The 72,089-nt window shown below is 34.3% G+C and overlaps 1 protein-coding gene and 1 long non-coding RNA gene across 2 annotated transcripts; one reads left to right on the top strand and one right to left on the bottom strand.

The window, feature by feature from the left end:
• Positions 1-41,388: 41,388 nt before the first annotated feature.
• Positions 41,389-45,030, top strand: LOC132274424 (uncharacterized). The gene is made up of 3 exons (XR_009470418.1): positions 41,389-41,981; positions 44,011-44,127; positions 44,514-45,030. It is a non-coding gene; the product is annotated as an uncharacterized LOC132274424 (long non-coding RNA).
• A 1,074-nt stretch (positions 45,031-46,104) lies between these two features.
• On the bottom strand, positions 46,105-48,853 carry LOC132272866 (uncharacterized). Its single transcript, XM_059773945.1, has 2 exons — positions 48,156-48,853; positions 46,105-46,228 (listed from the first exon to the last, which is right to left on the bottom strand). The coding sequence occupies exons 1-2, from the start codon at positions 48,851-48,853 to the stop codon at positions 46,105-46,107; spliced, it is 822 nt and encodes a 273-aa protein (XP_059629928.1).
• Positions 48,854-72,089: the final 23,236 nt, after the last annotated feature.

Here is a 72,089-nt window from a genome sequence, read left to right as displayed (position 1 = left end):
CTTTTAATTGCACAAAACCCTTAAGATGGGTCTCCAAATTCAAAAACCCAAGAAGGCACAAAATCTGAAATTGTTGGTACTCATGCGTAGAGCTCGTCGTGCTTTCCGTTTTGCCTCAAACGGCACTTAAAATCACTAAGTATTGAAGATGAAATCAAAGCTTGAAGTTTGATCTTGAAAATGGAAGAAAAAATTTACAAAGAAAAGAGAGGAGAGAGAGACTTATGGAAGAGAGGAAAATTAGAGACCAAGTGTGGTCTCTAGACCACCAAGTAAGTGGGTGGTGGGTCCCGCCACCATTTTTTTTGACTTTTCCTTTTTCTTTTTCTCCAATTTCTACCTCACACACACATAAATGCTCCACATACAAATACCACTTAACCAACATAAATTAAAATACACAAAATGCAATTGGACCCAACCACAAAACGTGAAAAGACAGAAATACCCTTGCACCAACGAATTACCGGAAAAATGAAAAATGCTGAAAATTGGAAACGTCATAATCTCCTCAACTCAAAAAGATTTCGTCCTCGAAATCAAGCCATACTTGGGGAAGAAAACAACTCTGGATACTTGGAGCGAACTTGCCATTCGAGCTCCCAAGTAGCCTCCTCAACTCCGAAGTGCCTCCAAAGGACTTTCACTAACTATACCGTTTTGCCCCTTAACACCTTCTGCCATGTGTCAAGGATTTGCACTGGTCCCTCTTCATAGGAGACATCCTCATCAACGTCCACGTTAACCCAATTCAAAACATGAGATGGATCCGGTTCATACTTCCGTAACATCAATACATGAAAGACATTGTGGACCCTATCCATTTGTGGCGGTAAAGCAAGTCTATAGGCCACCTCTCCTACACGGTCCAGAATCTCAAACGGCCCAATGAATCGTGGAAACAACTTGCCACTCTTCTCGAACCTCATCAAACCCTTCCGTGGAGAGACCCGGAGAAAAACGTGGTTCCCACCTCAAAAGATAACGGTCATCTCCGCCTATCCGCATAACTCTTCTGTCGACTCTGAGCTATGAGCAATCTCTGTCTGATCAACTTAATCTTCTCAGTAGTCTCTAATACAATATCAGGTCCTAAGGCGGCCGTCTCGCCTACCTCAGTCCAACAAACTGGAGATCTACATGGTCTGCCATACAATGCCTCAAATGGAGCCATTTCAATACTCGCCTGATAATTGTTATTGTATGCAAACTCAATGAGTGGAAGGTGATCCTCCCAACTGCCTCCCAAATCAAGGACACATGCCCGAAGCATATCTTCTAAAATCTGAACAGTATGCTCCGATTGGCCGTCCGTCTATGGATGGAATGTTCTACTAAGATGTAACGTTGAGCCAAACGCTGCTTGAAGTCCTTCCCAAAACTTGGAAGTAAACTTTGCATCCCTATCTGAGACAATGGTTACTGGAACTCCATGTAATCTTACAATCTCCTTCACGTAAAGAACACCAAGTGCTTTTACATCATCTGTTGCCTTAATAGGCAAAAAGTGAGCCGTCTTGGTCAATCAATCAATGATGACCCATATGGCCTCGTTGCCTCTCCGTGACCTTGGAAGACCTGTACCCATTTCCACTGTACTATAGGTAAAGGTTGCAATAAACCGGTTGGTCTCTAATACTCGGCCTTCACCTATTGACAGGTAAGGCACTTAGCCACAAACTGTGCAACATCTTTCTTCATCCCGTTCCACCAGTATTGATGTCTCAAGTTGTGATACATCTTAGTACCACCTGGATAAACTGCAAAGCGGGAAGTGTGAAACTCCCGTAAGACGTCTTCCCGACGAACTGTGGGAACCACCAACAAACCCTTGAACCGTAGACCTCCATTCGCATGTAAGGTCCAATCTTTCACTATCTCACCACTGGAGATTAAAGTGTGAATGGCATCCAAATCTGAATCCTATCTCTGTGACTCAATTACTTGTCCAATAAGAGTAGGCTGAGCCACAAGACTAAACAAGAATGCCGATTCACTGCAACCATCATCGTCAACACAATACACTCCCATCTCCGCCAGATCATTAAGCATCTTCCATTTTCGAATAGCTAAGCCGGCCAAAGTTCCACTAGATTTCTGGCTTAAGGCATCTGCTACCAAATTTGCCTTGCCCAGATGATACTGCAAGTCAAAATTGTAATCTTCCAAGAACTCAACCCATCGCCTCTGTTTGTTATTCAAGTCCTTTTGGGAGAAAAGATACTTGAGACTCTTATGATCTGAGAACACCTCGAATCTCTCACAATACAAATAGTGTCTCAAACACTTTAGTGCAAACATGACTGCCGCTAAATCCAGATCATGAGTAGGGTAGTTGTACTCATGAGTCTTTAACTCTCGAGACCCATAAGCCATTACTCTACCATCTTGCATCAACACACATCCCAATCCATCACGTGAAACATCACAATAGATCACATAACCCAAGCCACGCTCAGGTATCACCAACACTGGAGCTGTAGTCAACTTTGTCTTTAATTCCTGAAAAGATGACTCACAAGCTTAATTCCACACAAACTTGATTCCTTTTCGAGTCAATCGGGTCAAAGAGGCTGCCAAATGGGAGAAATCTTTCACAAATCTCCGATAGTAACCCGCTAGACCAAGGAAACTCCGGATTTCAAACACATTCTTGGGTTGCTCCTAATTCAAAACAGCTTCAATCTTTGATGGATCTATTGACACTCCACCTTCCGAAACAACGTGTCCCAAAAACTTCACCTCTTGTAGCCAAAACTCACACTTCTCATATTTGGCATACAATCGGTGTTCTCGCAAAATCTGTATAACAGTACTTAAATGGATCTTATGCTCCTCCCGAGTCCGTGAGTATACAAGAATGTCGTCCACGAAAACTACCACAAACTGGTCCAAGTAATCGTGAAAGACGCAGTTCATCAAGTCTTTAAATGCCGCTGGCGTATTAGTCAAGCCAAAAGGTATAACAAGGAACTCATAGTGTCCATATCGCGTACAGAACGCTATCTTCGGGATATCCTCATCCTTAACCCGTAATTGATAATAGCCAGACCTCAAATCAATCTTCGAAAAACAACTGGCTCCTCTCAACTGGTCAAATAAATCATCTATCCTTGGCAAAGGATACTTGTTCTTGATGGTGGCATGATTCAACTTCCGGTAATCAATGCACAACCTCAAAGAACCATTTTTCTTCTTAGCGAATAAGACCAGCATGCCCCACGGTGACACACTCGGTCAGATGAAACCTTTCATCCTCAAATAATCAAGTTGTTTATTCAGTTCTTCCAACTCAACTGGTGCCATACGATACGGTGCCATAGAAATCGGCGCGGTACTAGGCATCAAGTCAATAGTGAACTTAACTTCTCGATATGGAGGTAACTCTGTCAAATCCTCTAGGAACACATCGAGAAAATCATGAACTACCTCCGGATAGTCTTCTCCCATAAAATCATCTTCTTCGGCTAGAAGACTAGCCAAGAAATAATCTCCACGACTTCTTTCTCGAATTCCATACAATGATGAAGGCTAGGAATCACTCCGATCTCCCACAAAAAAGAAACAATCTCCCTCAGGAGTACAAACTGTAACTTTCCCTCTGAAACAATCAATCGTGGCACGGAAGAAAGATAACCAATCCATCTCGAGAATGACATCAAAGCTAGTCATCTCCAGGAGGATAAGGTCAAACACAAATGTCCGTCCGACAATCACAATGGAACAATCTCGCACAACTCGGCTCAAAGACACTAAAACCCCAATTGGCGTATCAACACACAATGCCTGATCCATAAAACTAACCTCTAACCCCGATGCAAGTGCAAATGATGATGAAATGAAGGAATGAGATGCACCAGAGTCAAAAAGAATACGAGCCCAAGAACCAAACACTGGAAAGATATCTTGAAGAACTGACGGTCCAGAAGAGGTATCAACCGATGTAAGTGCAAAGACACGTCCCTGCGGTGCTTGAGCTTGAGAATTGCCACCTTGAATATCGGACTGCTACGCTGGTACAGTAGGAGTATCCCTCTTTAAGGATCGTGAACCCTGAGAAGACAGAGTAGGCTGTGATGGTGGCGGTGGTCTAAAACCTGACTGAACTGTAGTCGACTGTGACGGCCTCTGTCATGACCCTTTGCCACTACCGGTGCCTGCTCCTTGACTAGGACAGTCTCGAATCAAGTGACCCTGCTGGCCATACCCATAACAAACCCTTGGAGCTGAAGAAACTGAAGACGGTCTCATAGGGCAACTAGACTTGTAATGCCCAGGCTGCTGACACTGAAAACATACAACTCCACTCTTGTCAGACCCAGCTGGCATAGGAGTGGTAGGAGCAGATCGTACAGACTGCTGCCCCTGAAACTAAAACAAACCACCTTTATTCTTCTTCTAAGAAGATCCTTCTGAAAATGGCCCTGCACCTCTTTTTTGCTTCCACTGTTCCCTCATTGCATTTTTATCTTTGATATCAGCCTCAAGCATCAGAGTCCTCTCTACTGCTTCAGAATAACTTTGATGAACTGTGCCGTTATCAATGGCCTCATGCAATCATTAAGACCAGAAACAAATTTCTGAGTCTTGTCAACTTCATCTCTCACCATTTTCGGAGCAAAGCAAGAAAGTGAAGTGAATTTGTTCTCATACTCCGCCACTGACATATTGCCTTGGATAAGGCCAAGAAACTGGTCTTTCAACTCCTATTTTTTGGAAATCGGAAAATACTTCTCGTAAAATAGCTCCTTGAACTTGTCCCAACTCATCTCTTCCACCTTATACCAAATCGTAACCGTCTTCCACCAGAGCTTAACATCCTTAGTAAACTTGTAAGTTTCTAGGATGATCTTTAAGTGATCCTTTATCATATCTATTGAGGTTAACTGTGTCTCAACTTGATCCATGTAGTCGTCTGCTACCATAGGATCCACACCGCCCTCAAACATAACTGGCATCAACTGAGAAAACCCCTTAATAATTTTAAGACGCTTCTGAGCTAACATCTCCTCAACTTGAACTGTAGGTTGTGGTGCTGACTGCGACTGAGCAGCAATTGTTGCTCTCAAAGCATTTTGCAACAAACGATTCAACTTCAGTGCCGCAGAACCTTCACTCGCTTCTACGGGTGCTTCAACATTCTCCCTCCTTGTGGGGACAACTCTTGGGAGAATCAAGTCTCTAAGAAGTGTGTCCTCATCATTTAGCTCCTCCAGATTGGAGCTGGAGCTCTCGCCAACATCATTCTTAGTTGGCCTAGGGCCAAGTTTCCTGGGTTCCTCACGTCGTGACATCGTGCTATAAAATGAGAAAATAGTTCAATAACAAGACACTAAGGTCCATTAAGGTTGACTCAATATGAAATGATGCCGTAACGACACCTAGAATGCACAGCTATACAAGAAACATTTTAACATAAACATTTAAGCACGTAAGCATATAAGTAGTTAAGCATGCTTCTTCAAGTAATAAGCAAGTAGAAAATAGTTAAATAAACAACACAAATAACATCCCATGCAATCCTATATAGGCCTCTACCCGTCGTCCTAAAGGTTTTCGAACTAACGCTCTGATACCATTTGTAACGACCCGAACCTGAAGTCCAAACCATTAGCCGGGTCCTGACTCGAACCTGAGGTCAACTACATCAAACTTATCATGTCTAGCATCTTATCATACTCATTTGAATCAAAACTAAGCTTTTCCAAGGTTCCAAGCAAACCCAAGAGCCAAGAGTGGATAAACGGGAAAGAAGAGCAAGGTGAAACCGACCAGCGCATTTCGGTCGACCAATGGAGGGCTTCAGTCGACTGAAGCACACCCCAACAAAAACCAAAAAGGTCCAATAGTGAGATCCCGAGAGCAGCAGGATGGTTCGGTCGACCGAACCGTACTTTGGTCGACCGAAACAAGAGGTCCTGAGAGTGTGAAGATGGTTCAGTCGACCGAACCCCATTTCGGTCGACTGAAACAGGAGATACTGAGAGGGTACAAGTGGTTTGGTCGACCGATGAGCCATTTCAGTCGTCCAAAATGCCTCTTCCGAGCCTTGAAGTAGGAACTGAGATGCTGCACTATGAAAAAGAGAAGAAACTGGAATGTAAACCATGCAAATACTCCAAACTCATCCCATACGACCAAGAATGAGGTTTTCTACAATTATGGACAAGGGAACAACATGAAATCACAGTAACAAAGTCATATGAATTGGTTACATAAAGTTTATGCATGGTCATAACGCCTTGAACAATTTTACATCCAAAGGAGTTTCAGTAGCAAATTACCTCATCTTTGACAACCCAATTGAACTTAATACGTCTGTTACATATTTTTACAAAACGAGTTCAAGTTCTACAAAATTTTCATTCAAAACACTCTTCAAGTTCTCTCAAGTTTGTGGTGGATTTTCATCCGCCAATTCTTTGCCGTGACCTGAAAAAAAATGTTAAATATGGTAGGGTGAGCAATTTGCTCAGTAAGTGGCGCCTAAGACGCACCTCTTGAGTCCCCATGAATCCAAAACAAAGAATAGAACCATGGAAATCGGGGTCATACAGTATCGGGAAGAATACAATATGGTTTCCAATCTCAACATAAATAATATGATGCAATGCATGCCGATTTCGCTCCCCATTTTCACATTTAAACTATTACTTTCGAACTGTTAATATAACCCACCCTTTGGTGACCCTGCAGTGACACGAGAGAAGGATTGGTTAGTGTCCCTGACCCTTGGTACGCCTGCAGCGTCATTATGGGGCCCAGCTAGCTTAACCACAGTAGGGCGACTCCCTAGTTCCCCCTAGGCTATATTAACACTCCGGCCCTTTGGTACCCCCGTGGCGACTGGGTTTTCTCAAAACTGATTCAAAACAATTTTGCCCTGAAAATCCCCTTTTTCTTTATCCAAAACATTACCCATCATGTAACCCAATAATTTACATGCATGTCTCATACTTTTAATGTTTCAATAGTAAGGGATTTTTCACATAACATAACGAAGCATGCTTTCATCCATCATTCATAGCATGTAAACAACATAATAAGCATAGAAATTCATCATATAAGCATGTTTTCCACATAATAAATTTAATACATGTCCTCATATAACCACATATACATAATCAAATCACTTTAAACTACAATTAGCACAAATAAGCATGTTAAGACACAATTCAAGAAATTTGACTCATAAAAGTGCAAGAATATGCGGATTAGAAAGCCCCTACCTCTTAATTGTACAAAACCCTTAAGATGGGTCTCCAAATTCGAAAACCCAAGAAGGCACAAAATCTGAAATTGTTGGTACTCACGCGTAGAGCTCGTTGTGCTCTCCGTTTTGCCTCAAACGGCACTTAAAATCACTAAGTATTGAAGATGAAATCAAAGCTTGAAGTTTGATCTTGAAAATGGAAGAAAAAATTTACAAAGAAAAGAGAAAAGAGATAGACTTATGGGAGAGAGGAAAATTAGAGACCAAGTGTGGTCTCTAGACCACCAAGTAAGTGGGTGGTGGGTCCCGCCACCATTTTTTTTGACTTTTCCTTTTTCTTTTTCTCCAATTTCTACCTTACACACACATAAATGCTCCACATACAAATCCCACTTAACCCATATAATTAAAATGCACAAAATGAAATTGGACCCAACCATAAAACGCGAAAAGACAGAAATACCCTTGCACCAACGAATTACCGAAAAAATGAAAAATGCTAAAAATTGGAAACGTTACATACCTGCTTACCGTGAAGCAACAGAAAGGAGTGTCGATCCGAGAATACATCACCTGATTCAACACAGAGATGTAGCAGGTAGAAGAGGTGGACGACAAGGTGGCTTTGACCACTTTCATAGGAGGACTCCAAACCTCTAGATTCTTGTTCGCGTTATCAAAAGAACCTCCCACCAACATGGCAGGATTGTTGATCAGAGCGCAGAAACACATGAATGCTGAAGATGTAATGAATGCACAGAAGGGAAAGGAAGGAGAGACAAGAAGAAGTCAGTCCTTCTCATCAGGGAGGAAAATGATACCAACTATAAGAGATCATTCTTCAGATAAGTATACCGATTAATAATTGTCTTACAGCTGGAATTAGCCTTATCAAGTTATTCAAAATAAAGACTGGGAGCATCTCAGTTCATCATTTTAAATGGAGGGTAGCTCCCTTACATGTAATTTTGTTTTCCAATAAAGTCACCATCACCAATGAGATGGATGACCCTCAGTTTTTACACAATAAAATATTATATTTTCAGTTACCTACCTATGTGGTAATATTAAGCTCATAGTAATCTACTTATCTTATTAAAGAGACGAGCTGAGTGAAACTCATATTAATCTACTTCCCTTATTAAAGGGACGAGAGGCTGACTACACTTTATTAAAGGTTTTCTCATTAAAGGGACCAAGGACCAACAACACATTCTTCCCTTATTAAAAGGACAAGAATCCGACTACTCCTTCTGCACAGAAGGATGAGATAATTAAAGCTTCCTTCATTTACTAGAGAGACGAGATGATTACCTCTCGTATTAAAAGGGTCACCCTCCTTCAGACTATACCTCATTCCCCCATAAAGGAACGAAGGGTCAACTTCATCTTCTTCCCTCGGTGAGGAGACGAGGGGTTAACTACTCCTTTACTAAAAGGTGAGCTCACAACGCTCGAGCAAATCTACTTCCCTTATTAAAAGGGGTAAGAAAGTAATCATCAAGCATGCTTAGCTTAGTTGGACTTGGCATTCCTGACGCTTGACAAAAATCTAATTCCCTTACTAAAGGGACGAGCTGAGTGAAGCTCGTAAAACCTAATTCCCTTACTAAAGGGACGAGCTGAGTGAAACTCGTAAAACCTAATTTCCTTACTAAAGGGACGGGCTGAGTGAAGCTTGTAAAACTTAATTCACTTACTAAAGGGACGAGCTGAGTGAAGCTTGTAAAATCTAATTCTCTTACTAAAGGGTTGAGCTAAGTGAAGCTCGTTCCCTTATTAAAAGAGTGACGAGCTGAGTGAAGCTCGTAAAATTTATTCCCTTGCCAAAGGGATGGGCCGACTGAAACCCATAAAGTTTACAACTAGTATATTGGATTTTCAAAAGAAAAATCCAATTTCACATCACTAAGAGTCATTGACCAAGGGTTTGAATTCATGCCCTTCCAAAATAGAACCTTGATTTGGTATCTATTCCACCATTGGGAATAGTACCCACGGGAATAGTACCCAAGGGAAGATTACCCAAGGGAAAAGTATCCAAGGGAACATTACCCAAGGGAAGCGTACCCAAGGGTACTAAAAAAAAAATATATATTGTTCAAGTGAACAGTACCCGTAGGCACTTTTCCCGAGGGAACAGTGCCTAGGGCAAAAAAAAAAAAAAAAACTTACTTGCGGGAAGAGTGCCCAAGGGAAGATTACCTAACAGAAGAGTACACATGGGAATAGTACCCAAAGGAAGAATACCCAAAAAAAGAGTACCCAAGGCTACAAAAAAAAAAAAAAAAAAAATTACTGTTCAAGTGAACAGTACCCCCGCGGGCACTATTCCCGAGGGCACCAAAAAAAAAAAAAATTCACATTCCCAAAGTTAAACGAGCAAGCTTGGGAATGAGGGGTAACTGATAGGGAAAAATAAACCTAACCTACCTTGACCTAACGATAGAGGCAACTAAATGTTGACCAGTTGCTAGACCTCTTCGTTTTTCGAACGATAATGTTTCCATTAGATGTAATACCCCTAATTTTAAAAGGATGGTTTAGGTATTTTAATATTTATTTTATTGCATTTTTATTTGTTTAATTGTAAATTTGGTTTGTTTAATTGTTTATTTGCATTTAGTATTTGATATTTGATTGATTTGAATTAATTGTTATTATGTGCATTATTTAACTTATTTAAATTGTTTAAGTATTGTGTGTTATTTTCTTTAATTTTTTAATTGTATTTTTTTATTTGGAATTCACTTGTTTTATTGAGATTAAATTAGTGTAATTATTATAATGGTAAAATTAGGTTTATTAAATTAGTGAGCCGACTTAACAATTATCTGTTCCTTCCCGAATGATATTAGAATTAGGATTATACTTTTACTAAGCCTATAAATATATTATTACGGTGGTTTAGGATTTTACAAAACATAAACATAATTCCGTTCACATAAATAAGAGGGTTGAGAGAACAGAGGCACTGTAAGGGCTGTCAAGGAGGAAAACAGAGAGGACCAAGGGAGTGTTGTTGTGGATTAAACCAGAACCATAGGAGGCTTGAAGGTATTCAGTGGTAGCCGGAAACTTAGAGACGACGCCGAGATTTCATAACTGAAATCACAGGCAAGTTCTTTTCTTCCTCTCTCCCGTTGGCTCGTGTTCTGTGCACCTAGATAGACTCTAGGAGATTAATTGGACATTAATTGATTATTGCATAACTATTATATGTTAAATTTTATTATCTGTTATCTGTGTAATTTATCTAAAATAATTCTCGCATGTATGGAGTTCATCATCTATTTTTAGCATAACATGTCGCTATTGTTTAATCATTGTTATGGAGTCTTACGGTTATAAACCAAGGTCTAGACTGATGCTAGATGAGATTTAAGATCCTTAGGTTCAGTTTAGATGAAGAACAGTAAGGCTGGAAGAGGTCGGAGACGAAGCAGAACGGTCGAAAATGGAGAAAACTGGACTGGAGGCTCTCAGAGGGGGAGAGATCCGGCTCCATGGATGTAATGACTCGGTTATTTCCTTCCTTTCCTTTTTCCTCAGAATTTTACGGATGAATTTTTTTCGTTGAAATTTCTTTTCCGAGTTCAGTTTGTCGTCGCTTAGTGTCATCTCGAGTGCTCGAAAATGGTTTCTGAGACTCTTTTCTTTGGATTTACAACTTCCTTTGAGGACCGAGTCATTTCCAAATTTTTCGTTTTTCGACATTATTCACTTTTCGTCCTTTTCCATATTTCGTCCTTTTCCCTATTTTATCTTTTTCCCGTTTGTCACTTTGTTGGCGTAACCTTACTCTTTGTGTTCGGAGTTGGTTTTTGACTTCACGTATCTTCATTCTAAGTGGTTTCCACGAAATACGTATCTTTACTTTTGCAAAAAAGTACTCTGGTTGCTCCCGGTGTCCATAGGCGTATGTATGCAAAGTTCTTTGGAATTATTTTCTTTTCTTAAGGTATTTTTCGTAAATATCTTTTGAAGATATTTTATTTCAGGGGTTTTTAAGAAAATATTTTTGGAAAATATTTTCATTCTGGGTCATTAGTGCAGTTTTCACCTTTTGGAGGGGCCATTGTGCAATTAATGAAAGTTATTACAAAATACCTCGTCTGGAGCCTGGATCCTTGTACGGGATTCATTTTCACATTTCGTCGAGTCGTGTACTCTTAGAAATTCCTTCTGGTCATTTTTCTCCAGTTTCAGAATTTCTAACCCAGGTTGCCGCCGAACTTGTTCGGGCATAACTTTATGCTCAGGACTCAGTTTCTGATATCGTTTATTCCGTTGTTCATATTTTCTCATTTTGAATCTTTTCGTTCATAGAGTTTTGCCATTTGAGCGCGTCTGCTCAAATTTCACTTTTTCGAACCCGGTGGGACCCGTTCGGGGCACTTTTTGAGATTTTATATAAATAGGGGGACTTAAAGTCAAAAAGTAATCTTCTCCCCTCTCCATGCACGACCTGGATCTTCCATGGCAGCCCAAGGGGGGCTGCTACCCTTCTCCTCTCATTTAAACCTCCTTCCATTTGTTATAAAGTCATAGTGCCTTCACGTTTTGTGTTTGTCTTGACTACGCGCTTCTTTCACCCTTATTAGAATCCATTTCTGACCACTTCTTGAGTTTGGGTTTGAGGTCAAGTTGTGATTTTCATGGGGCTTTCTTGGGATTCTTGTTTATGGCGTTGTCCTCGACAAAACCATGAAGTATTGTCGGATTCGGAGCCGTTTCGTTTAGGTAGCTTTTGAGATTTTCATCTTAAATTGAGGTAGGGGATGTTTTAGTGTTATATTAATGTTGTATTGACTGTTATATGAGCATATACAACTTGTGAGCATGCCTTGTTCAAATTATAGAATTTAATTTAATTATTTTCTTTGTTTAAGATTTAATTCTCATGATGCTAGGCAACTTAGAATTAAATTGTGGCATGCAAGAAATTTAGGCCTTGGTATGGTGGTAGATATATATTAAATTGGGATTATTTGAATAAGAATTGTAAATTTTTTTTAATATTTATCTTTTGTGAAACTTTAATTCACCTAGTTGTATAAAGTATGGAATCAACTTGTAATGTGATATTAAAGTAGGCCTTGGTGAGTTCTTTAACATATATTAAATTGAGGACATTTAGATATGTTTGAAAATCTAGAGAAAATTAATTAATTAGCTTAATTAATTTTATTTTTTAATATTGTAGTCACTTAAAATGATTTCGGGTATAATATATGTGAAGATTATGCTATGTCCTTTAACATATATTAATTTGAGTTTTTTTGGGATTAATATGAAATCTAGAGCCTTTTCATGTTAGGTTGAAAATCCCTTTTAATGTAATAAAATTAATTACCTTGTTAGCATATTACTAATTGGATGTAGAATTAGTACTTGGGGACTCTTAAAATGGTAATTGGACTTAGCATGATATAGAATATCATTGACTTGTAAAGCTTGTTTAAATATATCTTGTGTAGGTATATAACTTGTTAGAATATTACAATTGTTTACCTTGAAAGCTTGTTCCTAAATTGAAGCTTATTTAGTACTTATGGCTTAGGATGATAATGTGATTCAATTGTTGTAAAATATTCTTACTTTGTGTATAATTGCATATTGGAGACTTGACATGACATATGCTATTTAGACTTAAATCCTGGGACATGGTTTGAGTGGATTCAACCTTATTTGTGCATGGAAGATGGTTTTATGCATTATTGATTTTGATATAAGTTTAGTCTAACTTATTGATTTTGGTATAAGTTTTGAACTTATTGTTTTTGGGAAACTTGTAAGGGCACATTTCACGTGATGGCTAAGGTTTAGCTCTAGTACGGAGACAAGAGTCTTCTAAGTCATAAGTGCGCACTAGGTAGTACCTTGTGGGTTGTAATTGCCCGGAATAACTTATGCATGTGCGCACTCGGTGGTACCTTGTGGGTCGTAATTACCTGAAAATACTTGCTTGGTCTAGCGACTGCATGTCCTAGTCTTTCCACTATTTGATTTCGCATTTAATTTCAAGTTGTTAATCATGGATTACTTGTAGCTTGGGAATTGATGCTTGCTTCGAATATTTGAATCCTACTTAGTATACTTGAACTTGTATACTTGCTCCGTGAGTTTAAATTTCATTTAGTATGCTTGTGCCGTGTATAATTGTTTTAGGCGTATCTCTTTTAGCTTAGTATACTTGTGTTCGTATACTTGATTTAGAAGGTTTTCATATAAAATGTATACTTGTGTACATATGCTTAGACATTGCATGACTTGTCTTAATATGGTTTAGTATACTTGGAAATGTATGCTTGTATGTCGTGTATCATGTTTTAATACTATTTAGTGTACTTGAACATGTATATTTGTATGTCGTTGTTTATTTCAATTGCATGAGTAGCTTAGGATAATCCCTGAGTCTCATTTTGACATAGACGTTAGGTGGCATGAGCCTTTTTAACATGTTTCACGTTAAGGTGATAGAATTGTAAAATGCTAGGTCGAAGCATGTTCATCTCCTACCAGTAGCTTTATGTTACTCACCCACGTAATGGGGACATTTTTCAGGTACCGAGATCAAGATTTGGGATTCACATCATGCTTGGATGATTTGTAGATTTGAAGTTCTCATTTCATGTAAATGTTGGCTTGAAATGTCATTTATAGCTTTATATGTCAAAATGTGTTATTTTGATTTCATGTATGTAATGTGTACTTAAGTGCACTCCTTTCAATGTATTCAACATGTATGAGATGAGGCCAAAGGCCATTGACATGTATGTTGAATTTTTTGTAACTTCTAACTTCTTGAAATATTAGGAAAATATTGAAAAACGCCAAGTCATTGTCTCACCATGGTTGTATCGGGTGTGGGAATTCTGTTTTCATTATTTCATAAGGTCTTATAAATCATGTTTGAAGTATGGCCAAGGGTCAAATGGTCATTTGACCCCGTTTTGTATTTTTGGATTCCGAGTTTTCATTCCAAGTTCCATTTTTGCCTTTTTGCTCGTTGGGGGGTCGGATTTTGTATCGATGGTATTTTTAAGTCGTGGGCCATTGTAGCACGTCCAAATAGGTAAGTTACATTTGTGTGCATGGTCATTTCCGGGAAAAACCTTATCGTTTGTGTTTTGAGCTTCCTATGGACTCATTTTGAGGTTTTGTTGCATAATCTGATTTTAGGGCACGTTGGGGTTTTCCTTCTGGAAATAAATTCCGTTCTTGACTTGGTCACTTAGAAAACATGATTTTAAGGGGGGTTTCTTCTTCGTGTTTTTCCAGAAAATGTCATTTTGGTACTGGAAATCCCGTGCAAAGTTCGGTTTTTCTGCTATGCTATAGTAGCTTTTTTTCAACTTCTTGCCCTTTCTTGATTTAGGGGCATTCTGGGTACTTCATATTGTTTCTTTTTCATTTTCGTCCACTAACCGGGTAGAAAACGTGATTTTAGGGGGGGCTTCTTCTTCTTGTTTTTACAAAAAAAAATAATCTTGATGCCGAAAATAACTTGCAGATCTGGAAAATCTGGTCGTTACAGGTTTTTCAGAAAAAAGTTCTGATCTAAGAGGGCATTTCGGGTATTTCACTTGAAAAATAAAAACTTCTCTTGACATGGTCATGTAGTAAACATGATTTTTTGGGGGAGGGGGGGGGTGTTTCACAACTTTTTGCCAAAAAAATGTCATTTAAGCCCTTAAAATCCCATTTGAATTCGGAAAATGTGTGCAGGCCCTGCTCATATTTGAAACCCAGAAAGTCTAATTTTTTGAAACGTTGAGGCTTCATATCTTCATCATCCGGACTCCAAATCAAGTGATTCTTGAGTCTAAGTTTATTAACTTTTTCTTTTCTATCCAATGGTATGCACAGTTGCATCCAATTCTATCTGAAAAGACCATTTTACCCCTTGTCAACTACCCATGCTGCACTGTTTTTAAACCCAAAAGTTGGTTTTTTTTGAAACTTTGACGTTTCATATCTTCTTCGTCCGGACTTCGAATCAAGTGATTCTTGAGTCTAGATTCTTTAATTTTTCCTGGTCTATCTAATGGTATACTTGGTTGTATCTAGTTTGGTCTGAAAGGACCATTTCAACCGATGTAAAGTACCCTTGCCGCACTGATTTCAAACCCAAAAGTTAAATTTTATGAAACTTTAGAGTTTCATATTTTCTTCATCCGGACTCCGAATCAAGTGATTCTTGAGTCCATCTTGATTAGTTTTTTGTTGTCCTTCCAACAGTGTGCTAGGTGGCACCCAAGTTCACAATTTTTAGAAATGACTATTTTGCCCCTGGGGGCTTATTTGTCATATTTTTGGTCTTTTGCTTCCGCGTCAGTTCTCATTGAGTTCCACGACCTCATAGAAGGTCATTTTGACTTCTTAGAGTCTTGTTTTCTGTTTTCGCTTCCGCATATCGGATCCGTTATTGGGTCAATCTTCGGTTCATCACAGGACACGCTGGCTTAAAAACCAGGGTCATCACAGGTGGTATCAGAGCTCCTAGGTTCGAAAACCTTAGGACGACGGTTTTAGGTGCATATCATGCTTGTGTTGCCATGCTCAATGTGTTTAGTTGCTTCTTGATAACTTGTTTACGTGCTTTTGTGGACGTATATTTAGAAGTTTACCTTAACTGTCACAGCATGATACATATGCTTGTTTACTTTAGTACATTGTATATACTTGTAGATCTCAACATGTTGTATGTGCTTGTCTGCCTTAGCATACGGTATATGTTTGTTGGCTTCAGTACATTGTATATGTTTGTTTATTTTAGCATATTGACTTACGCTTGTCTGCTTAGCATATTGGTTATGCTTGTCTATTTTAGCGTATTGCATGTACTTGTTATTCTTAGTATGATAGTATGATGCATACATTGACATGCCTTATATGACTTTACTACTTGTGTGAGTATGTAGTCTATTGCTATGTTACATGTCAATTGCTTACTTTTATGTCTTGTTTAGGCATTGTGGGTTGTTCCAGCTTGGTTGGTTGAGATTGATGCTAGGGCATCATCTCTTGGGGTTTCGTGGTAACCTTGATGTGGCGACGTCATTAGGGTCTTGTTTATAACGTCATGGGACGACGAGTTGGATTGAGTCGAGTCTTTCCTTGGGGATTGGAAGTTTTATCTTTGTAGGCCTTAACGATGAGGTTCCTGTGCCCTTTCTTCTTAGAGTGGTGGTTTTATCTTGTGTGGTGTTAGGATTCCACCTTGTGTTTGAGCGAGTCTTGGGAAAGACTTATAGACTCTTTGTTTCGGGAACCTTAGTGTTCATTCTAGGAGATGATTCACTTCCTTGCTGTGAGAGATTAGACTCATTCGGGTTTTTGGGATTCACTTTAGTGAGTTTATTCTTCTGAGAGGCATTTCATCCCTTCTTGCTTGTGATTTTATGGGATTGTTATTTGTATAGTCATTCCTACATGTTTATATGCTTTGTTGTTTTGTGCATGCATTAGAAATATGTTAGGGGATGTGACTATTTGGTAGTTATGTGATGATATAGGTGATGTGTTTTCATTTACTATATCTGCTTGTCATGCTAGTATCATAGGTGATGTGTAGCGTGTCTCTGATGATTGACCCCTATGTGATAGGTAACATACTTAATTGACCTTGTACACTATGTGTTTAGTTGTTTGGTGCATGGATTTTCATTACATTTAGTATACTTGTACCTAGTATGCTTGTACGTTGCTTATTTCATTTCATTTTAGTTTAGTATACTTGAGCCGTATACTTATCTACCATGGATTTAGTACTACTTAGTATACTTGTAGAGTATATACTTGTGCATATACATATATTGTATTTTCATTTTGATATTTCTTAGTATACTTGTGAATGTATACTTGTATAGATATATATATGTTTCATGACTAATTGCCTAATTAGTTCATTTCTTTTATTATTCCTGTACTGTACTTGGGGTTGTATAACCTTGGTTGCCGGGATTGTGTGTGTGAGCTTGATCCGATGTCTTGATTCTTAGGCGTAGCCTTGTAGTAGGTCAGCTTTAGCATGATGTGGAGGATTTTGGGTGCATTTTCTTGATGGGAGTCATTGTGACTAAGGCGATGATGATGTTGTTTGATTTGTAAAGTCCGATCCATTGGCTTGAAGGCATAGACTTGTCGGGCTTTGGATTCGTGACTGGTGTGGTTGACAACAGTGTTTTGAGACTTGTAGTTGTCAGTTTTTTTAGTATTGAGGATTTAAGGCCTTAAGCGTAGCGGTGCCTGTGACATTGTTGTCAGAGTTTTGGATTGGCCAGAATGGTCCGGCCGGACATTTTGGACCATATCGCAACTCTCGCAGAATGCCTAGTTTCCGTGATACTTTTGGTAATGATTATTTTGACATTGTTGTCATTTATATCGATAGGTTTCACGGGTAAGCTTATTGGGGGCAGGTGATGAATTAGGGCTTTATACTGTTATGCTACTGTATAGGTTGTGTGTGGGCGAGTACTAGTTGCCGTCGATGTTACCTTGCATTACCTAGCTAGTAATATGAGTGTGGGCAGGCACTTGACAGTGTGGATGCTACCACACCTTGGGTACGTTGTGGGCGGGTTCTAGTCAGTATTCGTGCTGCTATGTTGCTTCTGATTGTGTTCCTTGTTTCGATGTGCAGTTGCTTTGATCTCCTTGGGGTGGTTGACATTGGGTTAGTATGTCAATTGTTGGAGAGGTGTCTCGCGGTTCGTGGTTTCGTGTCCTTTTGTTGATCTTGAGACCTTTGGAGTTGTTCTTGGGTACTTTACGATCTATTCCTTGGTGTGACCTCGTGTACGGTCCTTGTTCGGTTCTTCTGGGAATGTTCCTGATTTCGGGGACGAAATCTCTTTAAGGAGGGTAGGTTGTAATGACCCGATTATTTCCTTCCTTTCCTTTTTCCTCAGAATTTTACGGATGAATTTTTTTCTTTGAAATTTCTTTTCTGAGTTCAGTTTGTCGTCGCTTAGTGTCGTCTTGAGTGCTCAGAAATGGTTTCCGAGACTCTTTTCTTTGGATTGACAACTTCCTTTGAGGACCGAGTCATTTTCATATTTTTCGTTTTTCAACACTATTCACTTTTCGTCATTTTCCCTATTTCATCCTTTTCCCTATTTTGTCTTTTCCCCGTATGTCACTTTGTTGGCGTAACCTTACTCTTTATGTTCGGAGTTGGTTTTTGACTTCATGTATCTTCATTCTAAGTGGTTTCTACGAAATACGTATCTTTACTTTTGCAAGAAAGTACTCTGGTTGCTCCCGGTGTCCATAGGGGCATGGATGTAAAGTTCTTTAGAATTATTTTCTTTTCTTGGGGTGTTTTTCGTAAATATATTTTGAAGATATTTCATTTCAGGGGTTTTTAAGAAAATATTTTTGGAAGATATTTTCATTCTGGGTCATTAGTGCAGTTTTTACCTTTTGGAGGGGCCATTGTGCAATTAATGAAAGTTATTGCAAAATACCTCGTCTGGAGCCTGGATCCTCGTACGGGATTCATTTTCACATTTCCTCGAGTCGTGCACTCTTAGAAATTCCTTCTGGTCATTTTTCTCCAGTTTCAGAGTTTCTGACCCCAGTTGCCGCCGAACTTGTTAGGGGAATAACTTTTTGCTCGGGACTCAGTTTCTGACACCGTTTCTTCTATTGTTTATATTTTCTCATTTTGAATCTTTTTCATCCATAGGGTTTTGCCGTTTGAGTGCGTCTGCTCAAATTTCAATTTTTTAGACCCGGTGGGACCCGTTCGGGGCACTTTTTGAGATTTTCTATAAATAGGGGGACTTAAAGTCAAAAAGTAATCTTCTCCCCTCACCATGCATGACCTGGATCTGCCATGGCAGCCCAAGGGGGGCTGCCACCCTTCTCCTCTCATTTAAACCTCCTTCCCTTTGTTATAAAGTCATAGTGCCTTGACGTTTTGTGTTTGTCTTGACTACGTGCTTCTTTCACCCTTATGAGAATCCATTTCTGACCATTTCTTGAGTTTGGGTTTGAGGTCAAGTTATGATTTTCATGGGACTTTCTTGGGATTCTTGGTCACGGCATTGTCCCCGACAAAACCCCGAAGTATTGTCGGATTCGGAGCCGTTTCACTTAGGTGGCTTTTGAGATTTTTATCTTAAATTGAGGTAGGAGATGTTTTAGGGTTATATTAATGTTGTATTGATTGTTATATGAGCATATACAACTTGTGAGCATGCCTTGTTCAAGTTATAGAATTTAATTTAATTATTTTCTTTGTTTAAGATTTAATTCTCATGATGCTAGGCAACTTAGAATTAAATTGTGGCATGCTAGAAATTTAGGCCTTGGTATGGTGGTTGATATATATTAAATTGGGATTATTTGAATAAGAATTGCAAATTTTATTTAATATTTATCTTTTGTGAAAGTGTAATTCACCTAGTTGTATCAAGTATGGAATCAACTTGTAATATGATATTAGAGTAGGCCTTGGTGAGTTCTTTACCATATATTAAATTGAGGACATTTAGATATGTTTGAAAATCTAGAGAAAATTAATTAATTAGCTTAATTAATTTTATTTTTTAGTGTTGTACTCACTTAAAATGATTTTGGGTATAATATATGTGAAGACTATGCTATGTCCTTTAACGTATATTAATTTAAGTTTATTTGGGATTAATATAAAATCTAGAGACTTTTCATGTTAGGTTGAAAATCCCTTTTAATGTAGTGAAATTAATTACCTTGTGAGCATATTACTAATTGGGTGTAGAATTAGTACTTGGGGCCTCTTAAAATGGTAATTGGACTTAGTATGAAATAGAATATCATTGACTTGTAAAGCTTGTTTAAATATATCTTGTGTAGGTATATACCTTGTTGGAATATTACAATTGTTTACCTTGAAAGCTTGTTACTAAATTGAAGCTTATTTAGTACTTGTGGCTTAGGATGATAATGTGATTCAATTGTTGTAAAATATTTTTGCTTTGTGTTGCATATTGGAGACTTGACATGTCATATGCTATTTAGACTTGAATCCTAGGACATGGTTTGTGTGGGTTCAACCTTAATTGTGCATGGAAGATGGTTTTATGCATTATTGATTTTGATATAAGTTTGGTCTAACTTATTGATTTTGGTATAAGTTTTGAACTTATTGTTTTTGGAAAGCTTGTAAGGACATATTTCACGTGATGGCTAGGGTTTGGCTCTAGTACGGAGACATGAGTCTTCTAAGTCATAAGTGCGCACTAGGTAGTACCTTGTGGGTCGTAATTGCCTGGAATAACTTATGCATGTGCGCACTCAGTAGTACCTTGTGGGTCGTAATTACCCGAAAATACTTGCTTGGTCTAGCAACTATATGTCCTAGTCTTTCCACTATTTGATTTCGCATTTAATTTCAAGTTGTTAATCATAGATTACTTGTAGGATGGGAATTGATGCTTGCTTCGGATATTTGAATCCTACTTAGTATACTTGAACTTGTATACTTGCTCTGTGAGTTTAAATTTCATTTAGTATGCTTGTGCCGTGTATACTTGTTTTAGGCGTATCTCTTTTAGCTTAGTACACTTGTGTTCGTATACTAGATTTACAAGGTTTCCATATAAAATGTATACTTGTGTACATATGCTTAGACATTGGATGACTTGTCTTAATATGGCTTAGTATACTTGGAAATGTATTCTTGTATGTCGTGTATCATGTTTTAATACGATTTAGTGTACTTGAGTATGTATACTTGTATATCGTTGTTCATTTCAATTGCATGAGTAGTTTAGGATGATCCCTGAGTCTTATTTTGATATAGACGTTAGGTGGCATGAGCCCTTTTAATATGTTTCACCTTAAGGTGATAGAATTGTAAAATGCTAGGTCGATGCATGCTCATCTCCTATGAGTAGCTTTATGTTACTCACCCACGTAGTGGGGATATTTTTCAGGTACCGGGATCAAGATTTGGGATTCACATCATGCTTGGATGATTTGTAGATTTGAAGTTCTTATTTCATGTGAATGTTAGCTTGAAATGCCATTTATAGCTTTATATGTCAAAATGTGTAATTTTGATTCCATGTATGTAATGTGTACTTAAGTGCACTCCTTTCAATGTATTCAACATGTATGAGATGAGGCCAGAGGCCATTGACATGTATATTGATTTTTTTGTAACTTCTAACTTCTTGAAATATTAGGAAAATATTGAAAAATGCCGAGTCATTGTCTCACCATGGTTGCATCGAGTGTGGGAATTCCGATTTTATTCTTTCATAGGGTCTTATAAATCATGTTTGAAGTATGGCCAAGAGCCAAATGGTCATTTGACCCCGTTTTGTATTTTTGGATTCTGAGTTTTCATTTCAAGTTCCATTTTTGCCTTTTTGCCCGTTGGGGGGTCGAATTTTGTATCGGTGGTATTTTTAAGTCGTTGACTATTGTAGCACGTCCAAATATGTAAGTTACATTTGCGTGCATGGTCATTTCTGGGCAAAACCTTATCGTTTGTGTTTTGAGCTTCCTATGGACTCATTTTGAGGTTCTGTTGCATAATCTGATTTTATGGCACTTTGGGGTTTTCCTTCAAGAAATAAATTCCGCTCTTGACATGGTCACTTAGAAAACGTGATTTTAAGGGGGGTTTCTTCTTCGTGTTTTTCCAGAAAATGTCGTCTTGTTACCGGAAATCCCGTGCAAAGTTCGGTTTTTCTACTATGCTATAGCAACTTTTTTTCAACTTCTTGCCCTTTCCTGATCTAGGGGCATTCTGGGTAATTCATAGTGTTTCTTTTTCATTTTCGTTCACGTTCTGGGTAGAAAACGTGATTTTAGGGGGGGTTTCTTCTTTGTATTTGTACAAAGAAAATCATCTTGATGTCGAAAATAACTCGCAAATCTGGAAAATCTTTTCAAGAAAAAGTTCTGATCTAAGGGGGCATTTCGGGTATTTCACTTGAAAAATAAAAACTTCTCTTGACATGGTCATGTAGAAAACTTGATTTTTGGGGGGGTTTCTTCACAACTTTTTGCCAAAAAAAATGTCATTTAAGCCCTTAAAATCCCATTTGAATTCGGAAAATGTGTGCAGGCCCTGCTCATATTTGAAACCCAGAAAGTCTAATTTTTTTAAATTTTGAGGCTTCATATCTTCATCATCCTGACTCCAAATCAAGTGATTCTTGAGTTTAAGTTTATTAACTTTTGCTTGTCTATCCAACAGTATGCACGGTTGCATCCAATTCTATCTGAAAAGACCATTTTACCCCTTGTCAAATACCCATGCCGCACTGTTTTTAAACCCACAAGTTGGTTTTTTTTATTATTATTTTTTTATTTTTTAAACTTTGACGTTTCATATCTTCTTCGTCCGGACTTTGAATCAAGTGATTCTTGAGTCTAGATTCATTAATTTTTCCTGGTCTATCTAATGGTATTCTTGATTGCATCTAGTTTGGTCTGAAAGTACCATTTCAACCCATGTAAAGTACCTTTGCCGCATTGATTTCAAACCCAAAAGTTTGATTTTATGAAACTTTGGAGTTTCATATTTTCTTCATCCGGACTCCGAATCAAGTGATTCTTGAGTCCATCTTGATTAGTTTTTCATTTTCCTTCCAGCGGGGTGCTCGGTGGCACCCGAGTCCATAGTTTTTTGAAATGACTATTTTGCCCTTGGGGGCTTATTTGTCATATTTTTGGTCTTTTGCTTCCGCATCAGTTCTCATTGAGTTCCACGACCTCATGGAAGGTCATTTTGACTTCTTAGAGTCTTGTTTTCTGTTTTCACTTCCGCATATCGGATCCGTTATCGGGTCAATCTTCGGTTCATCATAGGACACACTGGCCTAAAAACCAGGGTCGTCACAATGGAAGTGGGAGCTGGCTCCCACACCCTTAGAGCCGGCTCTAAGGTGCATGGAGCAGACTCTATGCACAAAAGAGCCTGCTCCCAAGTTCATGGAGCAGGCTCTCTCCATTTTTGCACTTTCTGATATTTTTTTGATGCATTGTTGACACTGTTTGAGCGTGGGAACTGTTCTGAATGGTTTTGGGACTTCACAGAGGGATTAAGTATTAAATTTTGGGTGTTATTAAGACGTCTAATTAAATAAAGTTTACCTCTAAGTTAATGGACGAACAGTATAAACTTAATGCATTTTTATGCTATTAACGGATGGAAGGAAATTATTTGTTTAATTTAATTTCAGCAATTTAATGGGACATAGTATGATTATAAATCTTATTTTGAATGCATGATAGGGTCATTTATTTATTAGATTTGATTTATGCATGCTTTGGATGCTAATTGTTGAAATATTAAATCTTTTTCTACAATTACATAGATTATCGCTTGGATCTTAATTGCTGAAATATTAGACACTCTTTTGCAATTATTGGGATAATGGTTTTGGACTGTAATTTGCTAAACTATTATTTATGTGTTGTAATTTACATGGATATTGAGGATTGTATGCACTGGTATGGGACGGTGGCATACTAAGGATGGTTTAGCTCCAAACGCTAAAACCTAACTTATCGGATTAAAGAAATGGATTGTAAAACATTGAATCTTAATTGTGTTTAAGTCAGATCAACTGGCTAAGTTGAATGACTTCCTGGATTAGTTGGTTATAGTTAAGTCATATCAACTGAATAAGTTGAGTGACTAACTGGATTGTATATTGTATGGCAACTCAATGAATAATTGAATGACATACTCTGGTTTTGAACGGACTTTAGATATATGGTTATGGTACCACGAGATGAGCTTGAGTCTCAGGCTTGTTGGTTAGGGCGCGTATATGCAGTGGATGCGTAGCTAGCTATAGTAGGTTGAGGTGTACCCTGTTAGGTCTAGGTACTTATGCCTACCTTTGGGTGCGTTTTCGCATATTGCCTTCTATTTAGGTTGAGACCCCTATTGTAGTCCAGTGAATGTCCCTTAGTGTGGATATATATATGTATGGACTAGATATATATTGTGAGATGTCTAGGGTGTATCTGCATATCAGGTCACTGTATGGATTGTAGTTATATTAGAACTTGTTTGTGGGCCTGACCAACTCTTATATTTTTTTTAGGTATCGGACGATTCCAGTCTTAGGCTTGATCATGCTGAGCAGAGACTATCATTCACTCTACCGACCACGTAGGGTTTCATTCCATGTTTTAGATTTGGTTTTATTTTCCAGTTATATTATGTTCAGTTGGGATTTGATTTAGGGGTCCACGAGATGGATTCCCGAGTTGTACTCTTGGAGGTTTTGGAGAGTTGGATTTTATAAATCTTTAAGTTTGGAGGATTTTATATTTAGTATTTCTTTCAGTTTATTCTATTTTCATTTTGAAATTCTATGTTCATTTTAAAATATTAATTGTTTGATATTTCCCTCGGGTTTGGGCTTGGGCCTAATCAACCCATGTCTCGGATCCGAAGGGTATCACATTAGATAAGAATGATAACATTTCATTATCAAGGATAATGAAAGATAACGTGGTTCAACATGGTAAGGATAACATTGACACAATTTGAGGAAGTCAAAAGGTATAAACAAATCCGGCAACAAATGGATCTCTTCTGATCTCGCATAAACGGATCTCCTCTCATCCTGTAAATGAACTGAGGGAGAGCGACTATAAGAATGAGATCCTACCAGTCAATAAAGGTACCAAAAAAAAAAAAAAAAAAAAAAATTGATTATTAAATCCCTGCCTTTCTTTTAGACATCCGGTGACTGACTTAATCGTTGCAGAGCTCTTAGCAGGTACCACACCGGTGCCATCAAGATTTGTAGATCTTCTACTCTCTTCTTTGCAGGAAAACGGTATCGTATCGGACCTCGTGAATTTCTCCCCAAACATATATAAATAAAAATTCATATTTATATATCATCGTGTCCACGCATCATAGGGAAAGTGCTATGTATCGAAACTCAATTATTCATCCTTAGAGAAAGAATTGCATGTTCCCAATAATAAATTATGGAGTGTTTTAAGAAAACCAATACCACTATGGCTGGAAAAAATATATAAAAAGGCATCATTATATTTGAGCTAAAATTAGGATAAAGGAAAAGGAAGTGGAAAATTTCTCTGAGAATAGGTAGAGAGAACTAGCTTCAGCTTGCCACTTTGGTCTCAAATCAGGTAAATCTCATGCTCATTAATTTAAAAGCACTAATTCATTATCCTTCCTTCTTTTTCTTTTTATTTTTGCTCATTTTTTTGTTCCCTATATATGGCTGCAGTATGTATGGATTACTTCAAATTCTTCACCAGACAACATCAAGATTACGAGGATTCTCATAACAAATAAAGCTCCTAAGCACGCTCTCTCCCTCATATATATATATACATTTTTTTTTAGCTTATGAGGATTTTTCATTAAGTTATTATTCGATTTTTCTAAAGGATGTATTATTTAGACTTTATCTTGCTCTTTACTTGCATTTTTTAATAATTAAAATGACGAAATTATTTTAAAAAAATGAAGTGTAAGAGTGCTTCTAAAATAAATGTGAAGCGTGAGTTTGTATTTTAATGTTTTAAAAATAGAAATAAAGTGTAATTAAAAATAGTGGAGCATAACTACAGATTTGTATTTTTATATATTTCATATATTTGTCAAATTAAGTATCTATAGACTGGGAAATGGCATAATGGTAGATTGGTCTGAACATTGATGGTTTAATTGGAAAAGGACTATTAAAACCGAAAGGCCGATCAAAACTTGTTTACTCGGTCTTTCCCACAGATTATCAAGACTAGACTAACGTCTTCCAAATGGCCTTTTGAGTCACGCGCACCGGAGAATTTACAAAAAAGGTTTGCCTTCTATGAGAGTGGGATCCACATGGGTCCCATTTTCCCGAACGAAAACTATATTTCTACAAAACTTAATGGAAGTGTCCCCGGCAAGCTAGCAGTGATGGTGGGGGTTTGGGACTGTCACACCAGCTGTCATTGTTCGAGTCCTTTACCAAGCCTACTAGTTTGGTCGACTAACTTAGTGCTGTAGCTGTGGAACCGACTGTAATCCATATGGATCCCATTTTCATGACCGAAAACTATATTTCTACAAAAATTAATAAGGTTGTAAAGTCTTCGGTACGAAATCTGATATATATATATATTTTTTAGTAACAAATAAGTCCCACAGTAAGAAACGTGAATCCTCCATTTTATTATTATTATTTTTTCAAAATGAAGAAAATGCGACTAAACCACATATCTTGGTTATATATGCCAGTCATCTAATTCTCAAGTATAATAGTGTGACAGAGATGATTCGTACTTTACTTGAATTTTTTTTAATAACTTAATTAGATAAAAAAATTATCCATCAAAGGTGGTGTATGAGGTTTTTTTATTTATTTTTTATTTAGTTATTTTTTATTTTTTATGAAGTACAATTATGGATTTGAAAGACAATTATGTCATTTAATTTATATCTTTAAAAATAAAAAAACTAGTTAAGAGTCAACATAGTCATCCTCATCAACGAAAAATATGACAGCACAAGAGGATCAATTTCAAGTCTAAGAACACAAGACAAAATCACCTAATTACATTCTAAAGGGGCTCACTAGTTGAACTATTGATTACCTGTTACAGGCTTGAAATGTAAACCAAAATGAAGAACTGTAAGCTGAAGGTGAATGAACGCAAAGCAATGTAAACCTAGGATTATATAAAGCATAGTTACACAGTATTGTAAAGTTAAGTGCAGAGGGCACACAGCCGGATAGGTATATGTATATATATATAACTCAAGGTCTTGCACCAATATAACTGCTTTTATGACTACATCAAGGTCTTGCACCAATATAACTGCTTTTCATGCACCTATATATATATAACTCAAGGTCTTGCACCAATGTAACTGCTTTTATGACTACATCAAGGTCTTGCACCAATATAACTATATATATATATATATATATATATATAGTGTTTGAGATTTGTGGTTTTCGGTTGGATGTTGTTGATGACCGCGCCATGCCTGTTGATGAAGTGGCGCCACCTCTGTAGCATAGGCATAACTGGCTAGTGATTACCTAGCGTTCCCACGGTGGACTAGGTATTCTCGAGCTACCTATCCAATAACTGAACTCGCTGACCGAGGAAGGAGTCGCTACCCTTCCTCTACTGTGGACGTGCCCCGCTCTAGTCGGATGGGCTCCTCCCCCCCTGGCTCGCTCGAGGACGCTCTCTGAAAGAGCGACCTCGGCTAACCTACTTTACGCGCTTCCCTACTCGGCTAAGGAAGGCTCGGGATAAATAGGAAAAGAGTCTCGTGAGGTCATGAAGGCAGGACCTTGAAAGGGACCTACTCCCTCTGAAGCTCGGGAATCTGAGGACATGTGGTCAGGTGGCTGAGATCCAAGGTATCGCCTCAGCCCGAGGCCAACACAAGGGGGAAAGGATACTCGGTACCCAAGCTCGAACAAGGAAAGATAAAAAGCGCATTAATTGCGAAAGACGTTTGATAAGACCCGTATTAATTAAGGAGCGCCATTACCTCTTTTGACCATAGGGCAAAGCATTGCGGCCCATCCATCAATGTCTCATCTGTCAGAAGGAGAGACCCTTAAACCCTTGGGTAAGAGCGGGCTCACCCAAAGGACTAAAAGACATTGACCGAGGAGGTAAACACTAAAAATATGGGTGTTAGTCATCATTTTTAAGACATCAACCACCACATTAATAGACATCCGAGAACAAGCTCGAGCTCATACAGTACCGAGGTCGGCCTTCCCTTTCTTAATCTCCATACTCAGAGAATCCCTTGTATTGCTTGGATCTCCACTTGGATACTGGTCTCAAGATTCTTGACTTATATGGAACGACCTTCTCATCCTATTCACGAACTACCATCAACAGATGTGTGTCAGGTGGACAATAGAGAAGGTCTCGTTGTAAAGGCTATTGTCAGGCACGAATCCATGTAAGGTCCAGTGGGGCCAACTGCCCCCACTGAAATTTTTATTTTTGGTATTATATACCTACTTTTTTCTATATTTGGATTAATTACTTATAAAATTTTTATATTGCCTCTACTGGAATTACAAAAAAAATTCACTACTACACCTATTCAACAGTTTGATATTTTGTTTTATGGTTCGACTCTCAGTGGAGGCATGTGTGTGTGAGTACTCAAGTAGGAAAAAAAAAAAAAAAGGCTCCCCCTCTCATATAATTTTCTTGGTCTATACCTGACTATTGCCATATGTGAGGCATAATCTTGGACTGACACAATTGTGACCTTTTACCTTTGCTTGCAACTAACGTGATAGGTTGGGAATGCTTATTCCACTATAAATAATCGACTCTTATTTTATTTAGGTCACTTCATTTTGTATGACTGTTTATTAATAGAGGTTATATGTAAAAATACTAATGTTAGCTAATTTTGTAATTTTTAAATTTCAATTATATCTTGGAAGACATGTTTATTGTAATAAAATACAATAAATATATAAGGATAGAAAGTAATTACAAATTCGACAAGTTTGATAAGAAGGTTAGTACGTATATTTTAACAAATAAGAGTTGATGTCAGTGTATCTTGACGAAACCTCGTAAAACATTTTTTTTTTTTATTTGCTAGGAGTTTTCTGTGAGCTAGGCTTTTGAGTTGTTATATGATTTGAAGCAGTGCCTGTTAGGAAAAGTATTATTGACCAAGTCGCAATGTTGTGATTGAGTTAAGCAGAGCCTCTTTCTATGATCTTTGCACACAAATGATACAAAGTTCATTTGAGTGGGGGCTAACTCAAAATATAATCGTCAATTTTGACTGGACTTCATCCTAAAATCTAGAAGAAGGAAAAATATTGGGAATTTTACAGTAAAGTAGTAGTAACAAAAGTATATTACCCATCCATGAATGTAGTTTGCATATTTATAAATACATGAACCAATTTTTAGTTGAACCCCTTTTATAAGTTGAATTTATATTTTCACCCCTAAAGTTTCTTTTATGCACAATTTACCCAAAGAACAACTTGTGCAAGTTCTAGAATTTTGTCAAACAGCACTTAGAAATTTTTACACCGCACAAGAATTAGGAAACATAACGTGTAGCCTACAACGAAGAATAGAAGAACTTAGATCTAGAATTATTCGAATACAGAATATTTTAGAGGATAGACGGCAACTATTTTAGTTAAATTTATGAATAGAATAGATCTTAATAACCTAGATAATTCTATAAAATGATTAGGAGAAAATCTTGATTATATTAATGAACAAGTAGTACAGAATTCTAGTCAAAATAATTTAGATAATAAGATAATGTTAGTCACAGTTAAGGATATAAATAATGATATAAAAAATATTATTGAAAATCAAAAAATAATTATGGACTATTAAAAATCTCTTAAAAACGATATTCAAAAACTTTTACAATAGTTTTATGAGTACTAGTAATCCTGATTATTTAAAAGCTTTAGCCGAACTTTATAAATTTGACAAAGAACCAATAGGATTTATAAGTTTGAAGACAAATGTACAATCAACTAATATACATATTAGACAAAATAACTTTTTAATCCAGTTATTACTCCAGTTGTCTGAAAAAGTTAATAAACTTGAGGAAAAATTAGAAGTAATACGAGAAAGTATTTGTAATACCCCTAATTTTAAAAAGGATACTCCTGGTATTTTTTTTTTTTTTCAATGCATTTTTAATTGTTGACATGCATATGTGTTAATTTTATTGATTTAATTGTGGTTAATTAGTTAATTGTTTTCATTATTGTGCTTTAATTGAATTTACTTATTTAATTGTTCTAATTTAATTGATTTAATTATAGTTAATTATTTGGTTGTTTTAATTGAATTAATTTACTTAAATTTAATGGTTTAACTATTTAATTGAATTATTTAAATGGACTTGATTTAATTAAATGTAATTATGTTTTCAACGTGATTGTTATATAGTTGTACATTAGGTTTACAACCGACATTGATATTAACCTAGATTTCTCTATGGGCCGAGTAAATCCAATTAGGATTTAAAAGAGCCTAGGATTAGTGTGGCCTATAAATATTCACCTAAGTTGTCTGCTTAGGGTTGTAGAATAAAATTACGACATAGTTTGGTTGAGAGAAGTTTTGGAGACGGCTGGGAAGAAAATAGAGAACAAACAAAGGATTCGCCAGAGAATTGAGACGAATATCGGTGTAAGGTAAGTTCTATCCTTACTATCTCCCTTAGGCTTCATGTTCTTTGCATTCTTAAACAGTTCTAGGATTGATTGAATCAATTAAAAACTTTTCTGTTGTGCTAAACTTGAAAGATAGCAGTTTGTTTTTATGCTTTGTAAAACTGTTAAAACACGATATTTGCTTGCATGAATCTCTGTTTAAAGCTATGTATGTAATGTAAAATGAACTTAAACATGGATTGGGAACACACCGGGGTGTGGTTACAGTGTCTAGAATCCATAGCAGTGAGGGTTAAAGGATGCAAAAGACATTGGAGAAGAAGAGACGAGGCAGAGAGGGAGAGAGCCAGCTCTCCCTTTTGATGGGAGGCGGCTCCCAAGGTGTGGGAGCTGGCTCCAAGGGCAAAGGAGCTGGCTCCACATTTGTTTGGAGCAGGCTCTTGCTCCAGATTGTTTTTATATTCGTTTTCTAAGAGTTTTGCTTCATACAGTGCATGGTTTTGGAGTTCCAGTGGGGTTTAGGACTGTATGTGAAGGGTCTGGTTAAGGTGTATGTGTGTATTAGGGCTCCAAAAGTAGTGCTAAGGAACTAATTCTTTGGAGTAGCTTGGACAGTAGAGAATTCAAACAAATAAATATACAGTTTTAGGGTTGGAAGAATTAAATTATTTAATCCTCTGTGTTAATGTTTTTCTCTGTAACGGATATGATAATTAGAACTTGTATCACCCTATATCATGAGCATGTATATGAATTATACTTGTCTAGGATGTGTTAGTGTTGAATGATATTAAGTTGTAAACTTAGCACTAACTGAATTTTGTGAAACAACCTAAACTAAGCATGTTTATGTATATACTGTGGTTCTGTTTTGATGCTTACATTATCATTGCTAGTATCAATTGCTGGAGGTATGGACTTTGATGATATTTACCTTAATTACCTGAAATATCAACTACTGGATGTTGAATGCTATTAAGATTTAAACTTAGCACTATACCGGATTTTATGAAACACTATAAATTGAGTATGTTTATGTATATACTGTAATTCTGGGTTGATCCTTCCATTATCATTGTTAGTATCAATTGTTGGAAATATGGACTTAGTTGATATTTATCTTAAGTGTCTGTGTTATCAACTGCTGGATGGTTGGATAGTATACACTGGTATGGGACGGTGGTTTACTAGGGACGGTTTGGTTTCAAAATACCAAAACCTACCTACTCGGGATTAAGAATTGAATTAACTAAAAGTTAAGTCCTATTTATTGTAGTGTCATGGCAACGATTAGTTGAGCGGCACTACTAGGATACAGGATGGATTTTAAATATATCGTTATGGTACCTCGATATGAGCTTGAGTCTCAGATTTGATGGTTAGGGAGCGTATATACATTGGGATGCATAGCTGGCTACGATGGTTGGAGGTGTACCCTGTTTAGGCTTAGGTACACATGCCCACTTCGTGTGTGTTTTAGCATGTTACCTCTATTCAAGTTGAGACCGGCCTGTAATCCAGTGAGAGTCCTTTAGTGTGATTATATATACTTACAGACTATTAGCTATTGTTGAATTGTTTAGGATGTACATGCGTATCAAGCCTCTGTTTGGATTGTAGTAGTATAGAACTTGCGCGTGGGCCTGACCCACTTCTATTTTTTAGGTACACGACAGTTCCAGACTTAGACGTGTTCATGCTGAGCAGAGGTTTCTACTCACTCTACCGACGACGTAGGACTTCTCTCCATAGCTTATATTAGGATGTTCTTTCAGTTGTTTTAATTTAGTTTGGATTTTTCTTAGGGGTCCACTAGAGATGGATTACCGGGTTGTTTAATCTATTGGAGGTTTTGGATTATTTGGGTTGAAATGTTTATCTTTAAAGGATTTTATTTTAGTTTCTTTCAGCTTTTAATATTTATTCTTATTTCATTTTGTCGTCTGTGTTCGTTTTTAAAATATTAATTGTTTGATATTCCCTCGGGTTTGGGCCTGGGCCTGATCAACCCCGTGTCTCAGATCCGAGGGGTATCGCAGTATTCCCAGAGAATCTTCTAAGGAATTATATGAATTATCCAATAAAATAAAGGATATAAAATGATCAACAACTACTCAGCTCTCGCCTGTAACCACCAAGTGTGTAAATTTATTACAACCTCATAGAAAAATACCACAATGGCCATTATCCTTAGAAAAGTTAAAGAAATAATGAGAGTAGAAGATTTATATGATAATGAACATGATGCTAAAAAATATATAGAAAAAAGAATAAAGAAGGTAAAAAATAAGGTTAACCTTTATTCCAATAATTTACTAGACTTTCAGAGCAAGATATATAACCATTTTAGCCAGAGAGAATTAAGTGTAGTTAACAATCAAGTTATTTTAGACCTTATAACACCCGAAGAATGTCAAGAGTTACATGATAATAATTTAGAACTCATATATTTGGGTGTCATAATGATCGGTTTAGTAGGATTAACCAGAGCTGAAATCGGAACTAGAGCACTTGTTTATATTTATGATAATTGATGGAATAACCATCAACAAACATAAATAGCCAGCGCTAAAATAGATTTAGCAGATAATGCAGCCATCATATGATGTATTCCCAATTACACGATAAATACTAGAGAATTCAGTAAACATATTAAGATAGCTATATCCACAAAAGGATACAATATGACACGACAATTTAAAAATCCACTAATTAATACTCTGTTTATGGGAAAAACAGTTAATCAATATAATTTAAACTTTAAAGCTTAATTTAGTGAATTAATTAAACCCTTTAGTAGTAAATATGTCTATATGATAGAAGCTAAAAAAGTAAGTAGTATTGTCCATGAAGGAACAGAATGAAAATTTCCTAATCTTACTACTACAATTAAAAAGATACCCCGAAAGTAATATGATATATGTTAAAAATAGTGGTGACGCTAGTATACAGTTTAGTAATTATAAAAGACAGGATAATTTAGTAGATGATGCCCAAGATGACTTTTTAACTACACACATAGAAATAGAATCTCCTAAAGAAATAAATGTCATTTATGATAAATTAAAAGATGAAATTCTAGATAAAATAATGCATGATTTTGATAATCTTGAACTAGAAGATTTAAAGGAGAAATATCCTGAGCCAAATTATCAACTCATAGAAAGCATTTATCTCAGCAAAGGAAATAATGATGATATCAAGCGAAATATCTTAAAAGTAGGGTTTGAATCCTTGTACACAAAATACGAACTAAATACTTTAAAAGAAGAATTAAATGTAAATGTTGAAGAACGAGTAGAGCATAGAGAAGGAAAAAAACCAGAAGGATCTATATCTTAACCTACAGGATCAGTTGATTAAGAAATGCATAACACAACTAGTAGCACTAATAAAACAAATGATGAATATCTCACACGACAAAGACTTCAACCTACACAAGAAACATATGTTGAAAACAGAAATATACCAGATATATACATGTGGACACCACATCGTAGACGCTACGATAATATCCCAACACATGATGTAGGAACCATATTAGACATATCACGACACGATCCCCAAGATTGGTCAAGAGTAATCGACGATTGGGAACAAGACTGTATCAAAACAGCTATTTTAACCAGGTTTGATAATCAAACACAAGCTTTAACTTATTGTGAAACATTATTAAGAGGCACAATTCAAAACTAGTGGCAATCTTATAAAGTTACTTATGTTGATGATTACAATATCTTAAAAGATAATTTTACAATTCAACAGTTTACTAGTTTAATCAAAAGAGTATTTTTAGGTGAAGACAGACTATTAGAAGAAACTCAAATCAAGTAAAACGAAGCTTTACGTAATCTAGAGTTATTACAAATTTGCGATTGTCGATACATAAGAGACTACACTATTAATTTTTTTGAATATTTTGCCGCTACAGGAAAAATCGGAGACCGAACCTTATTAGATAGATATCTTCAGAAATTACCAGGAAGTGTAGGAACTAAAATTTGGGAAAAATGGTTAGAAAATCCTCGAAGGGATAGATTAACTATAGGAAATAGAGTTAATCATGTCTATGACATGTTAAAAAAGGAATGCAGATAACGTAGAGAATCCAAGCAAATTAAGAAACAATTTTTCGATATATGTAAACAATTAGATTTTTCTCCACAATATGGTTGCATACCTTAGAAAACCTTCAAAAGAAATAAACCACGAAAATATAAATTATAAAAAAGTAGAACCTATAAAAATTACAATAAAAAATCATATTTTAAGAATTTTAAAAGCAATCCCAAACCATTTAGAAAGCACCCTTGGTATAAAAATTGAAAAATAATTAAAGATAAAAAAGATAATAAGAACAATAAATATAGCAAAGTGACTATATTACCCACAAAAGAAAGAAGCTGCAAATGTTTTATTTGTGGAGATCCAGGTCATATACGACCAAATTGTCCTTATAGATATAAGCAAAACCTTATTAAGCAAATACAAGAAAAAATCAATATACTTAAAGATATTGAGGAACAGATAGATGAATTATACGAATTAGAAAGCGTTTATGATTCCGATAACGATAATGAAAGCATATATAGTATAGAAAGGATTGATAGTGAAGTTGATGAAGATTTTAAATAAGGACTTCATTCTATGGAAGATTATATTTGCACTATAAGAAATTTTTCATGTCATTATGAGTTAGTTAAATTTTATTTCTTCGATTATAACTGTAAACAATGTAACTTTTCCATTAAGGAATGATATTATTGTAAAGACCATTGTAAAAACCTATTATGTCACGACTGTTATAACAAATACGAAAATAAGCTAGAAAATACATTAGTTGAATCCATAAACTCAATATATAAACCATCTAGTTTAATCCAATTTCCTGAAACATTGGAATTTAAAGAAAAATTAGTTCAAACTTCAGCTATACTAGATACAGGAGCTTCTAAAAGCATAATTAAAAGACATTTAGTACCAGAGGAAGTATTAATAAAATTAAATTATAATGTTAATATTAGTTAACATAATAATGAAAAACTACCAATAACTCATTGTGTCTAGAATCTTTCTATCGCAATTAATAATAAAAAATTTGTTTTACCACAAACCTATGTAGTTAATAATAGTCCCAATACTTACGATTTTATTCTAGGGTTGAATTTTATAAATTCACTCACCGGAGGATTCATGTATACTCCTACCGGTTTACAATTTTTTAAGAAATGAACATTTATTCCATCTAATTCTCCTTGTATTCCTCAGAAAGAAAAATGTTCTATTACTTATGTCAATACTTTACCTATAACAGAATTACCTATAGACGAAAAGACAGAAAATTTATTTGATGTAACCGAATTTGTAGAAGATGTTTCTGAAGCTTTAATGTTTCTTAGTTACTTAGATGAACCAAAAATTTTACTTAATAATAAAGCTATATTGAAAAATTCCAAATTAAACATTGATAATCTTATAAGACTAGCTGAAACTACTGAGATTTTAGGTGAAGATCCCCAGAAACATTATAATATATCCTTTCATAACTATAAAAATACAAGATAATTCTCATACCTTAGATGATCAAGAAGAATTCCAAAAACAAATTAAAGAACTTTTATCGCTAAAAGTAACAAGAAAAAGTAATAGTAGACATAGGAGTCCAGCTTTTATGGTTAGAAATCATGCCGAAATAAAAAGAGGAAAAACTCTTATGGTTATAAATTATAAAAGATTAAATGATAACACATACGATGATAGCTACAAAATTCTTAATAAAGATGTTTTAATAAATCGAATACAAGATAGAAAATAGTTTTCTAAATTTGATTGTAAATCAGGATTTTGGCAAATCCGTATGGTTGACGAATCTATTAAATGGACTGCCTTTACATGTCTTGAAGGACATTATGAATGGGTTGTTATGCCTTTTGGATTGAAAAATGCACCACAGGAGTTCCAACGAAAAATGGATATTATATTTAATAAACATTCAAAATTCTGTTGTGTTTACATAGATGATATTCTAGTCTTTAGTCAAACTAAAGAAAAACATATAAAACATATTGAACTTATATTCAACGAATTTATAACACGAGGGCTCATTATAAGTAGTAAAAAGATGATATTAGAAAAACAAGACATTGAATTTTTAGGCTTATACATCAACGATGAAAAAGTAGAACTACAATCACATATTGTTAAGAAGATTTTAGAATTTCCAGATAAATTAGAAGAAACCAAATTACTACAAGCATTTTTAGGATTATTAAATTATGGTCACAATTTTATTCCTAAATTAGGATAATTAGTAGGACCATTGTATTCAAAATTAGGTAAACATGTCAAAAATATTTTAATACTCAAGACATAGAATTATTTAAGAAAATTAAATCTTTGGTCACTTAAGTAGAACCTTTGCAACTTCCACTTGAAAATAGTTATAAAATAATTCAAACAGATGCATCAGCTCAAGGATGGGCATGTTTACTTCTTCAAAGACCTACAAAAGAATCTTCTCGAGAAGAAGAACGAATTTGTCGCCATGCTAGCGGAACTTTTAATAAAACACAATCTAATTTACCCTCAACAGATCTAGAAATTCTAGGAGTAACCAACTCTATTGAAAAATTTCAGATATTCCTTGATAAAGAATTTCTTATAAGAACAGATTGTGATAACATAGTTAAATTTGCAAACAAAGTAAAGCAACAGCGGATGTTTGCAAAGAGATGGATTTCCTTTATTGATTGTATTACTGGAAGAGGTTTTAAACCCATATTTGAACATGTCAAAGGAAAAAATAATTATTTAGTAGATATTCTCTCTCGTTACTAATTGATTGTTAAATTTTGTATGAATGGAAACAAAGAGCAACAACAGCTATAGCCTTATACCAGACACTTCTAATCCTCTTTTAATTATTCAAAACCCAGCTCAATAGTTCTGCACTAGACATAATATTTTTCTGGACCAAAAACTTATTTTAGATGATATTTGATTTTCTAGAAACAACCCTGATAGAACCCTCGTCATAAATCTAAATACTTTAAGTGAATATTTTGTATCATCTAACAAAGCATATCAGAACCTACAGCAAGAACATGAGACGCTTATATCTCATTATAAAAAATTGAATTTAGCTTATCAAAAAATAACAGCAAGCCCCACAGAACTAACTATTTATGAGCAAAGGAGTGATGAAGATGAAAATCTTCAGAAAGTTCAATTTCTGCAAACAAACCAAGTATGCCAAGTTATTACCCCTTTTCTCTCAAACCTACAAAGAAATCCTGAGACAACAAGTTGAACCCTTTCCTGATGACCTCAAAGATCTTATCCTTAAAGAAGTCAAGTCTGATGGTCTCATGGAATGGGTTGATATCCAAAACTACCTCAGAAATAATAGTCCACCTAAAGGACCCCGTTATAACTATTTTTTCCTACGATTTATACAAACAGGCAACCTCATACCTATGGCCATTATCTTGTTTGACGTAGACATTGTTTTCTTCTATCCTTTTGAAATAACCGGAAAAATCCTTTTCTCTACAAGAACAACTATCTGTTATTTAAGCAAGCTGTTAGAATTAGGAATGATCTACAACATCACCATACCAAAAGATATGCCATTAGAATACCTAAATTCTTTAGGCAACTTTCCCAACCATTTAAATCAAGCCATTAACTTCGAGAAAAAATTAACCCAAAATTTCATGTCAGAAAGTCCAATTCTCTTTCAAATCCACAGTACTCCCCTAGAATGAGTAAAAGATGGAGGTATAATTTTGGGACATCATCGAATTTATATTCATTCTGATCCCACAGAAGTTAAAGTTCTTACCCAACATGTTGACACTACAACAAATTTGGGCTCTTGCCACGAATTTTTTTGCCACACGTAAAATTTTGTGGCAAAAAGTATCTTTTGGCCACAAAATTAACTTGTTGTGGCTAATATACGAGTGTTTGTCACGGAGTAAATTTTTTGTGGCAAATACTAGTTCTTGCCACTAATATTAGGGACGACCTAAAAATTTGTGGTAAAATGTCAATTTTGTCACGACGAATTAGGGACGACATACAAAGTTATGGCAAAATGCTATTTGTGCCACGAATTTTTATTCGTGGCAATTGTATGTTTCTTTTGCCACGTATATATTTTCGTGGCAAATCGCTTTATAATTTGCCTTGATGTTATTCTCGTGGCAAATATAATTTTTTGGCACAAAATTTTTTTCTCATGGCTAAAAGATGGATCCTGCCACGAATTATTAATTATGGCTATGATAAACTCTATTGCCACGTAACTATTTTTGTGCCAAATCTATTAGTTATTCGCAACGATGCTTTATTCGTGGCAAATAGTATCTTTTGCCACGAATTTTCAATCATTGTGGCGAAATGCCATATTTGTAACAAATTTGTTTTCGTGGCAATTAGGAACTATTTTGCCACGAATTTTCAATCCTTGTGGCGAAATGTCATTTTTGCAATGAATTTGTTTTCGTGGCAATTAGGATATCTTTGTTGATCGACTATTATTATTTACTTATTTATTTAGTTTTTGTAATTCCTTAAATAAGGGGCTAGAACACCGAATCCCTAAGTAAATTAATTAATTGTTAATAAAACTCCAAAATGGCATTTCCTTTAAATTTGATCATTTTTAAATACCACTCCTTATCATACAGAAAAGATTAAAAAATAAAACGTACTAAACATTCTTATATTTAATTTAAATTAATCATTATATATATATAAATCCATAATGCAATATTTTTAAGTAATTAAAAATTTAAGATACAATAAAAAATATAGATCATATATCAAATTTTGAATAAATTTACAACTACAAAATTTTACTTCTATTTAGTAAGGGTATAAATAAAATATTTAGTGATTTAGGAATTAAATGAAATAAAAGATCTTAAAAGTATGTTGGATTTTGTTGACACAAAGCCTTTAACCAAAGATAATCTAGTGGTTTTGATGATTACAAACCATTAATGGTGTTTGTGGATTAATGTTTAATTATATACATTGAGTATTATAAATGATTCATCTTCAAAAAATGACCTCAATAAAGAAATAAAGATCACATCAATGGAAAAGAATGGATACAAAGAGACATGAAGTTGTAAGGAACCAAATGCAAGTCCATCCAAAGATAACTTGGACTACAATTAATGAGCAAACAAGCAACTCAAAGAAATTGGAAGAAAGTAAGAATACCTTAAAACTTAAACAATCATTTATGGACAAAGCTTGAAGAAAGGGGTAGATAATATGGTGAGTGTTTATGATTCAATGTCAAAGTATTTATGAATCTATTTGAACCTCATCTCTATAGGACCATGCATATCATATCATCATTCACATGCATAGACACATGAAGTCATTGCTAAAAGAAAGAGTTACTTCAAGCTTGTATAAACTTTGAAAAAACTTAATACTTAAGCTAGAAATGCTAAGACCATGCACATCAATCATATGTTTTATTTTGGTCTCTAGAAAGTAGAGTCTAGGGCATTGAACTTACTTTTTCATCCACAAAGCCTTTGTTACCATGATTTGGTAAATGACTTTACGATTCGGGCATTTCACATGAAAAACTGTTTCGTAGTTTTTTGGCTGAATATGGAAAATATGATTTTTTGAAATAAAGATATTTTCAAAATAATTTTTTCCGGTAATTACTCTTTACACTTTAAATAGCCTAAATTGATTTTATGAGATTTTTTCATCATTTCTACATAGGTATACACGGAGGATCAAGTTTTACCAAAACTTCAGGGAATTCCAATTTGTAATAAAACTGAATTTTTACATTTTGATTTAGTGGGATTTTAATTTTCTTTTATTTTTTATTGAATCCAAATAAGGGGTACTTTCTTATTTACTTAAATGTTTTCAATGGAAATAAGGTATACAAAAGTAACAGCCCATGCTGTCTATCAAATGACTAAAACAGAAAATTTATTTATTTTTCATTTGACCGATCATATCATTCATACTATCAATAAGATGCTAATTAAAACCAATGAACTCGCATCTTTTGTGGTTTATCAATTGACCAACCAGTTCACCAATATGATCGATCAGATGTGTCCAAGTGGCCGATCAAATGGATGAAATTTTAGAAAGCGTGATGAAACAGGATCTGATCCTACCGATCACTTCCATAATCTAACCGATCAGATGCTCCATGAAAGAAAAAAAGAAAAAAGAAGAAGAAGTCTATTAGTATCAATTAATGTGTATAATACACACACACTTATTCATCAAGTACTAAATCAATAAATAATTAAACTTAATTAACAACTAATAATACTTCCCTAAATATAATTCACATATAGTGTACATATATTTATGCACAAAAAAATAAATAATTAACTTATTATATGAACTATTCAATTATATATTAATTGATCACCTTGAATCGGTATTGAGATTGAGATAGACTTTTAGTGAACCTAATTTCATACCACTAAGTTGGATACAATAATTAATATTAAATATTAAAATATTATAATTACTATTACAACACTATACTATTACATATAAGTGAAGTCATACTTTAATTGATGTTAGTTTGGTCACATGATTAAATTTTTTATTATCATTGATTCCAGAGTATAATAAAAAATTGTTTGAATTATCCATTGTGATTGAATTAATTAGAATTGGCTTAGAAAGAAGTAATTAGATTTTTTTTTTTTTTTTTAAAAGAATAATTCTAAGAGACTTGACACTAGTATAGTTGACCAAAAAAAAAAAAAAAAAAAGGTTCAAATTTGAGTGGTATGTTATCAACTTTGTTTTGAGTAAAAATTGTCACATGACAATTAATGGAGTAATTGTATATCTTAAAAAAATATAACAAGATAATTTTCAAATGATAATTATTTATTTATTAGAGCAATGGGATGTAGAAAGTGTTTTATTTAAGTATAGTATTTATTTTCACCCAAAAAAATTGATTTGCCCAGCTCAATTATTTTGGATTGCCGCCCAAAGATATTTTATCTCCCTCTCTCAATTCAAACACGAAATGGTCTGGGAAGTCTTTGTTAATGTGCTGCAATGGGTAAAAGGACGCAGACGAAGAATAGAAAGATGGTCAAATAGTCGCCCACTTGATCGGTCTTTCTTTACTTTTTCCAACCCAAGCCCTAACATTCTCTCACCTTATTCAGCGTAGATACTGAGAATCGAAGTGAATGGAGTGTCCATTTCTCTGCGAATAATCACAAAAAATGCCGAATTTCCATGTCCTTACATTCGAATCCATCTTTTCCTCTTTCAATTGGTGTAGATTTCACTCCATTGGGTAACAAATTTGAATCCACAGCTTGTTATACCATTCTATAATATCGATTGGTTTTGTTCGAATTCTGGTTGCGAGTGGTGACATGAAGATCGAAGAGTTGGACGATGATGTAAAATACGATCAAGATCGTGTTGGTGGAGGAGGACAGATTGTTCAGGTCGATGCGAAGAGAGCATTAGTTGGAGCGGGGGCTCGGATCCTATTCTACCCGACCCTGTTGTACAATGTGTTCAGCAACAAGATTCAAGCCGAGCTTAGATGGTTGGACGAAGTTGAGCAGGTTTTCTTTCTGATTTTTCATATATATATATATGTATAGCATAGGCATTTCCATATTTATGCGTTTGTTCATTTCTTATTGCAGATTTTATAAAATTTATATGCTTTAGATTGTACACCTTTCTGAATAGCTTGTTACAATCTGATTGGTTTCTGAAATATGTAGGAATAGAAAATTTCAATTCGGATGCTTTGTCGTTTTGATGGGATTGTGTTTTAGATGTTTCCTTGGTCATTCCTAATTTTTCTTCTGGCATTGAGAAAATTGTAGGAACATAGAAGAAAATACTAAATAGAATGTTGACTATTTTGGATAGATTGTTTGATTTTTGAATTGTTCTTGACTTCCAGTTTGGATGTTGGGAAAATGTAATAAAAGGGAAGAAAATGGGATATTTGTTCATACGGTTGTTTTGATTAGAGAAACGAATTGAATTAGTAGGTTAGAGAAAATGGGATATTTGTTCATACGGTTCTAATTGAGGCATGTGCAAAGCTTCCATTTACATTGGAAAAAGCAATTAACAAGTAGGTATCTTATAAATTACTCCATAATTCATTTTTTTCTTCTTCAATTGGTTAGAGAAAGTCTCCTCTGAGCTCAATCAAATATATTTTGGAGCTGCAACCTTCCTTCCTAACTCTTCTTTGGATAAAACAACATCATGCAGAAAGTTAACACACACTCTCTCTGTCCTCCTCCTTTCCGATCATCTGAGAAAGGTCTCTAATTAAACTCTTAAATATTTATGTTTAATCTGATGGATATGGCAAGGTTAACATTCTTGCACACATCCTTGCTGCAACCTCAATGGGATTCATCTTCACCGGCGCTGCTATTCATTTTTACTGGAAAAAGTCTAAATTCTCGAAAGAAAACTATATTAGTCCGCGATTTGAGAGAACAGGCTCTTCTCATGAGGAAAACATGAAACTTTTTCTCATTATGTTGGTCAGTATATATATCTGCTTTACCACACACACACACACACACACACACATAGATATTAACCACTTGGTAACTGTTAAATGGTATATACATATATAATTCTCAAAATCTTAATTTTGTTTTATAAAATATTTAATTATTTGTTATATATATATATACTTTGTGTAGTTAGGCAAATAGGGTTTAAAGATGCAAGTGAGTGTCCCCAATTATGCAAGTTAGCTAATGAATATTTGAGGAAAACCAAAGACCGCGAAGAAAAAATGTATGAGTATTTTGCTAAGGAGAAAAATGCTGAGTCACTGTATGTCAAGTTGGTGGAGGAATTCCAAACCTGTATTCTCAGATATTTTGCATTTCGTTGGAGCAAAGCTTCTTATATGATCACCCAGGTGTATATATATATATATACATACACACACTTTGAATTTAATCCCAACTAATTAATTAATTATATTAATTTGTTGATAATTTATTTATTAATTTAATTGTCTACTTTCTTAGGTTGAAATTAATTGCAGGTTTTAAGTGTTGATTATGAGAAGAAAATTGTTTTGATTTGCATAAACGAATTGAATTAGGAAGTTTTCTCATGTTGTTCAGCTTTTGTGAGGGTTAATTACTAGGCATACTAGGTTGGGTGAAGAACTTTGGAGGACGGGTTTCAAGCATGTGCATTTCTTCTTTGTTAATGATTTTGTCTTAATTTCTCCATTGTCCTCTTGAAGTTTCAAAAGCTTAGTAGTTTTTTTTTCTTCTTTTCATGAGTTTGATATAGATACTTCTTTCTTAGAAGAGTGTCCTTTTTCATGTGTTTAATAGCCTTTTTTTTTGCCTTAATTAATTTCAACTCCTATGTAAAGTGTAGATTATTTGCAGTTGTCCAAAAAATGGGTCATATTTCTTGTTCAGTTTGAGGCTTTGAGAATGACTTTACCCCATCTTTATGTTTGTTTCTCATGAAAAGAGGTCTTATTTATATTCCCCCAATTTTCTTCTACTTCCTTCATTTTTTATTTTTTATTTTATTTTTGCGTTAATGTTCTGGTCGGCTAATTATTTCTAATAATTTGTCATCTAGAGACATGCGGGAAGCTTGTTAGAAGACTTTACACAAAGGTAGATCAGCACGCTAGCAGTGAGTGGAAACTTTTTGGTTGCTGGAGGCTTAAGCTTTCAAGGAGAACTTACTTGTAAGGTGAGTTGATATATGTGCCATTGTCTATCTCTTCTTATTTTTGTTTCTTTGAGGGTGAGGTGGGAGAAGAAAAGTAGGAGAAGATTTGTGAAATGCAGCAATTCAAGGTCATTAGTTGATCTTAGTGGGCAAAAACCTCCATGGAAATATAAAGACAGAAAAATAAAGAAATATAGGAAGAATTAGTATCTACTTAAGTATTTGATTTTATTAATTTGGTTCTCTCAAACTCTACCAACATTTTTTCATTTCTCTCTTAGAAAAGTATTCAGAATCCTAAATGAATTTTGTAGCAGCATAACTTTTTTGTAGATTTTTTTTTTTTTTTTTTTTTTTTTTTTTTTGACATAGGTACTAATTGTATTTATTCATTGTTTGTTTTGCAGATTTTTGGATGGGCTCATGCAATAAGACTTCAAGCTCTTTTTGTTTAAAATAGTTTAAATAGTGTATGTCCAAGTCTTTGAACCATTTGTTTAGGAATCTATATCTCATTTTTGTCTAGGATCTTGAAACATTTTATTTAAGATACTAGCTTGTTTTGATCCAAATTATTGGAGTTAAAATTGTTTTAGATGCTAAGACTCATTTTTTTACACGATGGGCTTTATTATGTGTTGTAAACAATACATTTTTTGGTTGGTGTAACTTATACAATATCAAGTATTTATTTGTTTGCATAATCGTGTTGATGTGATAATTTATTTTTTTTTATTATTATTTTTTTTTATAATGTTTCTTTTGTTTATAATGTTAATAATTTATAGGTTTGCCACAAATTCTTATCGTGTCACGATAAATATGTGGCTTATTTTTGGTATTTGCCACAATATATATTTTTGGTTATTAAATTAAATTTTATTTTATTAATAATAGAATAGCCACGGATAAACTCCATGGCCTATTTTGAATAGTTGCCACGAGATGTATTCGTGGGCAATTAGATTTATAGCCACGAATGAACTCTGTGGCCTTTTTGGATATTTGTCACGACATAGATTCGTGGGCAATTAGATTTATAGCCATGAATGAACTCCGTGGGAAAAAGGTTAAATTAGTCACGATACATATTTTCATTGCAAAAGTATTGAATTAGCCACGATTAATTCCTATATCGAGATTGCTAATTGCTACGAAAGTATTGTTATTTAGCTACGAAATAGCTTGTGGGAATAGGAGGTATTTTACCACGAGTTCAAATTTTATGGCAAAAGTTTCACATTTTGCCACGAAAATTTTTATTCGTGGTTATTTGCAATTTGTGACGGAGCTACGTCCACGACTGAGCCACGAGCTATTTCTTGTGGCTAAAAGGCTTTTGCCACGAAATTTGAAGGTTATTGCCACGAAGTGTCTTGTGGTAAAAGGCTTTCGCCACGAAATTTGAAGGTTTTTGCCACGATGTGTCTTGTGGCAAGAACCCTAATTTGTTGTAGTGTGATTTTGTAAATAACTTTCGTAATGAGATAGAACCAACTATCTTTAACCATTTGTTGTACTATAAAGCCTATCGTCAAGTTAACCCAAGCTACAATCCTGGGTTTAGACTCTACGACCATAATATCAATTACATGGAAATTTTTGTCAAAGTAAGAATTCCTCATATCATTAAGTCTCCTCTAGAGATTGAGATATCTCCAGAAGATAAAGAAATAATAAATGAAGAAAAGATGTTGTTGGAACAATTTGATCTTGGCTACAGAAATGAAGAAAGTAGATCACCAGACAGCACTGATGCTTATTTGGTCTGCAAGCACGAAAAAGAAAGAAATGACAGTCCAACAGATAGCACTATTGACAGAAATTTGTCCAATATGCAAGATTTTTAGAGAAAAAACAAATTCGCCATAGTGTACAGATAAAAGCAGCTTCAGTATCGAAGAAAAAGTAGAATTTTAACAATGTACAGATAAAAACAGATCTACCAAAAGTAGATTCTCAACAGTAAAGGTTAATAAGACTCTCCAAAAGTCGACGTCAATAGTTCAGCAATAATTCAAGCCATCTTATCTCTAAAGCATCTTGAATCTCCACCGTCCATGCAATATCTTCAATCTCAGCCAAAGATTCATCTCCCTCATTTCCTATAAAGGGAGTCTCTCTGCTCAAGCAATGATCATCGAGTTTTAGAGCAATCAAGCCAAAAGCCCTCAAGCATTCCAACTTTTAGTTCCCAGTGTGTTTTCTTTATTTCAGAGTGTTTTCTTTCTGTAACATATTATGTGAGAGTGAATCCATGTATAAACAGTGTGTATCCATGTATATATTTCTTATAAAATAAATCATCCAGTTTGCTTTTATTCCAAAAAATTTCTTATCCTTATTTAGTATTCTAAGTACTTTCGGTAAAAGATTTCAGTCGACAAAAAGATCAAATATATAGATTTTATTTAGCCAGACAGTGTTGATCCTAGAATTTTCTTGAATCCAATCAGTACAAGCAGCCTTAGTTTTAAGTTAACAATTTTTTCTATAAGTTGACTCGAATTATTGGCTTGTTAGCCCGTCTTTGCCAGTGTTCAGGCGTTTCTATAGGGCGTTATCAGAGTGTTATTAGATTCGTCAGTCATTTCTGTGATTTAATTGTTATTTTATCTTTATGATTTTTGCATGCTTCTATCTAGTTAGGTTCAACTTAATTTTAGTATCAGAGCCTATACTGTTTTGTTAAATTTAATTTATATATAAGATCTTTTGTCCAAAGAAGTCTCTAAGTCCATATTAATCTACTGTGAACTTTTAATTTCATATTAAATAGTTGTTCAAGTATCTTTTGCAAATTTATTTTAAACTCTAAGGTTTTTTTTCGAAAGTATAAACTCTAAGGTTGTTATAACATAAAAAGTATTGTTGTGGGTCTTTACTAATAATATAGCTTGTTGTGTGGTATAAATCATAAAGTGAAGTCCATTTTAGAGAAATATTTTGGTGGTCCATCCAATTATTGAAACTTCAAGACCTTATTCCCATTACATTGTAGTATTTGGGCTTTAAGCCCATGTATTGGTAAAAATCCCAAAAATATTTGAGTGCGCTTGACTTTTCAATTTAGACACATTTATACAAAGTTCAACACTTGAAATTAGATTAATTATATATGTAAAATTTCAACTAAGTGCATTAATTTGAACGGCTTAAAAAGTACAATTTTATCTTAAAACACTAGTTTTTTTCTAGTAATGACGCAGAGTCTAACCGTCTGATAAATCCACATGATTTTATGTGATTTATCACATGAAGTGTGATTTATTGTATGTCAAACTACTCCATAATGCAACTGTGGTCTCCTCACAGATCCGAACTTTTTTCAGACAAAAATATACTCCATTATTATATCCTTGTATTTTTGATCTCATACATAAGAGTGAAAGTAAGAAGTTTGGTCAAGCAAGAACCTAAACAATAATGAGCTTTAACCCATTATCAAAATCCAATTGGCTAAATGCATTCATAATATTGGATTATCCATTTCTATTAGAAGGGGGCTTTATTTTATTAATTAGTTTCAACTTTCAATTGATCATGTGTGTTGTGTATGTGTGTCTTTCTTTCATTTGCTTTTCCAACAAAAGGTGTATATGTATATATAACAAAGCAGCAATTAGGAGGAGAATAACAAAAATGAAAGGGCCAAATCTAAGTATTTGAAAATGTTTATAAACCATGTAAAATAAAGTACAAATATTGTAATTGATACATTACAACCCTCATTATATAAACATCAATTAAAAATAAACTATTACAAACTTTTTAACCAAACATATGTATAAGCTGATCAAACTTGGAATTGCTTTTCGACAAAAAAATAAAAAAAACTTGGAATTGCCTGACTTATCAAAGAAAAATAAAAAAAATCTTGGAATTGCCCTAGCTGAAACAACATGGATTGCAATGACAAACACATCATCCCAAATACAACCTTATACAACAAACTTAGGGACTCTCCATAGACAACCAACTTTTGAAAAGGTGTATATATAGCAAAGGATGAGAAATTTAACATCAAAAAGATAATTAAAGCCACCCGCCTCTTTCCTTTTATGAGGTTGGCCTGAAACCCATAGGAGTCTTCTAACACAGACACCGCGATAGCCAACTGCCAAATAATGATCATATACAAAGCCCCTAAACCATATATGATCAGTATAATGGAGAAAATCACCAGAGTGGTATTAAGACTAATACTAACACTAGTAGTACCAGCTGTGTGTGCCCATAAGAATGCACATACGATTATGATTATTGCGAAAACTAGGGTATAAGCAAAGAAAGCCAAGAACGTGGACAAGAAAGTGAGCACGAGTCTCTTCCAAACCTTTGGGACGACACTCATGACCTTCTTGAAGGTCACTTCGCGAGCCGTGTAAATGCATGCAATGGTGTAAACTACAGCAGAAGTGGAGAGATGAGACAAGATGAAGAGTGAGATGGTACATGCAAGTTGGAAGAGCCAATAGGTGGTCCTTTCGGATGGTATGAGATTGGAGAGCTTGTTGTACCTCTGCGTGCCGGCTTGTGCGTCTATTAATTCGGCTTCGTTGTGTATGATCCTAGATTTGAGTAATTCGGAGACTTTGATGTGAGCTAGGAGGATGAAGGAGAGTGGGAGGATCAAAGCTAGAGTGATTTTGGTAAAGATCTTCCTCCATGAGATGATGATCTTGTAGGCTTCTCTGCAGATGCCAAAAGGGCCTAGGAATTGCATTTCTTCTTGTTCTCTGTCCATGCTTTTTTTGTTTTCCTTCAATGGATGAGAGTTGGGGAGGTGAAGGCTGAAGAGGGGAAGATTAAATATGGAGATGGAGGACTTGGATGATTGGTTTTTAGGAAGGAGCATAGGAGATAAGGTTGGATTTTTATATATCAAATTGCCCTTTACTGTACCTTTAATAACGGAAATGAGTTTGTATTATATATATTTCATATGTTAGTCGCACTAATTATCTTTGGAGAAGAGAAGGGCAAAATGGTAGATTGGTCTGAACATGGAAGGTTTAATTGGAAGAGTACCATTAGTTTTTGAGTCAACAACGCACAGCCATCTCCTATGAATGGTCTCAATATTTAACGGCCTTGATTTAATGAGAGTGATTGGTCCCATTTTCATGAACGAAAAGAAATGGCAAGATAATTGCTGAAACCTTATTATACTTGACAAAGCAATAATATGGAATTGAAAATGATTGAGGGTTACACAGTTTGTTCAGGTGATCAATGACATCATCTTTCCATCACATAAATACAAATTGATTGACTCTAGGGTACGATATTCGATTATGAAAAATAATTTTTGAAAGATTAAATATTAGATAAATTGACATGTAATAAAAAAAAGGGATTATTACATATAAATGAGGTTAGGGTACCATATTTACCTAGAGGCTGAGTCAAAGTTCCATAGTTTTCTTAAAATGAGTTTGACTAAATTGCTGAGGTGGCACATGGAGTTTTACTGTTTAAAAATTGTGTTACCTAAAATGCCCTTCCCCTTTTTTCTGTGTTGCCTAAAATACCCTTAAGGTGATCAAGCGCCCTTTTTAGCTTTACCTTTCGCATATCTCTGCCCTAGTTTCAAACCCCAAATAAATCACTCTTCTTCTCCCTCCGAATTTTTCATCTGTCCTCACCGATTCTTCTCTTTCCCCACAACTCTCTAAACCCAACCTCCACTCCTAATTCCTTTGTCCATCCCTCATGGTTTGTTCTCATCTTCCACGGTGTCGTGGCTGTGATTTCTTGCGCCATGGTTCTGGGTTGCTTTTCTTTATCGAGTTTGGGTCGCCGAGTTTGTGAATCGCCCTGTTCTCCAGCAATTCCGGCTGGTTCTTCTCCGGCGATTGCTGTTGGGTTACGGGTTCTTTCCGGTGAGCTTTTGAATCGCCGGTTTCTCCAGCGATTCTGGCTGGGTTCCTTTCGGCAAGTTTCTGAATCGCCGTTCTTTCTGACGATTTGGGTTCTTTGCGTCTCTGTTCTCCAACGATTTCGCTACGTCGTTTTTCTTCGGCGAGCTTGTGAGTCGCGGCTGGGTTCTTCTCTAATCGCGGCAGGGTCATTCCGGCGAGCTTGTGGGTTGCCATTCTCTGGTGATTTTTGACCGTTTTCTTCCAGCGAGCTTGTTGGCTGGCTGTTCTTTGCTTCATTATCTCGCCGGCGATTTCGGCTGGCTCTTCTCCAACGAGTTGTGGGTAAGTGCGGATTTTGATAATAAACAAATAATAATAATAATAATAAATAAAATTTTTAAAAAAAAATAAATAATAATTGAAGCAATTAAAAAAAAAAATTTGGTTAAGTACTGATTTTGCAGCAAATAAAAAAAAAAATTTGAAGCAATTAAATTTTTTTCGGGTAAGTGTTGAGTGTATGGTGGTTGTTGGCAGTGGTTTGAATGGTTGAATTGTTGATTGGGTACTCTTTTGCATGTGAATTGCGTAGTTGATTGGGTTCCCTTTGCAATATACATTGATGATAAATAAATAAATAAATAAATAAAAAACATGAAAAAATTTCACAGTGGCCAAATTGGGTGTTGGCACATAGTGAAATTTCTGAAAGGATTTGTAGGTAGAGATGAGCGAATGTCTCCAAACCTTAATTAATTAACAAATCTATTTGCCCTAATTTCAATTTCAATATTTGATTTTCAATTGTATCCAAACATCTTATTTTTTTATATTTCCATTAAAATGGTATCTCTCTTTGATTTTGGATCATGTGTGTGATAATGAAATTATGTGTTGATTTGTAAGGTTACTTTCAAATTTGGACAAAAATAAAATGAAATGCTCTATAGTTTGCTGATGTAATGAGCTTAAAAATTTAAAATTATATGTTTTGAATATATATCTATATCAGTCCATGGCAACTACTGCTTAATGGTAAATAAGCCGTGAAACTACTTTGATCATATGGAGCTTATTAGTTGCATCATGATTCCTACTCATACTGCGTGGACTCATCACCTAAGAAGTCTTTACTCATGCTTGCTGGTACATTTGCTTTCCTTTGTTATGTTATTTATAATTTTCCTAAAGGCAACTTAGTGATAGAATGGAATTAACATGGTGAAAAACTGAAAAAAATAATATTAAATAATATTAGTTCTTGTTGTCTTCTTTGTTTTCTGTGTGTCATCACACTCTAAAGCCTGCATATCTGTAGCAGAATATGTGTTGTGACTTTGCTTTCCTTTGTTACTATCTCAATCCATGTTAAGTTTTATCTTGTCCTTCCCTTTGCATTGTCTTCAATATGGACCATGTCACTTTTGTCGCGTATGTAGTTATTGTTTTTTTTTCTAGTTGCATATGTAGTTATTGGTAGCCAACTTAATCATTTTTTTAAATTTTATTTTATCTTATTCCCAATGTGTGTTGCTTCATCTATCTCAACTCTCATGAATGCATTGCCAGGAAAGAAAAACCATCTGAAAATTGTATTTATTCCTAATTTTATTCTTTCTTGTGTTAGCATGCATTTTCTCAATATTTGCATTTCCCCACACTCCATCTATGAACATGTTTGTTAATCACCCCTCATTCCATCCTATAAATTATGTATGGCTTATATAATAATTTTTTTAGTTTTAAAGGTATACGTCAACTGCACATAAAAAAACACTTCCCTACTTAATGTAACTTGTTTTAAATTCTGTAAGGAATGTCATCTTCAATTTGTCCTTCTGTATGAATAATAAAGCCTAGGTAATGAAATTATTCGCATTTTAGTATCTAATAATTTTCAAATTTTGCTTTATCTTCATTTGTATTCCTAGTTTAAGTAAATTTACATTACAAATATTTAGTTCTATTTTCTAGAATTTATTTCAATACCTATAATTAGATTGTCCCTACATTAGTTCCATTAATCAAAATAATAGCACCAGTACATGGTATGTACTAAGTAATTTCAACTTAATGTATATTTTCAGTTCATACATAACTAAGACAAAAGATAACGTCTCCATGCTGATCCATGATGTAAAGTTATAGTAATTAGAAAGTCACTTGTTTTCCCCCCAAATTTTCTCATTATTGTCACAGTTCCATTATATGTGTCTTTTATATGTTACTATGTGCTATTTATTACTTCTTCCCTTTTCTAAGATACATCATGTTACATTTCTTAAGACTCTGTCACAGACTTCCAAGAAATTTTTTAAAATCATAGAAAAAACTTTCTTATTCTAGCTAAAGCTTTCTATTAGTCTTTCCACTTGCTAAACCATTTCCATTGTTGACTTTCTTAGCATAAAGCCATATCTGATTAGCACATCACTCACTCTCTAATCACTTCCAATATTTTTGACAACTACCTATACCACCAGAATATCACTTCTCCATTTCTGGTTGAATCCCCATCACTATGGCCACCATCCACCATCCTAATTGTCTGCTAGCAACTCCACTAAAACTCACCACTTTGACATCTGTAGATAACCATCAGTTCATCACAATCAACCTTACTGAAACCTAATTGCATAACTGTCATTGTCTATCCCATATTCACACCATGACAATCAAATTCACTTCCATAACCCCCCCCCCCCACCTCCATTACCACCTCTCTCTAAATTTTTTTTTTCCCCCCTTTCTCCAAAATTTCCATTTTCGTTTTCTAAGTTCTCTAAAACTGTTATTCTCTTCCTATTGAGATATTCTCTACACTCTTTTATTCTCTCTCTAAATTATCAGCAATTATGTCAAAGTACGGCTATCCTCGTATTCTATCTTTAAAAGTCAGTACCTTCCACTGAAATTTATTGTGATACTTCGTTCTTTTTAGAATATTTGTTTCTCTAAAATTCTACCAACTCCCTCCAAATCTTTTGGCAACTTTTTCTCACTTTAACATTTTATTACGATCTCGGTAAAATTACAAAAATTCTCTTGATTCTTCCTAAATTTCTTAGGATAGCTCTTACTTTTTCAGGATCAGCTTGCAAACCATCGGCTGATCTGATAAAGCCAAGAAACACAACTTTGTTGCACAGAAAGAGCATTTTTTCAAGTTTACTTAAAGCTTCTCCTTACGGAGAACCTCCATGACTTGGTGCAAATGGACTAAATGTTCTTTACTTGTATGATTATATATTAATATGTCATCAAAATTTAACCACAAATGAGCCCAAGAAAGGTTTGAGTACCTCGGTCATAACTCGTATAAATATGGTAGGAGCATTAGATAGTCCGAATACCCAGATTTTCTTCGAACAGGGGGCTGTTGTCCCATTTTACAATCTAGCACCACTTTGGTTATTTGGTATCATATTTTCAATGTCATGTATTTATTGTAATCCAAAATCAGTAAATTATTGGTCCCATTGACTCTTTCAAATGGAGTAGCATATTCTACTGGATCATTTAAATGGATGATTTTTTATCACTCATTGTTGTAGGGCAAGCTTAGTAAGAATATGTTTTTGTAGTGGACATGCTTGATAGCTTAGTGAGAGCAAGAGATTTGGTGGCATTAAAATTTTAAAAGGATAGATTGGATAAGCCTTTTAATGTTGAAAATTCCTGAAAATTGAAATGAACAATTTTTGTTGCTAGTATTTGTTTTCTAAACTAATATGTGTATAATGTTTTAACCCTAGACTCAGGTATTTCTAACATTCTTTACCACCCATGGATAATATGGTCTCATTCTTACTTAAGCTATATTCCTAGTCTTACCCTTAATGTTTCTTACAAACCTCATTTCAGCTATGGTGAAACTATGAACAAGTTTATTATTTGCTTGGTAAAAAATGTTTCATTCTATATTTTGCTGGTCTTATTGTTGGCTTACAAATATTTCTTAATTATCATATACTACGTCAAAATAGTTGGTATGATAGATTTTTTATTTCGCAACATTTTAATCAGTAAGGCTGTTTGGGACTTTTGAATAACTATTTCAATAATGCAATTGTTAAAGTTTGTCCATGTTTTCAGTTTGGTACCTTCACCTTTTCCGTTTCGCCTACTTCTTTAAGGTTGGTTAATTTTTTCGTTAATGTGATACAATTAAATGTAGTAGTAACCTTTTTTTTTTTTTTTTTTTTCTGACAGTGTGATTGAAGGATCGATTCTTGCCATCAAGACTTTGTATGGATGAGTGGGGGCTAATATTGCAATCAAGACTTCGTATAGACGAGTGGGGGCTAATAAATGTTCAAACTTAATAATTGTGTTCTTATTTTGCAAAAGATGATTGCTTCCTTTAAATTTAGTGATTTAGTTTTTTATTTCTTGTTAACTTTATTAGATTGGATGGATGATAACTTTTTTGACATTCGTGGTGACTTAAAGTATTTTGTAGACATGGTACTTAACTTGATGATTTTGATTTAATGAAAAGTAATAGATTTTGGTTGTTCTGTTTAATAAATACATGTTAGGCTCTTCTATTTAATAAGAAGGTTTATAAATTTTTCAACAGTAGTGCTAGGAAATTGATGATTTTCTTGACAAATGAATTTAGTTCCTATTTTGGAACATTGATGAATGGTCAATTGGAGTAGAAAATTGATAAGTCCCTTTTTGCCAAGGTACCATGTTTTTTAACTGAAGGTGCCACTTTTTGGCCTTCAGGTATCATGTAATAGTCGAAGAAAATTTAGTGATGCCCTAATATAATAAGCCATACAATACTCATTCTTGAAAACCCAATGCAGAGTTTTCCCTTGGAACAGAGAAGGATTAGGCAGCTGTAGAGGCCCTAGTGTAATACAATTTTCAATTGCAAAAAGCGAGTGTTTAAAAAACATGGTACCTGAATGCCTTTCCAAATGGACTTATTTTTGCAATTGAAAATGGTATTAAACCGCACACCGCTAATTAGGTTGCACATTAAATCTATAAACAACTCCATTAGGGTCATGAATAACACAAAATATTCTCCAAGTTAGCTAAGCGAGTGTTTAGAAAATATGGTACTTGGATGCCGAAAAGTGGTACCTTTAGTTCAAAAATGTGGAACCTTTGGAAAAAAAGTGGTACCTTCGCAAAAGGCACTTATTTTTGCAATTGAAAATAGTATTACACCCCACATCGCTAATTAAGGAGCATATTAGATCAATAAACAGCTATTAGGGCTATGAATAATACAAAATATTCTCCAAGCTAGCTAAACGAGTGTTTAGACAACATGGTACCTGGATGTCGAAAAGTGGTACCTTTAGTTCAAAAACGTGGTACCTTTGGAAAAAAAAGTTGTACCTTTGCAAAAGGCACTTATTTTTGCAATTGCAAAGTGGTATTATACTCCACATCGCTAATTAAGGAGCACATTAGATCAATAAACGGCTCCATTAGGGCCATGAATAACACAAAATAAACACTCGCTTAAAAAATGTGGTACCTTTGGAAAAAAAGTGATACCTTCGCAAAAGACACTTATTTTTTAAATTAAAAATAGTATTACACCCCACATCGCTAATTAAGGAGCACATTAGATCAATAAACAACTCCATTAGGGTCATGAATAACACAAAATATTCTCCAAGCTAACTAAGCGAGTGTTTAAAGAACATGGTACCTGGACGCCAAAAAAAAAACATTTATTTTTGCAATTGAAAATGGTATTACACCCTACATCACTAATTAAGGAGCACATTAGCTCAATAAACAGCTCCATTAGGGCCATGAATAACACAAAATATTCTCCAAGCTAGCTAAGCGAGTGTTTAGAAAACATGGTACCTGGACACTAAAAAGTGGTACCTTTAGTTAAAAAATGTGGTAGCTTTGGAAAAAAAGTGGTACTTTCGCAAAAGGCACTTATTTTTGCAATTGAAAATGGTATTACACCCTATATCGCTAATTAAGGAGCACATTATATCAATAAACAGCTCCATTAGGGCCATGAATGACACACAATATTTTCCAAGTTAGCTAAGTGAGTGTTTAGAAAACATGGTACATAGACGCCAAAAAGTGGTACCTTTAGTTAAAAAATGTGGTACCTTTGGAAAAAAAGTGGTACCTTTGCAAAAGGCACTTATTTTTGCAATTGAAAATGGTATTACATCCCACATCGCTAATTAAGGAGCACATTAGATTAATAAACAGCTCTATCAGGGCCATGAATAACACAATATTTTCCAAGTTAGTTAAGCGAGTGTTTAGAAAATATGGTACCTGGATGCCAAAAAGTGGTACCTTTAGTTAAAAAATGTGGTACCTTTGGAAAAAAAAGTGGTACCTTCGCAAAAAGCACTTATTTTTTAAATTGAAAATGGTATTACACCCCACATCGCTAATTAAGGAGCACATCACATATCTCTTTATATCACAATTCTATCTTTTGGCATGTGTGTCATCACATGTCTTCTAATATATAGCCCATCTACCACAATTCTATCTTTTTCCCATGTGATGATTTGACAAAAGGGTCTTACACATCTCTGTTTGGCATCTTTCATAATAGTGGCATTAATGTTTTTATGCACCTTTAACTATGTGATGAATTGACAGATTTTCACACATCTCTCTATAAAGCCAAATCATATGTCAATTCTATCTTTAAGATGTATCATTATATTAACATGTATCATCATATATATTCTAATACCATTCACTAATCTTCTTTCCATGTATCATCATTATAGTTTCCTCCTATAAATTAATTCTATCATTTGGATAATCTTTAAATTATTTCAATCATGGCTCTTTCAAGTTGTGTATGAATGGTATCTGTATATCAATACAAAAAAAATTCATTCTACAATTAAAAAAATCAACATTTGTTAATGTTACAAAACAATTCACCATTCATCAATGTTCCAAAACAGGAACTACATCCATTTGTCAAAAATATCATCAATTTCCTAGCACTACTATTGAAGAATTTATAAACCTTCTAGAACTTGAGCCTTAGTGTCTGCACTTGTCAAAAAACCACCTCATTGTCCATGGTACAAAATCCAAGTAGCTGTATCACACAAGTCTTAAATTCAGTATGCTGATCACAAAAAGGAAAGAGCAAGATCGGCAAGCACAACACAACCATTTATATTTCTATGAGGCAATTCTCATATTCTCAACTTCATACAGTGTACATTTGTAGAAACACAATCAGTTATTTTATTGAAGGAAAAATAAATACACACTTTAACACATTGAAAAATAAATACACACCAAATCCCGAAGGAGGAGGAGATGATTACATGCCTGGCGTCATTCAATCCACGCATCTCTTAACGAGTACTTTTGCTCTACATACTTTCGCTCCATACATCAACTACTGAGACTTACTAGTGCTAATGTTATGATTTTGTGCATATGTCATGTGTCTATTTATAGAGCCCAATTCACAGACATGTGAATGAATTTTACCCATGTCATGATTTGACAAATGGGACTTACACATCTCTCTCTTTGGCATGTCTGTGCCGCCAATATCCAAGGCATAATGCACACATAAACACCTTGGTCAACAAATATTAGTAGTCCATATCAGCAATGTACTCGCATTTTTTTGACAAAAAAAAAAAAAAAAAATTAGCCTATCTCGAACACAAACAAAACTCCACTGGACTTTTAGTAAAATTCTTTAGCAGCTAAAATCAGTCTTTCATTTTTCTCACTTATTATCAGCAACAAAATTAAATAAAATCTCAAAAACCAATTCTATAACTACAACTTCTCCTCCACAACAATCAATCAAAACCTCTACATACGATGATCCCATACTCCCATACTTTCAACATTTTAAAACAAGAAATAAAAATGCAAATTAGTGATTTTCAACTAAAAATTATATGTGACCCTAGTTGGAGGACTAAAAATTCCTAAAAAATTGTAAAAGTCAACATCATTCCTTCAATAATATACAAGTGATGGGCCCTAACTTTCCAGTTTTTGAGGTAAAGAGTTAAATGGCCCAAAATTATTCCCCCCCCTCTCTATTTTTAGTGCATAGGCCTTGGGCGTCCCTTCCGGTCAAGAATTTGGGCCTCACAGTCACTAGCCAATATGTTTTTCTCTCATGCCTGCCTTTGTTTATAGCTTGATATTCCTATCAACAAAACTTTATGTGATAGACAAAATTAATTTGAATTACTGAGAATATGTGATTTTTAATTTTGGATTAGTGATTATTTTTAGATTATAATGGAATCGGTGATATTTGAGAAAAAATCTAACGAAAATGTTCAAATTACGTACACAAATAAATATCAATGACCAAAATATACACATTGCCTCACTCATCGCTTTGTGCCTATAGCATCAATTTCATCTATAAAAATAATACAAGGAGATTTCTCCTTCGCAAGCTGAAAAGCATCACGAACAAGTTTTGCTCCATCCCCAATGAACATGTATGAGCAGTACAAGTATGATTTATTACTTCAATTGTAAAAAATAAATCCTAATAAACACATAAATAAATCAATCAAGAGATATTCTTTGTTATGGATGTCAAAAAAGTATAGGAAATTTATTTTTATAATTCTGAATAATGTTCTTGTCAATTTTACCAACTGAAAAAGTGAGTTCCATATAACTACTCAAGTCATTTACACAAATGCCATCTCCTTAGTTTAAGACCAGATACACTTTAGCAAAAAAAATTTGTTTACTAATTCAAACGTCTCTTAAGATCCAAACCAAAAGAGTAAATTTCCATTATACAAGCAACAAACAGAAACAAGAAACAATATATCCATTTCCTGATGTACCAAAAAAGATAAAAAGGGAAAGATCAAGTACATGAATACTTGATGCAAATTCATCAAAAGCAATCAAAATCCTAAACTAAACAAAAACATATGTTTCAAAAACTGAATTGACAGGCTTTTCAGGAAGGGAAAGCAAAAGTCTTTGGAATCTCCAAAGTTAAATATGATAGGGATTATTACATATAAATGGGGTTAGGGCACCATATTTACTAAGAGGCTGAGTCAAAGTCCCATAGTTTGCCTAAAATAAGCTTGATCCAAAAGCTGAGGTGGCACATGGATTTCAGCAAACTCAACAAAAAGATTATGTTCCAACCACATAACTTACAACTTTAAAGACAACAAGAGGTGGACAAAAAAAAAAGGATGCCAAAAACTTCAAAGACAACATAAAGATCAAAAACTTTAATTTGTCCACTTATGGAAAAATAATGTGTGTGTGTGTGTGTGTGTGTGTGGATCAAAAATTTTAATTTGTCCACTACTGGAAAAATAATGTGTGCGCGCGCATGCGTGCGGGTGTGTGCTTGCGTGCGTGTGTGTGGGTGCGTGTGAAGATATGACTTACCAGTATGAAGTGATGAAAGCACTGTAAAATTATAGAAGGTCCGTAGGATGCTATAATTGTAAAAATTATAATCCACAATAAGGGCCTTCAACTTGTTCAAGACTCAAGTTCAACCCAAATTACCAATTAGTCTTTCAAATCCTGTAAAGGGAGATCATATTTCAGTCATTATCTTCACAAATATTTATAACTAAAATTCATAAAATAAAATTAAATTAATTATATAAAAAAGTTCATAAAATTTTTCACCAAATAGGATTTAGTTTGCAAAACAAGAATTACAGGTACAAATCCCAGAACAAGATAACCCATAAACACGAGAAGCTAGAATGAACACGAACAGTCATCTTAAGACATATACATCGACTTATTAACTATTATTAGAAAATCGAACAGAGAAAATGAGAAACTTTGAGAATATGTTTAATTGTTTTGTTGTTTAATTGTGGCATTCATATTAAGTCATCAATTTAATATGTACGTTCTACAATATATTTATATATATGCATGGGTGTAGAATATATTAGATAAAAAAAATAAGCATGATGCATCTTAATGTTGATATTTATACAAAAAGTAGTGTTACTCTTCAATTTAGTTCTAATTTCTATTTCTAGTTTGATTCCAAATAATGCAAAGAGGTGTCATATTAGTATTACCAATGCTATGTCTTGTTTTATGACCATATGCTTATCTTTTTGGGTTTTTCTGCATCCCTTTTGATAAAACTGAATAAGTACTTAATTAATTTATTTATTATTATTTATTTTTATAAGTTTAAGTACTAAAGTTTTAGGAGTTAAGTGAAGTCACTGCCACTTAAAATTTTACCTCATTTTAAATGACTCTAATTTATTTTAAGTGATATTCAAAATATGTTGTTGAATGCACATAATTGGATAAAAATTAAGTACTAAATTGGGTTATCAAACAGTATATCTATTTAGGTATGAATTCATGCTTGTATGTATCTATGTGTTTCTATATTTATATAATAGAAGAGGGATGGTAATTTGATTGACTTTCTTTCATATATGCATTCAGAACCTGGCAACGAATTCAATAAGGCATCACTAACAGAATACAACCACATGAGTTTTGGAGGACCCCCTGTTATAGCACAGACAGTTGAGGAAAATGATAGGCTTTTGCGCAATCATGAAAAAGGAGTCTGCAATTGGTAATTAACTTTGAAAGGTCCTGTAGTAATTGTGAAAAGGCTTCTTTTTTGCAATTGGGCAGGCCTCAGAAATTAAACTAAAAATGCACTACTAACTCGTATATATGTATATTACATATATGTTATCCAATTTTTTGCTAACATGCCTTACGATGGGTTATAAAAAAAAATTTATATCACATTAGTCACTTCCAAACATTATGCAGGCCATCATCTTATCACTATGTGGATTTAAGAACTGTAATGGCATCCAGATTCATTATTGCTTTATACTTCTGGGTTTGATCTAGCTTGCTCTTTTTTGCTTTCCCTGCACTATTTTCTAAAGAAAGAAGTGCACAAAATTTCTATAATTGTGAGTCCGGGTACTGTATACCCTTGTATAATTGAAAAAAAAAAGATTTTTATTGTGTTCTACATCCATGACTGAAAAACACCACCTAAAATAAAAAGTGAAATAAGCTGTGAAGAATCACTTGACCAACAACTCTAATCATAGTTTGAAGCTTTCCTCCCAATATTTGATAATTTAATAAACAATATGATAATTAATACTATAATATATCTAATGAGAGTTGGCAATGTTAGTTGCTAGCTCAAGGTGTTAAATTATTAGTAAAGTACCACCTAGATTGAAATATTAGTTAACAAACAAAGGTAAAAATAAGAAGTAAATAAACATAAACTAAACACAATCAAAAAGTAAAAAAAGCTTGTGTAGAGTATATATTCGTGTAGATATATATAATTATACATATACACACAAGTATATACTAGTAAGTACTCTATATTTTACAGTAGCAGAGGCGGTGGTTAATCATCAAGCGCTCTTGTTTTGATGTAGGCGTGGGTATAAATGGAGTACCTTTGTCATTACTTTACCTTTTTATTTATTTTTTGAAAGTTAATTACTCTTCCTTTTTTCACTTCCTTCAAATGCCGATTTCCTTTCCTCTCTCTCTAGAATACTGTCATGTTTCTCTCTCTACCATGCTCCTGATCTGCTGCTGTTTCTCTCTCTCTAAAGGTCTATTTTAAAGAGGGTTTCTCTGGGAGCATGAAACATTGCACACAGTACATGTTAGTTTGGCTGATGAGCTAAAAGCCAGGAGGGTTGTAACAGAGAGCCACTAAATTTAGTTAATACCCTTTGAGAGGAAATTTTCAAAATGTAGGACAGAGTACCAAAAGTAGCCCACAATCTGAAATCAATTTTTTTATCCTCCCACTTTTAGTTGGTTCTCTCTCTCTCTCTCTCCAACTGAGAATTACTGTATCAAACACTTGTTGAATTTATACTGGATTTCACCCATACTATATAATGCAAAATAAGAAGTGAGTGACACTTTTTTTCTTATTATTATTTTATACTTTCTTCACTACTTAAGTCTCTACAACAAGGATAGGATATTCAGATATAACAAGATTTACCTTTTATGTGTATGGTGCTGTGTGTTTAGCACCTTGTGTTCATGTCAACTATATATATCTGGTCTACAAAAATAAATATGTTAAACTAGTAACAAAATTGATCCCAAAAAAATAAAATAATTAACTTACAAAATAGCACAAAACATAGAATAGTTATTTTGCTAACCAAATATCATGAAAAAAAAAAAAAAAATTGAGATTACCGTATAAATTTAATCTTGCATCAATATTTCAAATTTTAATTGAGATTAACTATAAAAATAAATAAAAAAACACAACCACAAAATAACCAAAACATAACTCAATAATGTTAAATACGAACTTAAATAGCATACATCAAACATTAACAGTGATCAGATTCAATTGCACAAATTATCGGGGGAGATCCATCCAAAATGGGTGTGTGTGAGAGAGAGAGAAAAAAAATTACCTCAAACTCTAGATTCGTCCTTGAATTAAATTGTGAAGGAGAGAGAGATATAACCTAGGTCTGGCTTCATTTCACACCAAATAGAATCGGTCATCAGAGAGAAACAAAGTGGAGAAGACCTCCATGTTCGCTGATGTTGTGTGCTGAGATGTGTGGCCTGCCTTGAGCTATTACAGAGAGGGGGAGAGAGAGAGAGAGCACTTGAGTTTTATGAAGTGAGGGTTAGGGCAGAGAGAGAGAACACTTGAGCTTCACGAGTCTGGCACGAATGGAATGTGAAAAAAGGATTAGGGCTTAAAAATATATAAATGTAGAAAAGGGCATTTTAGGCAACACATAAAATAGGAAGAAGGGTATTTTAGGCAATAGAAATATGAAACAGTATTTTTCTATGTGCCACCTCAACATTTGGGTCAAACACATTTTAGAGAAATATAGGACTTTGACTCAACCTCTAAGTAAATATGGTGCTCTAACCCCATTTATATGTAATAATCCCTAAAAAAAAATAGTTGAAAGAGAATTCATATTATAGACTTCTTTTATATGTGATTAAGATGATGAGAATGACTGGACGACTAACAAAGTCACGCAGCCATTCTTTTGTCATTATAGTAACTTAGTCTTCACTTTTCAGATTATGTACATCACATAAATTTTCTTAAATTTTAATTTTAATGATCAATTCCATGCATAGTATAATAAAAGTTTTGAACTAAATTTTTTTTAATTTTAATTTTAATTTACCAATTCCATATATAACATAATAAAAGTTTTAAACTAAAATTTCTATAATTTCAATTCAACAAATCAATTCCATACAATCAAACATAGCATAAAGTAAATCTATGTAGTTGTGTTACTTATGTATCCAAAGCTGCCCACTCATAACTATAAGGTAAAAATCATAATACTATTCAGAGATATATCCTTGCACACAAATGTACCCAATATTTATCTCTCTCTCTTTTTTTTTTTTTTTTGGGCCGGTGCTAATTTACCCGATACATATATATATATATATATATATATATATATATATATATATATATATATTATTAAAAGTACAAGAAGGTGTTAAGGTGTTTCAAATCATTAATTTATAAATAATATAATAAAATATACTGATAAGCAAAGTTATTTATTGTTAGGATTTTTCTTTGTTAGTTGAATTTTTGGGTTTTTCTTTATTATTTTTCTTAATATATTATTTATGTGTAGGTGATTATTGGTTCCAATTAACTATTTTATTTATAATTTTTCTTTTGTAGTTCCTTCTTTTTTATTAAATACAAACTAATTATATATATACACATGTCTTGCACAAATTAATTATATATATGCATATGTTTTACCATTGATTTGTATTGATAATCATATGGAGAGGTGTAAAAGAGGCAATAGGATGTATTTGCGTCGTTAAGAGCAGCTGCACCGGGCTCTTCAAAGCCCATTTTAGGATAGCCAATAACTTGATGGGGCCATTAGAGATCGCGGGCCGACTCGCGGTATTCAGCGAGCCAGCTCGCGATCGCTGTAAATTTATTTATTTATTTTTTTCCTAATGCAAAACGGCGCCGTTTTGCATTAGGCCTTTTTGTTTTATTCTACAATGGCTTTGTACAGTACCAAACAGTGCCTTAAGGTACTGTTTGGCAGAATTTTTTTTTTGAAAAAACCTAAGAAAAGGGTTATTTAGAGCTCTTTTTTTTTTGGGAAAAAAATAAAATAAAATTCATTAAATAAAAAATATATTATTTAGGCATTGTTTGTCCAAAAAAAAAAAAAAAAATTTGGGCCAAAAATAAATTTAAAAACTTTTTTTTTTTGTTTTTTCCCTTAAATTTTGATTTTTTTTTTTTAAAAAAATTTTTTTGCTTTGAATTTTAAATGTGTAGGCCAAATAATGTATTTGGCCGTTAAGACACTGTTTCTACAGTACCAAATAGTGCCTTAACGGCTATAACTTTAAAAAAAAAGTTTAAAAATTCAAACTTTTTAAACTTTATTCAAAAAAAAATTTAATTAAAAATTTTAAAATCTCTATAAATACCCTAACTCCTACCATCACTCATCACATCTAACATATCTCTATTATCTACCATTCAACTTATTTCTTCTTCTATTTTCTCAATCTTAGCTATTATTTTCAAAGTCATTTCGATTTCATGGATCCTCGGCTTCCATTTTATTACAACACCCAATTCAACCCATCAAACGATGAGTTTTTGCCATTTCCCGAAGACAATATCAATTTTTATAGAGGAAATTCTCAATATCCTTCTCATCAACCGTCCCAACCTTCTTATCAACCATCTTTAACTTCTCATCATGATTGTGGTACTAGTGTTCCATAATCAAGTAACTCAAAATCCCCACCAAAACAACCGGCTATCCGACCTACTAATTGGAGCAAGGTTGAAGATGAGGCTTTGTGTTTGGCGTGGATGTTCATTACCTCTGATGCGATTACGGGGCCAAACCAAAGTAAGAAGAAGTTATGGGAACGAATTCTGGAACAATATAAACAACATATTGGTGTTCCAACTGAGCGAAATGATGGAGGTTTGATGAATCGTTGGTCGGTGATCTAACAAAAAATCAGCAAATTTTCCAGCTGCATGATTACCATAGAAATGAATCGTCCCAGTGGCTTCAACAGTGATGATATGGTGAGTTATTTATTGTTCAAATATAACTCGTAAATATTTTAAATACTCGGCTTTTAATTTTTTGTTAATTTTTTCGTGTAGATGATAGCAGCTAAAGACCTATTTCGTAGCTAAACAGGTGGTGAATTTAAGTTAGAAAGTTGCTGGGAGGTCTTGAAGCATAACAATAAATGGAATTCACATTGTGCTGAACAAGTAGAAAAAGGAAAAAAAAAAAAAAAAAAAAAAAAAAAAAAAAAAAAAAAAGAGCCGAAGAAGAGGAATGGATTTGACTTTGACATTAATGAGTCTGTTGGGTACTCATTACCATCTACTCTATCAAGTCATGCAGCCATGATAGATGGAGCTTCAACTGAAGAATCACCACACATAGGGGAAAATGATTCATCCGGTGTGAAAGAATATCAACTACAAAGACCAGCAGGAAGAAAAATGGCGAAGCAGCGTCGAGTTAAAATTAATTCAGCGAATGAATTGCAAACTTCATTCGTTTCGAAATTTAATAATATCACCACCAGTTTTGAGAGTCGTCAGGAGAAAATGTAGGATGCCCAAGTAGCAAGAGAGGTAAGAAAAATGGAGAAAGAGAAGACAAGGCAGCTAGAGATTCTAGAGAAACAGAGACTTGAAGAGAAGGAGCTCATGTTAACAAATCCAAATTCGGCACCAACAGAAGCGGAGAAACCTTGGATTATTGCACGACAAAATGAGATATTGGCATCTTTGAATTCACAGTCCGCCCAAAGTTCCCTTAGGATTTTGTAATCTTTGGTCTATTTATTTTCTTATTCGAATTTAGGATATTGTATTGTTTAAGTTATTTTTAATTATTTTGTTTAATTTATTTTTTTTAAAATCCATAATGGATAATGTATTGTTTCAAGTTCTAATATCAATCGTAATTTTTTTAATAATTTGCAAAAATATTGTTTGATTGAAAAATATTACCATTGAAAAAATATAGCCGTTGCAAATATAGCCATTAAAAATATAACTGTTACGAATATAGCCGTTTAGGAAAAGTTAAAAAAAAAAAAAAAAAAAAAATTTAATTTAATTTTTTATTATTATTATTTTTTTAGAGCGAAAATTCGGAGAGCCTCATGGAGTGCATGTTTTTGGAGAGCGAAAGCTGCTGACGTGGCTCTTAGAATTGTTGACGTGGCTCTTGGAAAAACTGATGTGGCATTTTTAGAGAGCCTAAATCCGGAGAGGCTGGTACAGATGGCCTAAGGTCATCTGCAGTGGCATCGCCAAAGGCCTTTTTTTGGCGAGAAGGGAAGAATTCGGTTGTGGTTGCGCAACGCCATCGTGGTATGGTGGTGCCCATTCTTGCCATCGTTAAAGACCTCGTCGTATTCAGCGAGGGGCATGACAAGCAATGAAAGCCTTTTTTTCTATTTTTTTTATTTGAAGTCGTGTACCATATGTACAAATTGTTTGTTCAAAGTCGTGTGCAACACATTTTTGGGGTACATTTCAAAAAAATAATTTTTTTTTTTACTTTTTTTTTTCTTCATTTGAATCTGCCAATGTAGCTGTTAAGACGCTGTTTGACTGACATAAAATATACTCATTAAAATATAGGCGTTGGTTGACATAATTTAATGGAGGTACCTCTTTTGTTGTTATGTCAAGTTAGTTTGTTCTTATCAAGGGTCTTGTGGCCTAGTGGTATTTCCTCTATCTCCAAAGTGAATAGTGAGAGTTCGAGTCTCTAAAGGAGCAAAGTGGGTATGTGAGTGATGTGTGTGAGAATCTTGCCAATGCAAAAAAAAAAAAAAAAATGTTTGTTCTTGGATCATTATTCTGACAATCTTTAATGCAACAATATTTTTTAATCAAAATAAACACACAACATTTTTTATCAAGTTGGTTTCATTGACTCGATTAGAAGAAGTTAATCTTTTAATTTTTTTCCTTGACCTGTAATTTTATATTTTTACAATCATTAGCTTCTTACATCACCTGTTATTCAATTGCTATTATCCGTTTATATAGAAGCAATTGAAAGGAGAACAACAAAAATGAAAAGGCCAAATCTAAATATTTGAAAATGTTCATTATTTAGTGCAAATGTAAATTACACATATAACCCTAATCATATAAAGATCAAAAAAACAATTATATATTACTAACCTGTTTTTTGCAAAATACATATAAACGGATCAACCAAGGAATTGCCCTAGCTGAGCATCGGTATCCTTCAAAGGAACATACTCTCCAAGATAAACCTTCAAGTGATCCGAGAGGGTTAACTTATCAATATTTTCATGGTGGTATGACTTGCAAACGAAGCAGATAATAGTTTGGTTGATCAACCCGAAAAGAAACAACACTATATACAATGATAAACACAACCCCCCAAATCCAACCTTATACAACAAACTTAGTGACTCTCCATGCACAACAAACTTCTCAAAAATTGTATATATACTTAAGGATGTGAAATTTAACATCAAAAAGATAACTATGGCCACCCAAATCTTACCTTTTATGAGGTTCTTGCTCTTAACCATGGCCTTAAACCCATATGAGTCTTCCAACACCGACACCGCGCTAGCCAACTGCCAAACGATGGTCATATACAAAAGCCCTAAGACATACATGATCAATATGATGCAGATAAGCACCAATTGGGTGTTACTTCTACCAATTCTGATCGCCCACAGGATTAGGAATGTTGCTCAAAGTAGGCTATATGCAAAGATGCTATAAGCAAAGAAAGCCAAGAATGTGCATAGGAAAGTGACCACGAGTCTCTTCCAAACCTTTGGGACAACACTCATGACCATCTTAAAGGTCACATTACGAGCCGTGTAAATTGCTGCAATGGTGTAAACCACGGCTGAAGTGGAGAGGAGAGAGAAGATGAGGAAGAAGATGGTGTATGAAAGTTTGAAGAGCCAAAAGGTTGTCCATTCGGATATCAGGTGACTGTAAAGCTTTTCGTACCCCTGTGCGCCGGCTTGTGCTTGTTCTATCACAGTTTGGTAATCGTTTATAATCCTAGACATGAGTAATTCAGAGACTTGGATGTGAGCTAGGAAGATGAAGGAGAGTGGGAGGATCAAAGATAGGGTGATTTGGGTGAAGATCTTCCTCCTTGTGAGGATGATCTTGTAGGCTACTTTACAGATGCCAAAGAGGCCTAGGGATTTCATTTCTTCTTCTTCTCTCACGTGACCAGTGGTGAATTTCTTTTTATGGGGGCAATCTTTAATAGCAATAATATATATATATATATATATAGAACCAAAACAATATATTTAAAAATTAAAACATTTATTTTGTTTCAAAATTGAATTTATTCAATTAAATATACTAAAAAAATCATATTAAATGAATCAAGAATAAAATATGAAAAAAAAATAGCACAATTACTTAAATCTAACTATTCTAATATGTCACATATGTAAAAAATAAATAAATAAATAAAAATAAAAAAATAAAATAAAAATAAAATAAAAAAAAAAATTCCATGATAACTAATTTCATTCCAAAAAATTCCATGGTAACAAATATTCTTAATAACTACTATGTCAGACTATATAAATCTACTTGCAATAAAGATTTATTCATATTGAAAATTTTAAAAATAAAATAAAAAGCAAGATATAAGTTATAACCAAATAATCCAATCAATCGAAAAATTTGATAGAGTATAAAGTGAATTTGTGATTTCATTGATTTGGGTTGCAAATAAAAAGAAATTTAAGTCTTATTTAGTGAATAGTAATTAGTAACACAATTACACATACTAAATTTTAAAAGAACAACAAGCCCTAAAATAATTTTGATAGTAATAACTAATAATTTTTCTAATTAAAATTATAATATCAAATAATAATCTAAATTTAGATGATAAAAAAAATATAAGATTACCTGTCTGACTGAGTGAGTTGCTATCTACTAGTAAATGGTTATTCAGCTTGTTTTGTTTGGATTGAAATTTGTGAAATGTTGAAGACTCGCGGAAAGAAAAATGTTGAAGACTAAAAATGTGATGGAAACAATCCATTTGTTTGTGGTAAAGTAAAAAATGTGAAACAATATCTTTATGAAATGTTTTTTTTTTTTTTTTTTTTTTTTTGAAAAAATGGGGAAGAATATAATATTTTGAGAAAGTGAAAAAAAATATATCATATTTGAGGGAAAGTGACAAATTAATAGATATTATATATATATATATATATATATATATATATATATAAGATTGTGCATGACGTATATATATATATATATATAAGATTGTGCATGACGTATATAGTATATATATGTGTACTGTCATATTTCAGAGGGGACAATTATACAAATATAAAAAATTTCCATATAAAATTTTAAAAAATTAAAAGTTCAGTGGGGGGCCGTTGCCCCCGGTGGAGGGAAAAATTCCCCTCCAACAAAAGTCATCCACGTAGCCGCAATAGAAGTTTTATTTTTAATCTATTAATGGGTTACAAAAGCCTAGTCCTGTTCAAGCCCGGACAAAGACACCAACAGCCCAAGGTCGCTAATGTTGAACTTCCGGCCCATTAACAAAGTCATTTAGACCAAGTTGCATTTGGCCCAAATTCATTTAAAGAAGGAACCAGTCCTGTTAACCAAAAGATCCAACATAGAAGGAAAGTTCTATGTAGGGAAAGTCTGACATGGAAAGAATTGTAAAAGGGAAGAATCCTACTTGTAAAGAATGTTGTATATGAAATGAATTGAAGGACAAGCATGGTGAGTCCTACCATAATTCCACCACTTTTTTGTATATATGGAAAATTTCCTTAAACTTCCATATATCATTTCTAACCAATTCAACAAACATAATAAGCATGAAAAATTAACATTTAAACATGTTTTCTATACAAATTGATCGGTTGAGAATTCGATCTATAATAAATCAACCTTCGCAATAGCACGAATCATTGTAAAATAGGGCTATTGGTCGGGTAAGTCGAACCACTGGGACTGCGCTAATCTATGGCAACCTAAGTTTCTAGAGTCTTTTTAGAATGATACGGGGTGTTTATAAAGGATTTGTTGGTTGTCACTTAAGCTATGAAATTAAGATACATAAAATAAAAGCTTGCAAGAATTTAAAGGAGATGAAATACAAGTAAAGAGGACTAGGGAAGTGAATCCACCTCCATCCCTATACACATACTAGATTAGAGCTAAATTGGGGGAAAAACAATATATATTATGGTCATGATACATAGCAACACTTGGTTGCTATAATATCCTCAAGAAGTTCATTAAATCTCAAGCAAGCATGATCCATCAAAGGTGAACATGTTTAGACTACCTAACTAAGGTGTAGCTTAACCACATTTACTTGAATGAAAGATTATCAAGCCCTAGATAAAATGATGAAGCACATGAAGGTAAGAAATAAGCATAAACCATCAAAGGCTTCATCTAAGCAATGATCTATCAAAGTCCTTATCAACATGCCATTAAGCCATTTCATAACCTTGTCTCCATTCTCACCATGAAAACTCAAGCAATATGATTAATATAAGACATCATCTAAAACAAGATAATCAACTTACAAAAATCATCCGTACATATATCAACATTCATTACAACAAATGAAGTGCTCTTGGTTATGAAAAGACCATAGAATATACATTATAATCCCCAAAATATAGCCTAAATTAGAACATGCTTACAAAGGAGGGGCCTCATCACCTCCCTAGATGGAGGTTTAGTTACCCATGGGAGCCTTAGAAGAAGGAAGAAGCTTGGAAGATCCCTCCATTTTCGAGCTCCTTTGTTGTAGCTTCAAGAACTCAATCTTTTTTTCCTCTTCTCTCTCTAGAAATCTTACAAGATGAGATATGATATGTTATGTGTGGTTCCCCCTCCTTTGTAGACATTATCCTACCAAACCCCTACCAAACAAGGCTCAACTCCCACCAAAAGACATCTCTAACCAACCCATAAAGATAGAAATCAGAAATGAGGGAATCAAAGAGCAAGTGGACTGAAGTGGTGGATCCCAGAGAGCATTCTGCTCAAAGTTCGAGCGCTCTAAGTAAGCCCTTCGAGCGCTCGAAGTTTGGGCAGAATGCTCCTTTCTGTTGACCTACTTTGCACTACTTTGGTAAAATAGCCATAACTTTCTGCTCCGAACTCCAAATGACAAACCGTTTGAAGATTTGGAAAGCTAATTCAAAGCTCTAAATACACCATGTTTTAATAGAAGTCTAGTTCTCAATTTTGATAGGTCAAAAATGGTGAGAAAAGTTAGACTCCACTGTTGCCAGAACTTTAGCCTTGAGCACATTGTTATTCAAAGATTGAACAAAACATCATTTTTGCTCCTTTTTGACCAATGAATCTGAAAATATATAAAAGCATGCAAATGAAGATAATCTACATAGAATAATCAAATTAATGGACTTAACTAATGCAACTAAGGGCACTTGAATATGCAATATACGGCGCTTATCACACCCCCAAACTTACATTTTGCTAGTCCCTTGGCAAAACTAAAATGAAAAACTCAATAAAATGACAACAATGGGAATGCTACCACAAAAATATCACCCATGGCAAAATGAAATATGTACATAGCTCAAATACAACTCAAAACAAACAAAGGACTAGAGACGGGGTCATTAAATAGACTACCATGCATATATGAAGCATTGATACAAAAATTGGCTAAACACATTTCAATATACATGCATCAACATCCTAGTCTATAAAAATAACTCAATTGTCATCTCTTGAATGGAAATCAACTCTACCTTCAGTGAAAGTGGATTGGATCCACAACATGTGGCTTTTACTTTCTTTTTCCAATTTCAAGACACAAGTCTTCAAATCATTGAATTCTCTTTTAAATAAAGTCCCTAAGGCATGAATTTATTTACAAAACAACTTTTGTTGCTTGTTGACAATTTATTATAACTCAAAAATGATACATAAAATGGTTGTGCAATGCTAAAATCCTTTAAGCTTTCTAACCAACCCATGTAGCAAGCGTTAGGCCAACAACTCCCAAACTAGAT

This window comes from Cornus florida, unplaced genomic scaffold (genome assembly GCF_030987335.1).
Source record: "Cornus florida cultivar Cherokee Brave unplaced genomic scaffold, ASM3098733v1 CherokeeBrave_3.0.0_Hap2_Chr09, whole genome shotgun sequence".
Taxonomy (NCBI): domain Eukaryota; kingdom Viridiplantae; phylum Streptophyta; class Magnoliopsida; order Cornales; family Cornaceae; genus Cornus; species Cornus florida.
Note: the sequence above shows the minus strand (reverse complement) of the source record. Positions and strands in the feature narration are given on the sequence as shown.

Coding starts and splice junctions, on each gene's coding strand:
- LOC132272866 (XM_059773945.1), bottom strand. CDS start 48,853: ATGGACAGAGAACAAGAAGAAATGCAATTCCTAGGCCCTTTTGGCATC. Junction 46,229..48,155: donor AACCTCATAAAAGGAAAGAG/GCGGGTGGCTTT, acceptor TTGCTTGAGCAG/AGAGACTCCCTTTATAGGAA.